Source organism: Hordeum vulgare, chromosome 4H (assembly GCF_904849725.1).
Source record: "Hordeum vulgare subsp. vulgare chromosome 4H, MorexV3_pseudomolecules_assembly, whole genome shotgun sequence".
In the NCBI taxonomy this organism is placed as follows: Eukaryota; Viridiplantae; Streptophyta; class Magnoliopsida; order Poales; family Poaceae; genus Hordeum; species Hordeum vulgare.
Window position 1 is genome coordinate 396,657,087 of NC_058521.1, and position 72,089 is coordinate 396,729,175.

At 42.8% G+C, this 72,089-nt stretch overlaps 2 protein-coding genes and 5 non-coding genes across 7 annotated transcripts; all 7 read right to left on the bottom strand.

Moving 5' to 3' along the window:
* Positions 1-46,323: 46,323 nt before the first annotated feature.
* On the bottom strand, positions 46,324-47,413 carry LOC123448714 (photosystem II repair protein PSB27-H1, chloroplastic). Its single transcript, XM_045125689.1, has one exon. It carries the CDS (start codon positions 47,174-47,176, stop codon positions 46,658-46,660), a length of 519 nt encoding a protein of 172 aa, XP_044981624.1. The 5' UTR covers positions 47,177-47,413; the 3' UTR covers positions 46,324-46,657.
* Positions 47,414-47,514: 101 nt separating this feature from the next.
* On the bottom strand, positions 47,515-53,087 carry LOC123448713 (eukaryotic translation initiation factor 2 subunit beta). The gene is made up of 10 exons (XM_045125688.1): positions 52,978-53,087; positions 52,792-52,891; positions 51,883-51,988; positions 51,750-51,805; positions 51,284-51,335; positions 51,097-51,197; positions 50,656-50,801; positions 50,383-50,525; positions 49,453-49,538; positions 47,515-47,768 (listed from the first exon to the last, which is right to left on the bottom strand). Exons 2-10 carry the CDS (start codon positions 52,834-52,836, stop codon positions 47,691-47,693), a joined length of 813 nt encoding a protein of 270 aa, XP_044981623.1. The 5' UTR covers positions 52,837-52,891; positions 52,978-53,087; the 3' UTR covers positions 47,515-47,690.
* Positions 47,854-47,936, bottom strand: LOC123451529. Its single transcript, XR_006632377.1, has one exon. It is a non-coding gene; the product is annotated as a small nucleolar RNA SNORD34 (small nucleolar RNA).
* Positions 48,024-48,100, bottom strand: LOC123451526. Its single transcript, XR_006632374.1, has one exon. It is a non-coding gene; the product is annotated as a small nucleolar RNA SNORD34 (small nucleolar RNA).
* On the bottom strand, positions 48,251-48,333 carry LOC123451525. Its single transcript, XR_006632373.1, has one exon. It is a non-coding gene; the product is annotated as a small nucleolar RNA SNORD34 (small nucleolar RNA).
* LOC123451528 lies at positions 48,419-48,501 on the bottom strand. The gene has a single exon (XR_006632376.1). It is a non-coding gene; the product is annotated as a small nucleolar RNA SNORD34 (small nucleolar RNA).
* Positions 48,693-48,774, bottom strand: LOC123451524. Its single transcript, XR_006632372.1, has one exon. It is a non-coding gene; the product is annotated as a small nucleolar RNA SNORD34 (small nucleolar RNA).
* Positions 53,088-72,089: the final 19,002 nt, after the last annotated feature.

Here is a 72,089-nt window from a genome sequence, read left to right on the forward strand (position 1 = left end):
TTTCTTCGAGGTAGAAGATGGACATGCCGACAAATGTGGTTTCAAGGACTATGACTCATCTTCAGAACCTTCCTCTTCAACACATTCTTCAGATTCTTCCTCAGAATCCATTTCCTTGCCAATAAGAGTGCAAGCCTTTCTGAAGTTGTTCTTCTTGTGCGATGAGGACTTTGAGGATGAGGACATTGAAGATTTCTTATTTATCTTTGAGTCATCAAAACTATCATCCTTGTATTTCTTCTTCTTTGATTCCTTCACCCAACGAGGACAATCAACAATATAGTGGCCATATTTCTTGCATTTATGGCAGGTTCTCTTCTTATAGTCCTCAGATGAAGATTATGATTTTCTCATATCTCTTCTTGAAGACTTTCCGAACTGGCCTCGTCTTGATAACTTCTGGAATTTCCTCACTGGCATAGCAAGTTCTTAACCAAGCTCTTCAGGGTCACCAAGGCTGCAATCAAAGTCTTCTTCTTCAGATGAGGAAATAACCTTTGCCTTCAACGCACGAGGTCTTCCATAGCTTGATCCATAAAGTTCTCTTTTCTCAGCTTGTTGGAATTCATGAGTATTGAGTCTCTCAAGAATATCAGCAGGGTCTAGTGCCTTGTAGTCTCCTCATTCTTGAATCATCAGAACTAGTGTATCGAATGAAGAATCAAGATATCTCGGTAGTTTCTTCTCCACTTCATGGTCAGTGATGTCTCTAGCTCCAAGAGCCTGTAGTTCATTGGAGATTTTAGTGAGGCGACCTAAGGTTTCTTGGTAGTTTTCATGATCAAGTCTCTTGAAGTGGTTGAAGAGATTGCGAAGAACATCAACTCGAGAGCCACGTTGAGGAGACACTCCTTCATTGACCTTGGACAACCTTTCCTAGATTTGCTTTGTAGAGCCCAAAGCACTCACTCTTCCATACTGACCTTTGCTCAAATGACCACATATGATAATCTTTGCTTGAGAGTCGAGTTGCTTGAATCTCTTCACATCATCAGCCTTGACAGTTTCAGACATGGTGGGGACACCTATTTCCACAATATACCAGAGATCATTGTCGATTTCTTCAAGGTGCATGCGCATCTTGTTCTTACAGTAGGGGAAGTCCTTTCCTTCAAAGTTAGGACAACCCAGATTGACCTTGATCATACTTGCGATCGACATGACTAAAACTCCAGGTGGTTAAACCAAAATCACATAGAACAAGGGAGTACCTTGCTCTGATACCACTTGAAAGTGCATTATATCGACTAGAGGGGGGTGAATAGGTGATTTTTATAAATTTGTCACTAAGGAAATTCCTTGTGAGGAAAGTCCTCAGTCACGGACTGAGTGCAGCGGAATAAGTACTCACGAAAGCGTGCAAAACAGCGATATCATAGTCATGAGAGTGAAATGAAACAATCAGATTGTACATGTAGCGTGTTAAGGATATGCACGTGAAGAATAAGTAAGGTGAATAATAAGTAAGGTGAAGAATTTGAGGTGACGAAATTTTGAAAGTCTTCACTCAAATTCTTCAAATAGTAAAGAGCAAAGTCATCAACATACAATTGAGGAAATGAAAGGATTGAAGAATTAGAACCAGGTGCTCGATGAAGACAATGGTTTGATGACCCAATTCCAACTATTGTGAAAGTCGTACGTCTGGTTTGGAATGGTTTGGTATGTAAACCAATGGACACACAGTCCCAAGACACACAGTCCTTACCATATTCTACTTGAGCTAAGGACACACAGTCCTCGCCCAATGCTTGTGCTAAGTCTTCAGGGCAGACTTCCAAACTCTCACAAACTTGGTCACCCGGCGATCCACAATTCCCTGTTGGATTCTCTAGACCATGGCGCCTAACCGTTTGGAGGATGCACAATCCTCAAAGGTAACAAGTGTTGGTTCCACATAGGAACAATCTCTCTAGTGATGCTCAATCACTTTGGGGTTTTTGAGTTTTGGTTTGGGTGTTTGGGGTTTTTCCTCACTGATGATTTTCTCTCAAAGTCTTCGCGGAATGGGTTGCTCCAAATGACAAGTGTCGGTTTCTGTCGCGGAGCAGCCAACCAACTAGTGGTTACGGGGGCGGCTATTTATAACCGGGGAGGAATACCGACATGTATTGACATAAATTCCCCAATGATATGACAATTATGTTTATAAGGTTAGGGACAGCTGGCGCGCGGCGCAATAACGGTCGGAACGTTTCAACTGTGAAAGTCCTCATGTCACTCATGTTCCTCACTAGTAGGTAATTCAAACTGCAAAAACCAAACTCGTGAGTTAGAGCAAATTCCTTAGAGACTAGAAGATCTTCGTCTCTGTCACTAAAGAATTTGATTGAACTGTTGAAGATTTCCAAAGGCTTCACTTGAAGGATTTGTATGTGTAGGCTTTGAGATGAGCATCACTTGGAAACTTTTCCTTAGTTTTACCTCGACCCCCTTTAACAGTACGGTGGTCCTATGACACAGAATAACTAAAATGAAGCATCAAAAATGGAAGTCTTCATGCTTAAAAGTCGTCGCGTCAATTTCTTCACGGACACACCAATTTCCTCACTTTCAAAGTATTCGAGGAGATAGCAAAGTCTTCAGCCGAAGACATACATTTTTAGGGGTCGATATTATTCAAATAACTCAAACTCCTTAGCGGCTTATAGAGCATGTGTACACTCACAAACACATATGTCTCTTAACCTATAAGTCTTCAATACACCGAAATCACTAAGGGGCACTAGATGCACTTACAACCTTGCGCTTACTAGCTTCCTCGGGAGGCATTTCGTCTAGCACATGAGGCAGGTGCTCTCTTTGCGAGCCATTATTTTTATTGAACCGCACATCTACAGTTTCAACAACCTTGTTATGGTAGTTGTTGAAGACTCTGTAGGTGTGCGAGTACTTTCCGTAACCAAACATAAAACCCTCTCGTGCTTTCGGTGCAAACTTTGAACTGTAGTGAGGATCTCTAATACAGCGTCTTGCACTTTGAAATAACTTACATTTGGTTTCTTGTTAGTGAGGAGTTTGTATGAAGTCTTCTTGAGAAATTGTGAAGATATACCATGTTGATGATGTGGCGTGCAGTATTGATTGCCTCGGGCTAGAAGCGACGAGGAGTTTGATATTCTTCAAGCATAGACCGTGTCATCTCAACAAGAGTCATGTTCTTGCGTTCCATGATGCCATTCTCTTGAGGAGTATAAGGGGTAGACAATTCATGAGTTATACCAAGTTCATCAAGATAGTCATCAAGACCAGTGTTCTTGAACTTTGTCCCACTGTCGCTCCTGATGTGCTTGATCTTGACGCTGAAGTTCGTCGAGGCCCTTGAGGAAAATCGTTTGAAGACTTCCTCCACTTTAGTTTCGTAAAGTATAATGTGCACCCAAGTATAACGAGAATAGTCGTCAACAATGACATCCATATAGTGATGTTGCATTCGTTAGAGTAGCATAATGAGTAGGTCCAAAGAGATCCATGTGAAGCAATTCAAAAGTACGAGCGGTGGTCATGATAGTCTTCGAGGGGTGCTTGGATCCAGTCATCTTTCCAGACTCACAAGCCCCATAGAGATTATCCTTGATGCATTTGACACTTCTGATGCCAATAATATGCTTCTTCTTCGCCAGTGTGTGAAGATTCCTCATGTCAAGTCGTCGATGCCATAGCCGGCCCTTTGAGGCTTTGCAAGTAAATATGTGGCCGGCTATGGGCATGTAGATAAATCAACAATGTACAAGTCTCCTCTCCTAAAGCCTTCAAAGACTTTGGATCTGTCAGATTCCATGATGCCTACGCATCGATATTTGCCAAAGATGACAATCATATCTAGATCACAAAGCATTGAGACTGACATGAGGTTAAACCCAAGGGATTCGACAAGCATGACTTTGTCTATGTGTCGGTCCTTAGAAATAGCCACCTTGTTGAGGCCCAATACCTTGCTTTTACCTTTGTCTCCGTAGGTGATATGCTTCGATGTTGATGGAGTCAGTGGGATATTCATCAATAAGATTTCGTCACGAGTCACATGATTTGTACATCCACTATCAAGAACCCACTCTATGGTTCTGGGTTTGTCATCCTACACATGAATTAGTACTTCTTACCATCTCAAATGCTTCAGAGTGAAGAATATGATATCAAATTCATCAGACTTGAATTTCATCACATAAAGTAGAATTGAGATATAATGAGGACGTGTGAAATGATAAACATTTCATCATGATTAGCCTGCAAATTCTTCATACAATTATTTTCATCTAGAGACCTGACCTATAGAAGTGATTAGTTCAATTTCTTCACCACCCACATCTTAAGGGGTGGCAAATATTATATCATCCTTCGAGCACCATAACAGAATTGAGGCATTGAAGCTAATGCACTTCGTTTCGCGCGAGGGGGTTAGAGTACTCAAATGAACAAGCATAGAAATTCTTTGAGGACTTATGAACAGAGTGATTTTAGAAATTCTTCGAGGACTTATGTCCCTTGTAGTTTCCCTGCATATCAGAAGCATTAGTGCAAGTATGAGTAGAGTTTTGACCACATGAGGATTTCGATCCTCGTGAAGACTTTGGTCCACTTGAGGAATTTGATCTGGGGTTCATGTTCTTCACTCGTGGTGTCATGAGGACATTAACTTGAAGACTTTCCAAGCTGCTTTTGAGAACCCACATTTTCCTCAAGGGTGGTCCATTCCCGTAGTTAGTTCCAACATATCTAGCAAATACTTCATCATTACCATTTTTGAACAGTTTATAATTGGAGTCAAGTGACTCATGAGAGGAATACGAAGTTTCACATGCAAAGCCTGATAGAGTAGATGAATCAACAAGAGGTCCTTTTGCATCAACCCATGAGGTTTTGGGATACTCCTCAGTTTTCCAATATGACCCATCAACATTCAACTTCCTCTCAAATGCAATACCCTCTTTCCTAGGGTTTTTGTTCAGAATCTGCTTTTTGAGCACATCGCAAAGGGTTTGGTGCCCGTTGAGGCTTTTGTAAATGCATGTCACATACAATTCCTTCAGCCCTGCATTTTTGTCAATGACATTTGGGGTTTTCTCAGGTGAGGAATTTTTAACCACACATACAATCGAAGAATTTGTAGCAATACAAGCATTTGAACTTTCAGGTGAAGAATTAGCACATTCGTGTTCAATGCATTTCAAACATGGTGGAATGAATTCTTCTGGAGCGGTATTGATTTGTTGAACAAGCAAAAAAATATTTTCACTTTGAATATCATCATGAGATACCCTTAGTTTCTAATGATCTTGCATTCTTTGAAGAAATTCATAAGAAAGCTTCTCATGATTGAACAAGAGGGTGACATGACTTTCCTGAAGACTATCAAACCTAAACTGAAGACTTTTGACATCATGAGTCAAGATTTGAGTCTGATTCATTTCCTCATTCAACAAGTCATGACTTTTGTCTAGCAGTTTCTGAAGCTTTTCAAGAGCAGTTGTTGCTTAGTGGCAATATTAGCAAGCTTGTAGTAACTCAGTTTTTGATAGTCATCAGGTTCAGAGTCACTAGAGTCAGAAGAGGAAGAGTGGTTGGGTACCATGGAACCTTTTCCCATGAAGCAATAGGTGGGAGCAAAGTCGTCATCACAGTCATCAGTGTTGTTGACGTTGTTGTTTTCTTCGAGGTCAAAGATGGACTTGATGATGAATGTGGTAGCAAGAACTAAGCTTGCCACGCCGGACTCTGACTCATTTTCAAAACCTTTCTCTTCATCACATTCTTTAGATTCTTCCTTAGAATCCATTTCCTTGCCAATAAGAGCCCGAGCCTTTCTGAAGTTGTTCTTCTTGTGCCATGAGGACTTTGAGGATGAGGACTTTGAATACTTATTATTTTTCTTAGAGTCATGAGAATTTTCATCCTTGTATTTCTTCTTCTTTGAATCCTTCACCAAGCAAGGACGGTCAGCAATATAGTGACCAGACTTCTTGCATTTATGGCAGCTTCTCTTCTTCTAGTCCTCAGATGAAGATTCTGATTTCCTCATATTTCTTCTTGAAGACTTTACGAACTAGCCTCGTCGTGAGAACTTCTGGAATTTCCCCACGAGCAGAGCAAGTTCCTGACCAAGTTCTTCAGGATCACCAAGGCTGCAATCAGATTTTTCTTCTTCAAATGAGGAAACATCCTTTGCCTTCATCACATGTGGTCTTCCATAGCATGATCCATAGAGGTATCGTTTCTCAGCTTGTTGGAGTTCGTGAGTATTGAGTCTCTCGAGAATATCAGCAGGATCTAGTGCCTTGTAGTCTCTTCTTTCTTGAATCATCAGAAGTAGTGTATCGAATGAAGAATCAAGAGATCTCAACAGTTTCTTCACCACCTCATGGTCAGTGATGTTTCTGGCTCCAAGAGCATGTAGTTCATTGGAGATATCAGTGAGGCAATCGAAGGTTTCATGGCAGCTTTCATTATCAAGTCTCTTGAAGTGGTTGAAGAGATTGCGAAGAACATCAACTCGAGATTCATGTTGAGTAGACACTCCTTCATTGACCTTGAACAACCTTTCCCACATCTACTTTGCAGAGCCCAAAGCACTCACTCTGCCATAAAGCCTTTGCCCATATGGCCACAGATGATATTCTTCGCTTGAGAGTCGAGTTGCTTGAATCTCTTCACATTAGCACCATTGATAGTTTCAAGCAAAGTGAGAACACCTCTTTCCACAATATACCAGAGATCGTTGTCAATTTCTTTAAGGTACATGTGCATCTTGTTCTTCTAGTAGGGGAGGTCCTTCCCTTAGAAGGTAGGACAACCCGCAGTGATCTTGATCATTCGAAATAACTAAAACTCCAGGTGGTTAAACCAAAATCACACAAAACAAGGAAGTACCTTGCTCTGATACCACTTGAAAGTGCGTTATATCGACTAGAGGGGGTAAATAGGCGATTTTTATGAATTCGTCGGTGAGGAAATTCCTTGTGAGGAAAGTCCTCAATCACGAAGTGCGTGCAGCGGAATAAGTACTCAGGAAAGCATGCAAAACAGTAATAGCATAGTCATGAGAGTGAAATGACACAATCGGATTGCACAAGTAGCGTGTTCAGGATATGCACGTGAAGAATAAGTAAGGTGAAGAATTGTGAAAGTCTTTGGTCAAATTCTTCAAACGGTAAAGATCAAAGTCATGAATATACAATTGAGGAAATGAAAGGGTTGAGGAATTAGAACCAGGTGCTCGATGAAGACAATGGTTTGATGACCTAGTTCCAACTGTTGTGACAGTGTACATCTCGTTTGGAGTGGCTTGACATTTAAACCAATGGACACACAGGCCCAAGACACACAGTGCTTACCATATTCTCCTTGAGCTAAGGACACACAGTCCTTGCCCAACACTCGTGGTAAGTCTTGAGTGCAGATTTTCAAATCCTCACAAACTTGGTCACCCGGCGATCCATAATTCACTACTCGATGCTCTAGACCATGACGCCTAACTATTTGGAGGATGCACAGTCCTCAAAGGTAACAAGCGTTGGTTCCATGCAGGAACAATCTCTTCAGTGATGCTCAATCACTTTGGGGTTTTTGAGTTTTGGTTTGGGTGTTTGGGGTTTTTCCTCACTAATGATTTTCTCTCAAAGTCTTCGAGGAATGGGTTGCTCTCAAATGACAAGTGTCAGTTTCTCTTACAGAGCATCCAACCAACTAGTGGTTATGGGGGGCAGCTATTTATAGCAGGGTAGGAACCTCGACATGAATTGACATAAATGCCCAAATGATATGACTGTTATGTTGATAAGGTTAGGGACAGCTCGCGCGCGGCGCAGCAACGGTCGGAACGTTTCAAGTGTGAAAGTCCTCATATCACTCATGTTCCTCACTGGTAGGTAATTCACACTGGCGAAAACCTAACTCCCGAGTTAGAGCAAATTCCTGAGACACCAAAAGATCTTCGTCTCTGTCACTAAAGAATTTAACTGAACTATTGAAGATTTCCAAAGGCTTCACTCGAAGGGTTTGTATGTGTAGGCTTTGAGATGAGCATCACTTGGAAACTTTTCCTTAGTTTTACCTCGACCCCCTTTAACAGTACAGTGGTCCTATGACACAGAATACAGAAAATGAAACTACGAAAACGAAAGTCTTCGCGCTTCAAAGTCTTCGCATCAATTTCTTCACAATTTACTCACTTTCAAAGTCTTCGAGGAAATACCAAAGTCTTCAGTCGGAGACATACATTTTTAGGGGTCGATATTCTTGGAATAACTCAGACTCCTCAGCGACTTATAGAACATGTGTACACTCACAAACACATCAGTCTCTTAACCTATATGTCTTCAATACACCAAAATTACTAAGGGGAACTAGATGCATTTACAAGTATTGGTCAAATTCCAGTTATTTCTGAAAATCTTCTGAGAATGCATATGACCTCTTAAATTCTTCGCACCTATACTCTGTTCACAGGTACAAAATGTCTTCTGGCAAATCTCTAGGTTCTCATCAACCTAACTCATTTGGAGCATTTCTTGAAGAAAAATTTGCACACCTCATCAAATTCCTCAAAAGTTCAAATTCCTCAAGTGAAGAAAATGGCTGAAAAGAAGAAACAACACAAGGGTGGAAAGAATCCTGAGACCAACACTGCTTTTGAAATCCCTCAAGACATCTATGATGAATATTGCACCAGATGAATAAATATATGGGAAGGAAACAAAGGAAAACCGCAAGACGCGCTTACAAAAAATAGAAAGGAGATGTGCCAAAGAATGGAGGTAGTACACGTATCTGACTCCCAAGTACATGAGGAAAATCGCACTAAAGCCTCCAACCCCAAGACCTCCTCTTCGTAATCAACAAGTTGGTGATCCCACAAGCTTGGTCACTCGTGAATAATTTCATCGGGAATGGGCTAAGCATCAAGGTAAACTGCAAAATACTGCATAAGAGGTCATGAGGAGATACAATTTGGAGATTATTGCTACAGCTGATATTGCCACCTCGTGTGTTGTTGAAGCCTCACGCACAGAAACTGCTCCGAAGCGAGCTTTGGTGAAGAAATCAACTGTAAAGACAAAGTCTTCAACTGCACATTCCTCACAACAAATTCCTCAATCAGCTCCAAGTGTGGTTGCAAAGTCCCCAGCGACTACCACAAAGTCCTCACTCCTAGTGCAACTCAAGACAAGCGAGCGTACATTGGGGACTCCAATTCCCTCAGGACCCATTCCTTCTGACTCTGCACACACTTCTTCTAGTGCAACCATGAAGAAAAAGATGACCGCTGACGAGAAAAAAAACCAATCCCTAACAAGGTGGTCCTCAATGTTCCCTCTGGATCTGAGGAAGAAGAAGAGGGTGATGATGAAGTACTTGCTGCAATCATCAGAAACAAACAAGAAATGGTTGTACAGGCCAAAGGCAGAAACATTCCCCGCATGCTGGATCCCAAGGTGGTGTTAGACTTCATTGACACCTCGTATCAAGATCCTCAAACTCTGATTGATGATTTGAAGCTCCCACGTGGACCAAGCCATGTGCTAACGGCTTTCATCAATGAAGAAAAATGGAAGGTGGAAAAGGCAAAAAGGGTGAGAAAAGCACACACTCAGAAAGAAAGATTTCTGAAGAACAACATTCTATCATTAACCCCTGATCAGCTCAGCTCTGCACAAACTGATATCAAAAACCTGAGTGAAGAATAAAGTCGCTATCACGCTGAGTCGGAGGGTGCAAATGTCAAATTCGTCAAAGTGGCTACCAAAGCCATCATAGATCACAACACCAGGGATGTAGTCCAAACGCAACCACAAATTCCTCACGTCAGCTCATGTGCTCAACTGCCTAAAGAAATTGTCAGGGCTGAAGAAATTTAAGCGCTTGAAGAGTCTGCACATGAAGAACGTGCTAGACCAGCAGAAGAATGTGTTGCGCGTGAAGAAACTGCTCCTACCAGGACGACTCTGCCAGCTATGCCTGAAGAATATGCACCAACACCAAAATCTTCAAAGGTGAAGAAATTGAAACTTCCTTCTCCATCTGAAGTGAAGAAAACAAAGGCTGCTGAAAAGGAAGCTGCTAAGAAGCGAAAGGCGTCATCAAGCACATATTCCTCAGAAGCCAAATGCTTGAGGACTCTTTGAAGCTCCTCAAGTGCACCTATTGATGCAACTCCTATCAGCATGGTACCCTCTTACGAGATGGTGCCATTTGGTGTCAAACATGTCATCCCAGAAGGGGATGAAGAAATGAAAGACACTCGATGTGCTTCTTCCACATAATAGATTGACGAAGAAATTGAAGTGGAACAAAATACTTCAATTCCTCAAGAATCATCACCTCCGCCTCAGCAAAGAACACAAGCGTGCGATGAAGAAAAACATGAACACGTGGACATAGGCTGCCAAACACGAGCTATGAATGATGATTATTGGGAAGAAGCTCATCCCAACTCACCACTCGCAACTCCACTTCCACAAAATCCTCAGCCACGTGCAGTCATTGAAGAAATCCATACAAGGTCTGATGACAAACACACTCCGATGAAGTCTATCTTAGAGGATGAATCAGTTGCATCAGCTGAAGAAACTGTAAATCAAACCGCCACTAAGGATATTGTTGCACCGGTAATTGACGAATTTGCAAAGCATATTCCTCACAGTGAACAAAATGTGGGTGAATAAACTACTACTCCTCAAGGTGAGGACACTGCTGATGAACCTCATGTTCAAAATCCTCAGTCTGAGTTGTCGTGGCTCAAGTTCCTCACACTGAACAGCTCCAAAAACTTGTGGGCCGATTCAAACCATATCTTCAACCCAAGACTCCTCAGCCTTACAGTGGTACAAAAAGACCCAAATTCCATAAGGAGAGATTCTTTGATGAACAACATTTCTTCATTGGTGCAAATCCGTATGACCCCCCGAGGATAAGGTGCAAGAGATTCTAGACTAGCACACACATGAACTTCTATGGTGTTGTGCTCTTTTACAAGAATAAGCTTTTTCAGCATCAGCAAATTCCTCATGCAAGCATGGAACTCATTCCCTGCTTCGGGCCAGTCCTCAACGTTTTGTGTGATGCTGGCCTATTGCCATTCTGCATGGATATCTGCGACTGGAATGAAGAACTCATTCTTCAATTGTATGCCACTTTGCATCTCTTGGGTGAAGCACAAGAAGTAAACACTTGGGTTCTGGACTGGATTACCGAAGACACTTACTACACAGCTCCTGCCACGGAATTACTTTGTGCGGTCCCAGTTCCGATTCCCTCAAAAAGAGCCATATGCATATATGATGAATCTGAGCTGCCCGGTCACCTGATGCAAGTGTTGATGAAGCCTTTTGCTCTTGGCAAGCCACCAAGGACCACATTCCTCGTCAAAGATCTGTTATATGTTCCAAGGACTATGTATCGCATCTGGACCAAAACCCTCAGCCCCATCAAGGGTCACAACTTTCAAGAAGAAGACGTTGTGGGAATCATGAAGAATTTACTCTTTAACATCATTCATGGGATTCCCATAAATCTTCATGATTCCTTCATGAGGACTTTGGCCACTATTGCTATGCCACCTTTTGAGCTGAAGCCTTATGCGCCATGGATTATGAGATTCATCAAGGCCAGATCCTCAATTCCTTACAATGCTGATTTTCGTAATCACTTCAGTTATTTGCTCCCACTTGAAGTCATCAAGAAATCCTTCGAGCTGATTGAAGGCAAGGGCAAAACAGCTATTGATGAGGGATCTCGTCCCCTTGATGGACAATTTCGCAAGGCTGCATCCTACTCAACCAATGATGACACTGCATCAAAAGACTCAGCTGCAAAAGCATCAGCTAAAGTTCCTCGTGAGTCTGCCCCGCGCGTGATGACTAACCATGAGCTTCTGCTGAGTCTTCATCAAAAGGTCGATCGCAATCACAAGTGGGTAAAGCGCAGTTTGGTGCCATTGTGCGTGATATGACTGTGACAGAAAACGTAGTGAAGAAAAATCACTATCATCTTCACGAAATTTTCGACCGCACATGGGCCATTCCGTCTCACCTCAAGACTCCTTAAGAACTCACTGAAATGGAATTTCAGCAAGACTTTGATTGGTCCTGGCCGCCCAAGAAGAAATTCAAGAAAGTTCAAGTTCCTCACCAGGTGGCTAGTTCATTTTCTTCATCGCGTGCAACTCATGAAGTTGAGGATCTTGATGACACTGTTGTCGGCCCAATCACGATGAGCGACCCCAACAACGCTTGTGCTCGTCCTTCACCAACAAGTTGAAATACTTCAGGGGCGTTAGTCCTCAGTTTCGTCCCTTTCGTCACTTGATGACAAATGGGCAGTAATCTGAGTTAGTCTTCAAGCGGGTCTACCTTATGAGCTTATGAACTATATTTTTTTAAGTTGTAACTCTCGTTTTTATGAAGTATTTTTTTGTATTAGTTGTAAACTTATGTCCAGTGGTGGTCTGACACTTTTGAACCATTTTCTTTGCATGCTTATTCCTCACGTTGATTAATGCACGCATGTTGAAATTCGTCAGAACCACTTTCCATCATGCATTTCGATTTTCTCATGACATATGTTAAATGCTTGCATGGATTAGAAGATATAGGGGGAGACCTCCATGGTATAAATCTACAATCTGCATTTGTAGTCCAAAGAAAATTCCTCAAATATGCACATCTTCAGGGGGAGTTCCTCTGTATCTTGCAATCAAATTCCTCAAACAATATACTTACACTTCATACTATTATCCCCGTTGAAAACTTAACCTATTTGTCATCAATCACCAAAAAGGGGGAGATTGGAAGTGCACCTAGTGCCCCTTAGTGATTTTGGTGTATTGAAGACTTATAGGTTAAGAGACTAATGTATTTATGAGTGTACACATGCTCTATAAGTCACTGAGGGGTTTGATTTTTTGAAGAATATCGACCCCCAAAATGAATGTTCTCGGCTGAAGACTTTGGCAATTCCTCGAAGACATTGAAAGCGAGGAAATTGGTGTGTCCATGAAGAAATTGATACGAGAGTTTGAAGCGTGAAGACTTTTGTTTTCGTAGATTCATTTCCTTTATTTTGAGTCATACGACCAACGCACTATTAATGGGGGTCGAGGTAAAATGAAGGAAAAGTTTCCAAGTGATGTTCATCTCAAATCCCACACATACTCATTCTTTCGAGTGAAGCCTTTGGAAATCTTCTACAATTTATTCAAATTCTTCAGCAACACGGACGAAGATCTTAGTGTCTCTGAGGAATTTGCTCTAACTAAGGAGTTAGGTTTTCGCTAGTGTGAATTACCTACAAGTGAGGTGTGACAGCCGAGACCGACGCTCCAGAAGATTCCCTTTTAGTCCATGGTTGTCGTGTAATTATTTGCTTGCTGCATGCATCATCGCATCATGCACATCATCCGCATTGCATCGGCATTCCGTTGCCGCCAGTTCTCAAAATTTGCATCCGTTATTAGTTGTCGTTCTCTCCGTTCTCGTTGTTGCCTGTTTTGAGCCCGACCAAACTCGCACGCAGCCGCGACATCGATTAAATATTTGTTTTTAAACTGTGTTTAAAATATTCTTGTATTGGGATGAAACTTGGCGTGCGGTCTTATTTTAATTTAGGTAGGCCGCCTGCCAAATTTCGTCGCAATTGGAGTCCGTCTGGTACCCGAACGGTCGACCATAGCGGCATCGTCTTCGGTTATTCGTCAGACGTGTTTCGGTGATTTAACTCGCTTTGCCACGCCGCGCTGTTTCCCTCTCATCTCCGCCTACGCCACTCTACACGACCTAAGCTAACCTTAGGGCATTTCCGGAGTGTCCGATCAAGATCGAAGGGTCCGAAAACGCCCCCATTTGGCAAACCCTAGCCCCAATTGCCTATAAATGGACACCCCCACGTCCATAAATGGCCTTCTCCCACCTCTGCCTCGAAATCCGTGCCCCCACCAAATCCTAGACGCCTCTGACTCTCTCTCCTCTTCCCTCCAGCCGTCGGGCCTGCCCAAGATGCGATCCTATCCTTAATTTGGCACGAGGGCCTCGTCGGGGATAGAAGCGCATCTCATTGTTTCGCAAGAATGGATATCGTTACAAGTACATGTACTGAATAGAAGATTATATATAGAATTGGCTTACACTCGCCACAAGCTACATCAGAGTCACACCAGTACAATACATAAATATCATGAAGAAGAGCAGGGCCCGACTACGGACGAAAACAAACGAGGAAAGAACACGACGTCCATCCTTGCTATCCCAGGCTACCGGCCTGGAACCCATCCTAGATCGATGAAGAAGAAGAGGAAGAAGCAACTCCAAATGAACAATCAACGCACTCGCGTCAAGTAACCTTTACCTGTACCTGCAACTGGTGTTGTAGTAATCTGTAAGCCACAGGGGACTCAACAATCTCATTTCCAAAGGTATCAAGACTAGCAAAGCTTAATGGGTGAGGTATGGTTAAGTGGTGAGGTTGTAGCAAGCGTCTAAGAATTATATGATGTGGCTAACTTACGAGTGCAAGAAATAAGAGGGGGGAAAATCTAAGCAAAACGGACGTGAAGTACTGATGATCAAATGAATGATCCTAAACACCTACCTACGTCAGACATAACCCCACCGTGTCCTCAATCGGAGAAGGAACTCACGAAAGAGACAGTCACGGTTACGCACTCAGTTGGCATATTTTAATTAAGTTAACTTCAAGTTATCTAGAACCAGTGTTAAAAAAAGTTTCCATGTTGCCACATAACCGCGGGCATGGCTTTCCGAAAAGATTTAACCCTGCAGGGGTGCTCCAACTAGTCCATCAAAAATTACCACAAGCCGCATAAAAATCCTCGATCACGAAGCTCGCGATCTCGGCGGACTCCTTAGTGGAAAACCTCAACGCTGAGATTACCCAAAGCATCACCGGAATCCCGATGCACAAGTTATCTCGTCAAAGGTAAAACTAATTCAGCAAGACCGCCCGACGTGTCGACGATCCCGATAGGAGCCGCGTATCTCGTTCTCAGGACACGACGGATAAGCTACGCGTACGGTGGCCTGATAGAAATCACCCAAGTTGCCCTGGGTTGGCCCCGCACAGTGCTCTGGGTTGGACCAACACTCATGAGGAGCACTGTCCCGGGGGTTGACTAATTACTCTGCGGGTGCCGGCGGGTCCCTATGCATTTATTTAGTTATTAGGCAAATGTAGTACCAAAGTTGGGCCTTGCCAGACCAGTCTTAATTTAAAATGAATTATCAAGGGGGTCCCCATAACAACCCGGATCGTGTTAGGAGTGCTCAATTATGGAACATAACACCGGTAGCTGAAACTAAGGGGGCAAAGGTGGAACAAAACACCAGGCTAGAAAGCCGAGCCTTCCACCTTTTACCAAGTATATAGGTGCATTAAATTAAATAGCATTTAATACGGTGATATAACAAGGAACCCATGTTATCGCATGGAAGCAACTGCACCTACAACTAGCAACGCTAACACATGGTTAAGCAAGCAGTAACATAGTCAATCGGTGGTTTGCTAGGTTGTGAACAGGTTGAAGGTTTTCATGGCATTGTTGAGAGGCTAATATTTAACAGGTGGTAGGCAACGAGACATAACGACAGAAACGATAATACTAGCATGGCAATGATAGTAATGGTATCTGGGGAAATGGTCATCTTGCCTGAGATCCCGCTTGGAAGAAGAATGACTCCGCGAAGCAGACGAACCGATGTAGTCGAACGGGTCCTCACAATCCGACACGCTTGCGGAACTCTATCGAGACGAAGCAAACCGGAAACAAGAATCGACACACGATATTCACCACACGATGCACAACACAAATGATGCATGAACGGAAGAAATATGCAAGACATGACATGGCAATTCACAACAATCAAACACTACACATTAAGTGAAGTTCAATATGCAACGAGTTGCATATTGATGAAACTCCACATATGAGTTATTTAGTTCTATACCGATTAGGTACACGGCAATATTAAATGTTATTAAACATGGCAAGAGGTCAAGCGCAATTAATCTACCTATCTAGGCATTTTAAATGAGGTCAGAAATGACATATAGCACCTCCGAAACGACCTCACATATTAATTTACAATTCTGTCCAGATCTGAACTAACACGTTTAAATGTTTGTTTAAACAGCAAAACAAATAGGTTCACGTGATTCTACGCGTCGTTACAAGCAATTTACACATAGAGAACATCTCCAACGGAGCTACGGTTCAAAAGATACGACCACCGCAAGATATGATGGCATGAATGCAATATGTGTGCAAATGGCAGTCACAAGCATCTCAAAACACACAACCAGCAAGATAATATAAAACTACACGAGATGCTAAGCAAGTTTCATATAGGACACGATCAAAATGGAGCAACGGTTCAACAACTACGAGCTAAACAAGAAATCACTACAATCTGCCAAAATCAGCCACATAGCATTTTCTACACCCCACAACTACGAGCTACACAACACCAATATACTCAACCAAGGCATGAGACGATAGAGGGCAAGAAGCACTACAACATACAACTAATAAACCCTAGCATGGAAGCATGGATCACTAGGAAAAGAACTCACAAAAAGGCATCTCACACACTGTTTCAGACTTAGTGAAAACCACAGTTTATGAAAGTGCAGTTTTCGATCTGAAGACATATTGACAACAGGAAAACCATAAGCTACAAGACTCCAAATGGCATGAAAATTGACAGCATGCTAGAGAATCCTAAAGTCTACAACTAACTCCATTGCATCAACCTCAAAAGAGTTATAGATCACCAGATAAACTCATGCAAAGACAGCAACAAAATATAACATATCTCAGACTTAGAAATACTTCAGCATCTCTAAAACAGCACTATTTCCTAGCAAGTTGAGAGCAATCAAACCACACCTAAACATGGATTTCTATTGCAACCAAAATCACCAGAGGCTAGCATACATATCCAAGGGCAAATCTCTAGTTGACAACTCCTTCATATCACGCACGGATTAAATCCCACAAAATAAACAAAAGGGCAACATAGCAAAATATCACGCACAATAACTTGCTCAAAAGCTAAAACTAAATACACAGTTAAATTCTATGGATTTTTCTACCCCGAAAACATATATAACATGTGGGGTTGCAAAACAAAAATATCGCCACACGTATATGCGAGATTATGTCCTAAACGCGAAATAATAACTAGCGACTAAACCCTACATGCAAAAATAGAAACCACTACTCTGAAATACATGGCAAAGGGTCCCTAAAAATATGACCATTTCTACTACGGAGTTTGAGCAAGCTAGGCACGTGCGAATATAAATACGGGACGATTAACCTATTGGGACACCACGCAAAACTAGGCATTCGGCACGTCAAACTATTTCAAACACACATGCAAGTTGCAAATTCGTAATCTACGCGAAATTCTACACGAGATCCATATATTACTTGCCGCAATCCGACTTAAGTTTATAAGATACGGACGTTCTAAATCTACAACTCCTCAAATAATAAAACCGAATTTAAATCCTAAAATAACTACTGGGCCGAATCTGCTGAACTAGGCCACCAATGCATATGCGGGTGCAAGATAACGAAACATCGCTCGAGCGTGGGATAGCAGGGGGGAGCGCTCATCTAGGCCATGGGGACAGGAGAGGAGGAGGCAGGCCTGGCCTCGGGCGCTGGCTGGAGGTGTGTCGTGGGAGGCCTCGCGGCTGGGCCGACGCAGGAGAGGTCGACGGGCCTTGGTCAACTCCCTCGTCCCGATCCGATCTGGATCGGGGACAAGGCGACGGCGGTTGCGGCGAGCACCAGCAGGGGCTGCAGCCGGTGAGGTCCTCGCGGGGCTCCGGTGGCTCGGGGACTCCGGCCGGCTGCTGGCGACAGAGGACGAGGCGCACGGGGGCGAGCGCGCTCGGGAGCAGAGGAGGCGCGGTGGCGCTCGGGCTTCAGCCAAAGGAGGCACTCGGGCGCTAGCGGGCAGCAGGGCGGCGCCGCGAGCTCGGCAGGAAGGGACGGCGGGGACGGCGCTGCAGGCTCCGGCGGTGATACGTCTCCATCATATCTACTTTTCCAAACTCTTTTGCCCTTGTTTTGGACTCTAATTTGCATGATTTGAATGGAACTAACCCGTACTGACGCTGTTTTCAGCAGAATTGCCATGGTGTTGTTTTTGTGCAGAAATGAAAGTTCTCGGAACGTCCTGAAATTTTTTGGAAATATGAAAAATACCTGCGCAAAGATCCACCGGAGGGGACGGGCCAGTGGGCCACAAGCCTTGTCGCCGCGGCCACCCCCCCCCCCCCAGGACACGGCAACCAAGATTGTGGGGCCCACGTCGCTCTGCCGCCCTCAACTCCAGCGCTATTTATTCCCTTTCATCCCGGAAAAATCAAGAGAGAAGATTTCATCGCGTTTTCGATCGAGAGGCACCGCCACATCCTGTTCTTCGTCTGGAGGGCAGATCTGGAGTCCGTTTTGGGCTCCGAATCAGGGAGATCGTCGCCATAGTCATCATCAACCTTCTTCCCTCTCTAATTCCATGAAGCTCTTCATCGTTCGTGAATAATCTATTCGTAGGCTCGCTGGGCGGTGATGAGTAGGATGAGATCTATTATGTAATCGAGTTAGTTTTGACGGGGATTGATCCCTAGTATCCACTATGTTCTGAGATTGATGTTGCTACTACTTTGCCATGCTTAATGCTTGTCATTAGGGCCCGAGTGCCATTATTTCAGATCTGAAATTATTATGTTGTCACCAATTTATGTGTGTTTAGATCCAATCTTGCAAGTTGTAGTTACCTACTATGTGTTATGATCCGGCAACCCCGGAGTGACAATAACCAGAACCACTCCCGGTGATGACCATAGTTTGAGGAGTTCATGTGTTCACCAAGTGCTAATGCATTGGTCCGGTTCTTTATTAAAAGGAGAACCTTAATATCCCGTAGTATCCATTTGGACCCCGCTGCCACGGGAGGGATGCACAATATATGCCATGCAAGTTCTTTTCCCTAAGCACGTATGATGACACACGGAATGCATGCCTACATCACATTGACGAACGGGAACTAGCCACATATCTCTCCATGTTATAACTGTTGCATGATGAATGTCATCCAACGAATCACCGATCCATTGCCTACGAGTTTGTCCCACTGTTGCTGTTACTTGCTTTGCTCTGCTGTTGTTACTTGTTTTGCTCTGCTGCTGTTACCACTGTTGCTGCTACTGTTACTCGCTGCTGCTGTTACTCGCTACTATTGCTACTTGCTACTGCTGTCACTACTGCTGTTCCTTGCCACTGATGTTACTCGTTACACTGTTGCTACCTGCTACGATACTTTTTCTCGCACCGTTGTCGGGAAAGAATATTTCCCGTCCACGGGCAACTTCTGGCGCCATTGATACAACCGTTAGGAATAGTCTGCCATATCAACAGATCATTTCTGGCACCGTTGCTATCATACTACTTTGCTGCTGATACTTTGCTTGCATATACTAATCTTTCAGGTGTGGTTGAATCTGACGCATTCAACTGCTAATACTTGAGAATATTCTTTCACTTCCCGTCGCGCGAACCAACAAATTTGGGTTGAATACTCTACCCTCGAAAACTGCCGCGATCCCACGCCCTGGTGGGCTATTGCAAGACAATTTCTAATTGTTGAGCAACTGGGACAAGCTTTTTTCTGGCTCCATTGCCGTGGAGGCATCAAGTCAGGAATAGTTGCACGTCAGCAACATTTTTCTGGCGCCGTTGTCGGGGAAGGATTGCTATATTCTCTGAGTCACTTGGGATTTATATCTGCTGATCACTATGAAGAATCTGAAAGATCCAAAAACCAAAGTCTTGCCCTCAACTACGAGGGGAGGTAAGGAACTGCCATCTAGCTCTGCACTTGATTCACCTTCAGTTATGAGTATGTTTGCGACACCGCCTCCTGCTAGAAATATTGATATGTCGCCTATGCTTGATGATGCTTATGATGCTACTATGCCTGATACTGCTAGAGGTGCTATGCCTGATACTGCTAGAGATGCAATGCCTGATACTGCTTTGCTTGATGATGCTAGAGATGTTATTTTGCCTGATGATGCTATGCTTGATACTGCTAGAGATACTACTTTGCCTGATATGCCACTAGGGGTATTCCTTGATGCTCATATTGCTAGAGTTATTGCCAATGCTTGTGATGCTTCTGAAACTGCCGATACTATTGAGATAGAACCTGCTTTTGCTCCTGCTAGATCTAGCTCTCCTAGATATGAATTGCCTGATATACCTGAGGGTTATGTTATGGAGGGAGAGATAGCTGAGGATTTTCTTGCATGTAAGGATGCCTATGACGCTGAGAAATTACTTCTCCAGTGGAAGGAAAAATCTCTTAAAGCTAGGATGAAATACGACCCGAAGTTTGCCACTTCACCTATCTTTATCACCGATAAGGATTATGAATTCCCTGTCGACCCTGAGATAATCTATCTAGTCGAATCTGATCCTTTCCACGGTTATGAGTCTGAGAGGGTCGTAGCCCGTCTTACCAAACTACATGATATAGCCATGTTGATGCAACAAAAGACCTTCCAGCGGCGCCAGAAACACTTGCTGACGGGAGACTGTTCTTGTCTTGATTCTCCTCAGCAACGGCACCAGGAATCCTTCTGCTACGGCTACGCCTTTAGGGACTTCCTAGGCAAATATGCAAAGGATTTCTCCGTGGCCTTGGATCCTTGCGTTGGTGTTCCCTCGAAGCGGAAAGGGTGATGTAGCACAGCGGTGGTAAGTATTTCCCTCAGTTTTGAGAACCAAGGTATCGATCCAGTGAAGGAGTATCACAAGTGCCTCCACAAACACAAAAAGCTTGCTCCCAACGCTATGAAGGGGTTGTCAACCCCTTATAGATTGTTTGCCAAGTGAGAACTGAAAGCAACAAAGTAACAAAGCAAAGTAAAAGCGAAGGTGTAAACGATAGGTGTGAATAGACCTGGGGGCCGTAGCATTTACTAGTGGCTGCTCTCATGAAAGCATATAAGAAATCAGCAAAGACTCAAATATATATCATAGATAATCTGATCACAAATCCACAATTCATCGGATCTCGACAAACGCACCGCCAAAGAGGATTACATCGGATAGATCTCCATGAAGATCATGGAGAACTTTGTATTGAAGATCCAAGAGAGAGAAGAAGCCATCTAGCTACTAACTACGGACCCGTAGGTCTGAAGTGAACTACGCAGGAGTCATTGGAGGGGCGATGATGTTGATGAAGAAGCCCTCCAACTCCAAAGTCCCCTCCGGCAGGGCACCGGAAAGGGTCTCCAGATGAGATCTCGCGGAAACGGAAGCTTGCGGCAGTGGAAAAGTGTTTTCGTGGACGCCCTGATTTTTTCTGGATTTTTAGGGAATATATAGGCCAAACACCTAGGGCAGGGGAGCACCAGGGAGGCCACAAGCTTGGTTGCCACGGCATCCCCCCTGGTCGCGGCAACAGGGCTTGTGGGCTCCCTGTGGGCCCACTTGCTTGGCCCTCAAGCCCTCATCTTCTTCCGTTCTGGAAAAAATCATTTTGGGGATTTTATTCCGTTTGGACTCCATTCCAAAATCAGATCTGAAAAGAGTCAAAAACACAGAAAAAATAGGAACTGGCGCTTGGCACTGAGTTAATAAGTTAGTCCCAAAAAAGATATAAAAGGTAAACAAAACATCCAAAGTTGACAAGATAACAGCGTGAAACCATCAAAATTTAGAGATACGTTTGAGACGTATCAAGCATCCCCAAGCTTAACTCCTGCTCGTCCTCGAGTAGGGAAGTGATAAAGAATGAATTTTTGATGCTTTCATGCTACCTAGCATAGATGTCCTTTGTAACTCCTCTTATGTGACGTGAATGTTCAGATTCAAAACAATAGTTTGCTATTGACGTGGAAACGATAATAATTCAAGCAAACTAGCAAAGTAATCATGAACTTTCAAAATAACAAGGCAAAAATAAAGTTATCCCTACAAGATCATATAGTCTGGCTATGCTCTATCATCATTGCACAACGAATTTAAATCATGCACAACCCCGGTATTGGCCAAGTAATTGTTTTCACACCTTTACTTTCTCAAACCTTTTCAACTCTCACGCAATACATGAGCGTGAGCCATGGTTTTAGCACTATAAGTGGTGTGGAGTGTCGGGGAAGAATATTTCCCGTCCACGGGCAACTTCTGGCGCCATTGATACAACCGTTAGGGATAGTCTACCTTGTCAACAGATCGTTTCTGGCACTGTTGCTATCATACTACTTTGCTGCTGATACTTTGCTTGCAGATACTAATCTTTCAGGTGTGGTTGAATCTGACGCATTCAGGTGCTAATACTTGAGAATATTCTTTCACTTCCCGTTGCGTGAACCAACAAATTTGGGTTGAATACTCTACCCTCGAAAAGTTTCAACTCAATCAGAGAAAGTTTTACACACACTTTTAAAACAAGATTTAAACAATGCCGCGGGCGCGTGCGAGTGTGGTCGGGCTCAGAACGGACAACGACGAGAACGGTGAGACCCGACAACTAACAACGGATGCAGGTTTGAAAACTGGCGGCAACGGGATGCCGATGCAATGCAGATGATGCGCATGATGCGATGATGATGCGACAAATAAAATAATAACACGACGAAAAGGGAATAAAGGGGAAGCTTCTTGAACGTCGGTCTCGGGTTGTCACACCAGGCCCACGAAGGTGAGCCCCCACGCCCTCCTATGTTGTGCCCCGGGCAGGATTTAATTATCCTGCACCCATGCCATGTTAGGCCCGGTAGACCAGATTCGGCCCGAGTAGATTTTTTCTATTAACCGGAGATTTAATTAATTTCAGGGATATAAATAATTTCAATGCCCGTAGATAATTAACCGTGCGTCGGATCGCAACGATTTAAATACGTAACTTGATTAGTTTTTCGTGTAGATTCATATTTTGCAACTTGTATGCACGTTTGGAGTGGTTTGACCCGTTGATTACCTAGTTTTGTGTGCTGTCCTAATAGGGAATTAATGCGTAGCTATTTTTGCACGTGTCCGGTTTGTTAAAATCTCATAGATAAAATGGTCATGTTGTTCGGGACCCGTTGCCATGTATTTTAGAGTAGATTTTGCATTTTTCCATGTAGGTTCCGTCGCTACTTTGTTATGTCGTGTTTAGGACATATTCTCGCATATATGTGTGGCATTAGTTTTATTTTTCAACCCCACATATTATATATGTTTCCGGGGTAGAAAAATCCATAGAATTTAACTGTGCATTTAGTTTTAGCTTTTGAGCAAGTTAGTGTGCGTGATATTTTTTTCATGTTGCCCTTTTGTTTATTTTGTGTGATAGGCACTTCTTGAAGTCCATCTGTTGGGTTCAAGGAGTTTATATGATGACCAAGGTGGTATTCAAGGTATTATCCAAAGAATGGTCATAGGGACACAAGGTTGATCAAGATCGTCAGACAAAGAGTAAATCAAGATGATCAACACACAAAGCGTACAAGATGTACCGACAGGGATCAAGTGATCCCATGGTATGGTAAGCATTGTCCATTACGTATTTGTGTACTAACCCATGGTCTTCGTGAGAGTTCTACATTGGGTTAGGTGTGTTTCCATGGGCTTGCATCAAGAGGAAGATCTCATACAACCCAAGGAGGATGACGTCAAGTGGTGGAGGATGGTGGCAATGGACTTGTGAAGATATGCTGAAGAGCAGCTCACCCAGAGTGTGTATGGGGGAGCAATCAACTAGTCTTCATCAAGTCAACGCAAGCAAGAAAGGTGGTCCATGTTGAGGAAGCCAAGATCATCGTCATATGGCTCAAGAGGACGAGGTGAGAGGTATAGGTTTGCCCTTGATAGGTTTTCTGTTTTAGGATAGATTGTCGTACTGTCAAGGGGGGCTCTCAAGTGAGTAGCTTGATCGTGTCGTTCGTTGAGAGCTCAAACCATTTGCATCCTTGCATCATACTTCTTGGTTCTTTGTTGGTGTTTCTCTTTGTGAGTTTTAGAGCTTATGGTCATCTTCATGGCAAGCTCGAGTTCATCGAAAACGGAATCCATATGCGTCTTCTATGATGTTTTCGATGTTGGGAGGTTTTACCGGTCTTATTCGAAGAAGGGTTCTCACAATTTTATAATGGGACTTTCCTCACTTGCTTCTTATTGATATTTCTATCAAGATTGTGTTATCCCATGTCGTTAGCTTTCCAACAAACTTGGTTTCGTTGAATTCGGAGTCCGTATGCGAAAGTTACAGCAGTTTCAGTATCCACCGGTAGTACCGCTCCTCGTGCCAGCGGTAGTACCGCCCCCGGAGCGGTAGTAATTTTTTACTACCGCTCCAGGAGCGGTAGTACCGCTCCGTCGTACTTTTTTTGCATACTTTTTGTCCTCGGCATGGTTAGTGAACCTACCGAGCGGTGGTACCGCTCCATGAGCGGTAGTACCGCTCTATGCGGGCTGTGAGGCTTAACGGTTGGATTTTTCCCCACCTATAATAGGGGTCTTCTTCCCCATTGAACCTTATCTCTTTAGCTCGTGTTCTTCCCCCATTGTTGACCTTCTTTGAGCTTTCTAACTCTCAATCCGTCCAATGATTCTTGCTAGTTCTTGAGGGAAAAGAGAGAGGAGATCTAGATCCACATTTCCACCAATCACTTTCTCCTCTAAGTGAGGGGAACCCCTTGGGTCTAGATCTTGGAGTTCTTCGTGTTCTTCTTCGTTCTTCCTCTCATTTTCCTCCCTAGCATTAGTTGCTTTGGTGGGATTTGGGAGAGAAGGATTTGGGCACCCTGTGTGCCCTTGCCATTGCATTAGTTGCATCATTTGAGTTCTCCACGGTGATACGTGGGAGTGAAGTTTGAGAAGCTTATTACCTTTGGTACTTAGTACCCTAGATATTGTTCTTCGTGGATGCTTTGGCGTCCTAGAAGCTTGGTGGTGTCTCGGAGCTCAATCATTATGGTGTAAAGCTCCGGGCAAGCGTCGGGGTCTCCAATTAGGTTGTGGAGATTGCCCCGAGCAATTTGTACGGGTATCGGTGACCGCCCCCAAGGTTTTCCATTTGTACGGGTTCGGTGACCGCCCTCAAGGGTCCCTTAGTGGAATCACGACATCTTGCATTGTGCGAGAGCGTGAGGAGATTACGGTGGCCTTAGTGGCATCTTGGGGAGCATTGTGCCTCCACATCGCTCCTACGGAGATTAGCATCCGCAAGGGTGTGAACTTCGGGATACATCATCGTCTCCGCGTGCCTCGGTTATCTCTTACCCAAACCCTTTACTTATGCACTTTACTTTGTGATAGCCATATTGTTTATTGTCATATATCTTGCTATCACTTAGTTGTTTATCTTGCTTAGCATAAGTTGTTGGTGCACATAGGTGAGCCTAGTTGGTGTAGGTTTTGTGCTTGACAAATTAAACGTTAGTTATATTCCGCCTTTGTTCAAGCCTAAATCGTAATTATTTTAAGGCGCATATTCACCCCCCCTAGGCGACATCCACGTCCTTTCAATTGGTATCAGAGCTAGGTCTCTCTTTATTAGGTTTAACCACCTAGATAGTAAGGATGTCGACTAGGGGTTTAGGATTCACTGACACTCTTAGTTTCGATGGCACAAATTTTGATGTTTGGGTAATTCGGTTGCTTAATCACTTTCGGGTCTTGGACCCAAATTTAGAGCGAATTGTAGATATGGGTTTTTCTCCTCCAAAGTATTCTCAAAATATATCTTTAGAGGATTATAAAAACTCTTATCTCAATGCTCAAGCTTCTAATGTGCTTTTTGATGCTTTGAGCAATGTAGTTATATTTCAACTCATGCCATTCTGGGATGCTCATGAGTTGTGGACAAAGCTTCAAGATAAATATGGTATGTCCAAGATTTGTGGGAATGATTGTTCTCCCTCCACCTCCGGTCGTGTGGTCTTCTCAACTTCATCTACTTCACCTACATGTGGATTGCCACAAGGTAATGATATGGTGAGTAGTGGTGATCATTGCAATGATGATAGTGGGTTTATTGTTGATGATGCTTCATCACTATATTATTGCAATGCTTCATCTTTGGGCATTAACACTTCGAGCACTCTAAATGCTTTACATGCTTGTGTTGATAGTCCTTGCATATCATGTAAAATCTGCTTGACTAAATCTCATGATGATATGCTTCCTATATCTTGTTGCCATGATAAAAATGTATATATTTCCTCGAGTTGTTGTGCTAACAATGTAGAGGAAATTCATCACTCCATGGAACAAGATGTGGCCTTGAATGATGCTTCAAGGGATCCTAAATCATCATCTATTGTGACTCAATTTTTCCTTATGGCTAAGGCTTCAAAGGTATCTCCTACTTTGAATCCCAATATATCTCATGATGATGATGTTGATGATAATGGGGATGAGAATAATGATGAAGAGAGTGATAATATTGCATCCTTAAAAGTTAAGGGTGAAATGATTTTTAAATATCTTTATAAGAATAAACTTGCTTGTTCCAACTTCTTGGAAATCATGTTTATTGCCACTGAGGGCAAGAAATACATTGAGGAGTTGGAAGCTCATCTCGAGGAGCATGAGGCCACCATTGAGACAATGGAAGGTCATGAGCGTGAATACACTAACGAGATCGTGGAGCTATCTCAAGCTCTTGAATATGAACAAACCACCAAGGAATCTCTTGAGGAAACCTTTGCTATAGAATTATATAGATTAAAGGAATCCCATGATAGAGCTCTCGAGGTGGCTAATGATTTTAGAACTAAAAACAATAAGCTTGAATTTGCACATGCTAAACTCGTTGAGGACTATGAGCACCTCGAAAATGGCTCAAAGGCTATTAAGAGTTTGCTCATCGAACTCACCGAGTCTCATGCTCAACTTGAAGCTTCATATGCTAAAGAGATTGCAAAGTTGTCTTCACCTCTTATTGTTAATAATGATGCTTGTGCTACTAATTCTACTTCTTGTGAAGCTCCATTTTAAAGGAGAATGTTGAGCTAAGGGCTCAACTCGAGTTGCTATCTAGCAATTATGGGAAATTGGAAGAAAGTCATGTAATGCTCACAAGCTCTCATGATGATCTTCTAGTATCCCATAATGTGCTAAACTTAGCTCATGAGGCCATTACTACCAAGGTAACATCGAGTGAGCCTCATGTGGACATTAGCACTACTTCTGGTCAAAAAGCTATATCGCCATGTGCTAGTCCTCGTAATTCATCTACTCACAATGTTGCTACATCTTGTGATGAACTAATTTCCATGCCTTGTTGCTCTAACAATGAAGCTTATACTTCCTCTAGTACTTGTGTTGATACTAACCATGTAGAGGAAATCAAAGAGCTCAAGGCCCAAGTCACTTCCTTGAAGAAAGACTTGGAAAAGAGTCATGAAGGAATGTCCACACTCAACAATGTCTTGTGTGGGCAAAAATCCCCAAATGACAAATATGGACTTGGATTCAACTCCAACAAGAAGAATAAGTCCAAAATCTTCAAGAAGAAGGACCAAGAACAAGTCAAGAATTCAGCCAAGATTATTTGCTTCAAGTGCAAAATTGAAGGGCACCATGTTAGATCTTGCCCACTAAAGAAGAAGCCCCAAAGTCACAAGCAACAAGGGAAGAGGCCAAAAGTGCACTCACATACTCAACTACAAGTTGAAGAAAGGCCCCTTCCCAAGAAGACCCAAGCCAACACTCCTCATGTTGATAAATCAATAGGGAAGAAATTGAAGGGTAGATGTTGCTACTTATGTCGTGAGAAGGGTCACTTCGCTTCTTCTTGCACGAGAGGTAATTTATCCAACCCAATCATTATTGATGATATCTATTCACTTGGGAAGGATAAGGTTGGCAATGTGTTTGCCAAGTTTGTTGGTACTCAAAGTGGTGTCAAGAAAAGTACCATTTGGGTTGCCAAGCCTATTGTGACTAACCTCTTAGGACCCAACGTGGTTGGGGACCAACAAGCTCAAACTTGATCAATAGGTGTTTGTGGACGACATTAGAGACTTGGATACATAATGAAGAATTAAGGGGTCTTCATCATTCATATTTTCTCAAGCCAAGTCATTTGGATTATCGAGTTTCTATCTTATATCCAATGTGCCTCCTTACGGTAACTTGTACTTAAACTGTTTACATTGTTAGTTGCTTGCCCCTTTACATGTTGTGGTTTTGTACCTTGCATGTGTTTGTACATGTTGTGCTTCCAACTTGCTTATGTTTAGTAATCGAGTATGTGTATGTTGGTTTGCATATCATGTACATGTGAGTCTTGTATTGAGCCTTTTTGCATCTTGTTTGTATCTTTGTTGGCTCTTGTGAGAGATTAATGGATTATCCCATTGTGGGGGAGTGATGTGCTTTGCACACCTCACAATTCTATAAATGTGTATACATGGGGAATACCACTTAGGATTGATATTTCAAGATTATCTAGTTTCTATGTGGTATGTCTTACTCATGAGAAATTCAAATTCTATATGGTCCATTAATTATCTCTTGTTGGTTTTAATTTTCCACTTGTTAATATTGTTGGGTTATCACATTATGGGGGAGTAATATGCTATGTGCATATTACAAGCCTAGAGAATGTGTACATTTGAGGTATTGCCACTTAGTGTTGATATTGTAAATTATCTTTTTCCTAGGTGGCATGTTTGCTCTACAAGTGTCATTTGCTTGCGTTTTATGGGTAAAGATGATCTTGGATATATTTGCGATCTACCAATGAGTATCATTTCCAAAATACTTCTTGTCCTTGACAATTGGTATTCCCATCATGTGGTAGGAATTGCTAATCATCTTTACATTGGATTTTGTGTTTCGTTTGTCTTCCTTGCCTCTTGTGGATCTATTTTAACATGTCTAGTGTTTTATAGATATAGAGAAAGTGATGATCCCATCTTGTGCGTTTTGTATTTAAATGCAAATTCTATATAATGCACATCCCTTGGGGGAGCTATCCTATTTTCTTTAGAACACTCTCTTTATTCACCCATCATAAAATCTTTTGGTCCCCGTCAAGTGTGTGTTGATGGGAGGCAAGTCTTGCTCTTTATGATGCTTTGTGCCATCATGAAAATTTGTCGAGGGTTTGGTTTGTTGGAACCTAGCGCTCTTTTGGAAACTAGATACCTCGTGTTTGTTTTCCTTCAATTGGTATCTTGTTTCTTTTTATTTGGCATGTGTAAATGGATATCTCATTCCTTGAGGTATCTTTTAATTGGTATCCTTCAAGTGATAGTTTTTAGTTTGGTATCTTATTATCACTTGATACCAATTTTTTTGGTGTATTATCAACTTTGTGTTGAGTTGATTCTTGAAAGCCTTGAGCATGCATATTTACTATATATAGCTTCTTTTGCTTGCTTTCTTTCTTTGACCCAATATATAGGGGAAACTCCACCTTGTCATAAATTGGTTAAAGTGTGCATGAAATTCAAATTCATATATATGTGCACATATTTATGTGGAGTTTGTCCTATGTATTGTTGGTTTTCTAACTCTTTGGTCCCAATGAGCTTGGGCACCATTTTGTTTGTTTTGTTGTTCCAGGAACAATTGGAGATGCGCTGGATGCTCGGCTTACCTATAAGGAAGGTGTTTATACCATGTGGTTATTGGAGCCAAGTTAGGATGATCAACGAACAACTATCTACTACATCAATCCAATGTTGTCTCGGTAACAAGTATCTACTTCATGCATTCATTTCTTGCAAAGGCCCAAACCTGTCTTTTCTTTTCCAGGTTGCATCATGGCATGAATCTCTTGATTCGTTCTTGTAGTACTTGTTTCCTTTCTCAAAGCATCCGAACGATGATGTCTTATTGCTAGTTGGGATGTCTTTGATGTTCGTATGTTGGAAGTTCATATTGTACAATAAGAAAATATTAGGCCATGTGCTATGCTTCCAAGCAAAGATCTTATTTATATATTTATGACTTCCTTTTGGATATCTTGTTTGTTCCTTCTTGTAACCATTTCATGTGTACATCCTTCTTTGTGGATATATATCATCATGATTGTCTTCTACTTAGAATCTTTTACACGTTAGAGAAGTTACATCTCTAATTGATATCCTCTTTTCTTTCATGTCCACCGTTGCATTTCCTTTTTTAGTTTTTGGTGGCTTCATGAAAGGATTTGTCTTGAGTGCGCATCTTATTTTCCTACATCTTGATGCACTCTTTGGCCGTGAAGATTATTTTTTCCTCATGCTTGTCTTTATGAGGGTTTTGCCATTTCGATTGGTATCCCTCCTCTTGACAAGGTTCTTATTTCCTATCTTCACCATGGGTTGTCACAAGCGTTGGTTCTTATTTTGTTTATTAGTAAGCTTGTGAACCCATTTTCTAGTATGTGTGTGTGGGAATGATATGTCTTGCACTTTGTGTCTCATTTCATCAAGACTATGTTGATGAGTAATGCTCATCCTTATCTTAGTCTTCTCAAGTGCTTTGCCATGACTCACACACATTATTTTGGTTGATCCTATTCTTAAGTTGCTTCTTTTATATGTTGCTCAACCATTTGTTTTGTGCAAGTGATATGCTTATGTCTCATTTATCTTCTTGCACTCGTTGTGCGTTTTTATTAATTTTGGGGGAGCAACGATCCTATTTTGTGCACTTGTATCAAATACAAAAATCTCTTATTAGTGCACAAATCATGGGGAGCTTCTCTAGTTTTGATAAAACACTATGTTGCCTTTATCATAATATCTTTTATTCATGTGGTTCGAAGGACCATATGGTTGTTTGTTCCATCTGGTATCTTTTGATTGCTTGCCTCTATTTTTGTATGTCTTTGTGGCATACAATCCTTTTATTTTCAATCTTTGGGTCCTCAATATAGTTTGTTTTCCTCCAACTACTTATCATTGTATTTGTGTATTTGTTTGCACTCATTTGCTAAGAAGTACACATTTTTTGGAGGACCACCAAATATATTGGCTTTCTAAACTTTTCGTCCATTTTGGCAATCGATGCCAATGGGGGAGAAGTTTAGAGAGTTTACTTTGGATATGTTTAGAGGGTTTTGCTTTTATTGCATAAGCATTTACATCTTGCACGCATGCATTATTGCTTTGTATGTGTGCGCTTGGTTATGCTTATTTCCTTATATAAACTCTCTTGAAGTGGTTGTCATCAATTACCAAAATGGGGGAGATTGTTAGAGCATATATCTCCATATGTGGTTTTGGTAATTGATGACAATTCATATGGACTAATGGTTGCCTTAAGTTATATTTATAGGATTTGTCCATAGGCACTTCTTGAAGTCCATCTGTTGGGTTCAATGAGTTTATATGATGACCAAGGTGGTATTCAAGGTATTATCCAAAGAATGGTCATAGAGACACAAGGTTGATCAAGATCGTCAGACAAAGAGTAAATCAAGATGATCAACACACAAAGCGTACAAGATGTACCGAGAGGGATCAAGTGATCCCATGGTATAGTAAGCATTGTCCATTACGTATTTGTGTACTAACCCATGGTCTTCGTGAGAGTTCTATGTGGGGTTAGGTGTGTTTCCATGGGCTTGCGTCAAGAGGAAGATATCATACAACCCATGGAGGATGACGTCAAGTGGTGGAGGATGGTGGCAATGGACTTGTGAAGATATGCTGAAGAGCGGCTCACCCAGAGTGTGTATGGGGGAGCAATCAACTAGTCTTCATCAAGTCAACGCAAGCAAGAAAGGTGGTCCATGTTGAGGAAGCCAAGATCATCGTCATCTAGCTCAAGAGGACTAGGTGCAAGGTATAGGTTTTCCCTTGATAGGTTTTTTTAGGATAGATTGTCGTACTGTCAAGGAGGGCTCTCAAGTGAGTAGCTTGATCGTGTCTTTCGTTGAGAGCTCAGACCATTTGCATCCTTGCATCATACTTCTTGGTTCTTGTTTGGTGTTTCTCTTTGTGATTTTTAGAGCTTATGTTCATCTTTATGACAAGCTCGAGTTCATCGAAAACGGAGTCCATATGCGTCTTCTATGATGTTTTCGATGTTGGGAGTTTTTACAGGTCTTATTCGAAGAAGGGTTCTCACCATTTTATTATGGGACTTTTCTCACTTTCTTCTTATTGATATTTCTATCACGATTGTGTTAGTCCATGTTGTTTTCTTTCCAACAAACTTGGTTTCGTTGAATTCGGAGTCCGTATGCGAAAGTTACAGCAGTTTCAGTATCCATCGGTAGTACCCCTCCTCGTGCCAGCGGTAGTACCGCTCCTGTACCGGTAGTACCGCCCCCGGAGAGGTAGTACCGCCCCTGGAGCGGTAGTAATTTTTTACTACCGCTCCCTAGCGGTAGTACCGCTCCGTCGGACTGTTTTTTGCATACTTTTTGGCCTCGGCATGGTTGGTGAACCTACCGAGCGGTAGTACCGCTCCATGAGCGGTAGTACCGCTTTGTGCGGGCTGTGAGGCTTAACGGTTGGTTTTTTCCCCACCTATAAAAGGGGGTCTTCTTCCCCATTGAACCTTATCTCTTTAGCTTGTGTTCTTCCCCCATTGTTGACCTTCTTTGAGCTTGCTAACTCTCCATCCCTCCAATGATTCTTGCTAGTTCTTGAGGGAAAAGAGAGAGGAGATCTAGATCCACATTTCCACCAATCACTTTCTCCTCTAAGTGAGGGGAACCCCTTGGGTCTAGATCTTGGAGTTCTTCGTGTTCTTCTTCGTTCTTCCTCTCATTTTCCTCCCTAGCATTAGTTGCTTTGGTGGGATTTGGGAGAGAAGGATTTGGGAACCCCGTGTGCCCTTGCCATTGCATTAGTTGCATTGTTTGAGTTCTCCACGGTGATACGTGGAAGTGAAGTTGGAGAAGCTTATTACCTTTGGTACTTAGTACCCTAGATACTGTTCTTCGTGAATGCTTTGGCGTCCTAGAAGCTTGGTGGTGTCTCGGAGCTCAATCATTGCGGTGTAACGCTCTGGGCAAGCGTCGGGGTCTCCAATTAGGTTGTGGAGATTGCCCCGAGCAATTTGTACCGGTATCGGTGACCGCCCCCAAGGTTTGCCATTTGTACGGGTTTGGTGACCGCCCTCAAGGGTCCCTTAGTGGAATCACGGCATCTTGCATTGTGTGAGAGCGTGAGGAGATTACGGTGGCCTTAGTGGCATCTTGGGGAGCATTGTGCCTCCACACCTCTCCAACGGAGATTAGCATCCGCAAGGGTGTGAACTTCGGGATACATCATCGTCTCCGCGTGCCTCGGTTATCTCTTACCCAAACCCTTTACTTATGCACTTTACTTTGTGATAGCCATATTGTTTATTGTCATATATCTTGCTATCACTTAGTTGTTTATCTTGCTTAGCATAAGTTGTTGGTGCACATAGGTGAGCCTAGTTGGTGTAGGTTTTGTGCTTGACAAATTAAACGTTAGTTTTATTCCGCCTTTGTTCAAGCCTAAATCGTAATTATTTTAAGGCGCATATTCACCCCCCCTAGGCGACATCCACGTCCTTTCACATGAGTTTTGCTAGTGATCTATAGCTCTCTTGGGGTTCGTGCAATGGAATTAGTTGTAGTCCTTCAGATTCTCTAGCATGATGTGAATTTTCATTCCATTTGGTGCCCCGTAACATATAGTGTTGCTGCTGTCAATATCCTTCAGATCGAAAACTGCACTGTCAAAAACTGATATTTCACTAAATCTGAAAATGTGTGTGAGATGCCATTTTGTGAGTCCTTTTCCTAGTGATCCATGCTGCCATGCTAGATGTTGTCAGTAGGGTGTTGAAGTGCATCTTACCCTCTACTGTCTCATGTCTTGTTTGACATTTTCGATTTATGTAGCTTGTTGTTTTGGGGTGTAGAAAATGCCATGTTGTTGTTTTTGGCAGATTATGACTATTTCTTGTGTAGCTTGTATTTTTTGAACCGTTGCTCCGTTTTGATCGTGCCCTACATGAAACTTGCTTAGACTCTCATGTAGGTTCATATTATCTTGCTGGTTGTATGTTTTTGAATGCTTGTGACTGTCGTTGCACACATATTGCATTCATGCCATCATATCTTGCGGTGATCATATCTTTTGAACCGTACATCCGTTGGAGATGTTCTCTATGTGTAAATTGATTGGAATAATGCGTAGAATCACGTGAACCTATTTATTTTCCTGTTTAAACAATATTAAAACATATTAGTTCAGATCTGGACAGAATTATAAATAAATGTATGAGGTCAGTCCGGAGATGTTATAAGTTGTTTCCGACCTCATTTAAAATGCCTAGATAGGTAGATTAATTACGCTTCACCTCTTTCCATGTTTAACCACATTTAATATTGTCGTGTACCTAATCGGGATAGAACTAAATAATTCGGATGTGGAGTTTCGTCAATATGTAACGCGTTGCATATTGAACTTCACTTAATGTGTAGTGTTTGATTGTTGTGAATTGACATGCCATGTCTTGCATATATTCAGTTGATCATGCATCGTATGTGGATTGCATCTTGTCGTGCATGTGTCGTGGTGAATATCTGTGTTGATGCTTGTTTCGGGTTTGCTTCATCTCGATAGAGTTCCGCAAGCGTGTCGGAATGTGAGGACCCTTCGACTACATCGGTTCGTCGGCTTCACGGAGTCGTTCTTCTTCAAAGCAGGATCTCAGGCAAGATGACCATTTCTCCAGATACCATTACTATCATTTCCATGCTAGTTTTATCGTTTCTATCGCTATGTCTCACTGCCTACCACCTGTTAAACATCAGCCTCTCAACATTGCCATGAAAACCATCAACCCGTTCACAACCTAGCAAACCACTGATTGGCTATGTTACCGCTTGCTTAACCATGTGTTAGCGTTGCTAGTTGCAGGAGCAGTTGCTTCCATGTGATAACATGGGTTCCTTTTTATATCACCCTATTAATTGCTACTTAATTTAATGCACCTATATACTTGGTAAAAGGTGGAAGGATCGGCCTTTCTAACCTGGTGTTTTGTTCCACCTTTGCCCCCTTAGTTTCGGCTACCCATGTTATGTTCCATAAATGAGCGCTCCTGAAATGCTTGGGGTTGTTATGGGGACGCCCTAGATTCTCGTTTTAGGATAAAGCTCGTATGGCAAGGCCCAACATTGGTACTATATTTGCCCAACATAATAATTCTATTAATATTGAAAAGCATAGGGAGTTAGCGCTACCCGAGGAGTAATTCATCATAATGCAGGGGGGCAGTGTTGATGGTGTTGGTCCCAAACGGAGCAGGTTATTAACGCTACCCGGGGCAACTCGGCGTTTGGCGTGGTAACCATCGCTCATCCGGTGTGCCCTGAGAACGAGATACGCGGCTCCTATCGGGATTGTCGGCACGTCAGGCGGCCTTGCTGGACTTGTTTTACCTTTATCGAGCGTCTTGTGCGAGGGATTCCGAGGATGCTTTGAGCTAACTCGAGGTTGAGGTTTTCCAATAGGGATCCGAGGAGATCACGGGTTTCCCTGATCGAGGTCATTCCGTCGCAGCATGCGGTAGTTTGTGATGGACTAGTTGGAGCACCCCTGCAGGGTTAAATCTTTCAGAAAGCCGTGCCCGCGGTTATGTGGCAACTTGGAAACTTTGTTTAACATCCGGTTTTAGATAACTTGAAGTAAGCTTAATTAAAACTTGCCAACTGAGTGTGTAACCGTGACTGTCTCTTTCGTGAGCTCCTTCTCCGATCGAGGACACGGTGGGGTTATGTCTGACGTAAGTAGGTGTTCAGGATCATTCATTTGATCATCAGTAGTTCACGTCCGCTATGCGTAGATCTTCCCCCTCTTTATTCTTGTACTCCTAAGTTAGCCACTAAATAAATGCTTAGTCGCTTGCTGCAGCCTCACCACTTAACCATACCTCACCCATTAAGCTTTGCTAGTCTTGATACCTTTGGAAATGAGATTGCTGAGTCCCCTGTGGCTCACATATTACTACAACACCAGTTGTAGGTACAGGTAAGGTGATTACGACGTGAGCGCGATGATTGTTCATTTGGAGTTTCTTCTTCATCATCATCGATCTAGGATGGGTTCCAGGCCGGTAGCCTGGGATAGCAAGGATGGACGTCGTTCTTTTCTCGTTTGTTTTCGTCCGTAGTCGGACCCTGCTCTTCTTCGTGATAGTTATGTATTGTACTGATGTGACTCTGATGTAGCTTGTGGCGAGTGTAAGCCAATTCCATATACTCTTCTCTTCAGTACATGTACTTATAGCAATATCCATTCTTGCAAAACGACGAGATGCGCTTCTATCCCCGTCGAGGCCCTCGTGCCAAAATAAGGATAGGATCGCATCTTGGGCGTTACACGAGGAATATGAAAGACATGAGGACTTTCATAGCTTGAAAGATTCCGACCGTTGCTGCGCCGCGTGCCAGCTATCCCCAACCTTATCCACATAACGGTCATATCATTGGGGCATTTATGTCAAATCATGCTGGGATTGCTCCCACACTATAAATAGCCTCCCCATAACCACTAGCTAGTTGGCTGCTCCGCGAGAGAAACTGACACTTGTCATTTGAGAGCAACCCATTCCTCGAAGACTTTGAGAGAAAATCATCAGTCAGAAAAAACACCAAACAACCAAACCAAAACACAAAGTGATTAAGCATCACTAAAGAGACTGTTCCTGTGTGGAACCGACGCTTGTTACCTTTGAGGAATGTGCATCCTCGAGACAGTTAGGCGTCATGGTCTAGAGCATACAATAGTCAACTGTGGATCGTCGGGTGACCGAGTTTGTGAGGGTTTGGAAGTCCGCCGTGAAGACTTAGCACGAGTGTTGGCGAGAATTGTGTGTCCTTATCTCAAGGAGAATACAATAAGGACCGCGTGTCCTAGAACTGTGTGTCCTTCGGTTTAAATACCAAGCCGCCCCAAACCAAACATACGACTGTCACGGCAGTTGGAACTGGGTCATGAAATCACTGTCTTCATCGAGTACCTGGCTCTAGTTCCTCAATCCTTCTATTTCCTCATTTATGTGTTGATGAAATTGATCGTTACTGTTCGAAGAATTTGACTCGAGACTTTTACAATTTCCTCATCCCAAATTCTTCACTTCACTTGTTCTTCATCTACACATCCTAAACATGCTACTATTGCGAGTCGTATGTTTCATTTCATCATGAAGACTATGTTGTTGTTGTGTTGCACTTTTGCCTAAGTATTTAATCCGTCGCTCACTGTTCGTGACTGAGAAATTTCCTCACAAGGAAATTCCTGAGTGACGAATTCATAAAAATTGCCTATTCACCCCACCCCCTAGTCGATATAACGCACTTTCACCTCTTCTTCTTAGGACAATGATGTTAGGATTTTTCGTCATGTGACGAGATTTGGTGTGAGATGCTTCAAATTTATTCAAGGGTCCAATGATGGTGATTGCGGCTCTAGTGCATTGGTCCTAGGGCCACATGCATGAAGACTTCCTGTAACACCCAGGATTTTTAAATTTTGATTTCCTTGGATTTTTAAATTTTTGGCTTGACAAATTTTTTTAAGCTCTCTTGCTAACCTTCTTGAGGAAACCTTTTGGAGCTTCTTTTTCCACCAAACAAGTTTTAGAGATATTCTTTTGGCCCTTTATCAAAATGAATTGGTTTGAAAGAATATTCTTTCTTTTGCAACTTTGGAGATTTTTCCATAAACTTTCAATTCTTCTATCAAAATATTTACTCATCACCTTCTGTTTTAAATCTTTTTACACTTTACCTAGCCCTAAGGTTTTACCTTGAATGTTTTCCAAAATTTTAGAAGGGATGGATCACCCTTAATTATTTTATTTGAATAAAAGAGATTTTTTGTAATCAGTTTGAACCTCTGCCATTTTACAAAGGAACTCCTCTATTCCTTTGGATTCTTGACCCCAAACTCTAGCAATTTGAAGCCCCTAGTGTCTTATATCATTTTCACCAGAAACTTTGAGTTGCCAAGTTGAAAATTTTCAAATTCTGTTTGACTGAAGTTGACCACAGAAACTTATTTTCTGTGCAAATATGTCCCGAGCTTCTCCAAAAATTCTGCAATGCTTTGTCTTCCAATGAGAGTGCTCCCCAAAAAATTTCAGCTCCAAATTCATCTTGTAGATGCCTTTTTCAAATCTTCGAGCACCTCACCGGCACTCTGATTGTGCATGTCTGAATTTAAGTCTTCAGACCTACTTCAGTCAGAGCCACAGCCCTCTCCCGTCGTCAATCTCGCTAGTATCGTCGCCTTAGCCGTCGATCCTGTGCGTAGAGCTTATCCCCTGCATCGCGCATCGCCTTGGACTCTTCTCCCCGTCGGTGGCTAGCTGACAGAGCCGGCCAAGCTCTGGCAGCGGCTCTGCAACAGCCGCAACACCTCCCTACTGCAACCCCGCACCGCCCGGCACCGTCCATCGCATCTGCAGCCTCCGCATGTCCCCCATCGCGAGTGTGCCGCGAAAGCCATCGCCACGCACCGAGCTGCTCAGAGCACGGTTTCTACCGCCGCAGAGCTTAGCAATGGCCGCGTCATCATCGCGTCGTCTCAGTCGATGACCAGCTCCCATTTGGTCAAAAATGAGACCCTCGTGGTGGTTAGGTTCGAACCGCGCCACCTAATCGTCTGCCCGAGCCTCTGCTTCACCGGAATTGCTCGCCGGAATTAATGCCGAAGCTCCTCCCGTGGCGCCTATAAGTAGAGCCCCTCCCCAGAGCTTCGGAACCCATCTCACACCTCTCCATAGTCCACCTTCAGTCCCCTGCACCAGCCGATCCAGGAGGAGGCCCTCGAGGGACCTTCTTCCCCAGCTTCGGCCGCCCCGATCCGCTTCGGAATCCGGCCATTCCCGAGTCGTGTAAGCATCGGTAGGGCCTCCAGAGGCTTCCATTCGCGTCTAGGAGCCCCTCTCCTTCTTACCCATCGCTCAATTTGATCGCATGAGCTCTCTGTCGTCGATCCCCGCATCTCACCGGAGTTGTTGTCCGCCGGAGACTTGCTGCCGTCGACGTGGAGCTTCCCCCTCAACCAAATCCTCTTCCATCAGACGAGTGAGTCAACGGTGAGTGGTGCCGCACCCTTAGCTGGCTCTCTCCTCCCTCCTATCGTCGTCGGCGATCACCTGGTGCTTCTCGCGCCTGTGAGGCCTTCGAACGTGACAGGGGACCCCCCTTGTCGATGTCTCCCTCTCCTCCGAAGCGTTTCGCAGGAAGCGTATTCGGCTAAAAGTCGTTTTCCTTGCAGGGAAACGCCTTTCCCCTCGGGCGCTTTGACATATCTCAAGCTAGCCCATGTTTCTAATAATTCTTATTACAGATTAGTCCCTGAAACTGTTTTGGCTATAACTTTTGATCCACAACTTATTTTTCAGTGATTTTTTTGCAGAAGGATCCTGGTAATGCCTAGTTTATTTTAAGATTTTTCAAAAAATATTTTGGAACCAGTAGCTAGGCAGTACCACTTATGCCATTGTTTGCTTTATACCATAGATCCTGACACCGAGAACACCGACGTTAACTGCATCGAGCTTGATCCCGACTACGTGGAACCAGGCAAGCATGTTTGAACTCTTGATGTGTTGTTTTCTAACCTAACTCATATTTAATATTCGTCACCTTGCATATCTCATACATGCTACATATATTTCAACAATGGTAAAATATGATGATGGTAAGTGGTAGTTATGAAAGGTCTTGGAATAGCCTAGTCACGCGGAAGGTGATAGGTTATGGCCTTGTCATGACATGTGCACGATGGTGCCGGTAAAAACTTGGTTAAACTCCAGTATCGACCTAGATCGAGTCTTGTCCGTGTCATACTTCTATATCATGCTACCACCGTTTTCTGAATAATGGTTTCAATATAGTCAGTTGTAGACCTATTATCAGTCACACACCATTAGAGGGACCGGTATGAAGGTATCCATGGCCCTGGACTAAATCCAGTCATCCGGTCAGGGGGCATGGGTGTTTTCGGTCTGGGACCGGAAGGGAGGGCACTCCTCGTGAGTGTGCGGTATAAATTATTTTTGATCCCATGCTAGTCGAGGTCGGAGCCTCCCCGTCTTATGGTTTTGCCTTGGAAGCATAGTCCGTGTGAAGTCGGGCTTCGCGGAGGTAAAATGGGTGTGTGCTGGTTCTGAGTGTCCACTTCTAAATTGCCGTACGCGGGATTAGTCATGATGACTAGCAAAAACCGTGAGCTATGGGTAAAGAGTACACCCTCTGCAGAGTCAAAACTATTCGAGTAGTCGTGTCCCCGGTCAAGGATGTTGTTTGACAAGTCAAGTGTCGGTCCTAGAGTCGGTCTTTGGAGTATAAGTAATGGTGATAATAATGGTTGTGGGGTATCATATAAAACTGTGGAACATGATCAAATATTTTTTTTGGTTCAAGAATTATCCTGAAGGTTGGTTGTACCACCCGGATACTTCTTGTTATTTATTTATTATGCCCTTTCTGTGGTGTCGCTGAGACGCCCGACTGCGGCTTGTTATTTATTTATTATGCCCTTTCTGTGGTGTCGGTGAGAAGCCCGACTGCGGCCTGTTATTTATTTATTATGCCCTTTATGTGGTGTCGCTGAGACGCCCGACTCTGGCATGTTATTTAATTTGCCCTTTCTGTGGTGTCGCTGAGACGCCCGACTATGGCCTGTTATTTATTTTGCCCTTTCTATGTTGTCGCTGAGACACCCAACTGTGGTTTGTTATTTATTTTGCCCTTACTGTGGTATCGCAAGGACGCCCGTTTGTGGCTTGTTATTTATTTCTTTTATGTTATGCCCTGTATGTGGTGTCGCTCACACGTCTGGCGGTGGTTTTACTAACCCATGTTAACCTTTTGAGGCGTCGCTCCAGACACCCGATCGGTGTATTTTACTTTTCTATTAAGGATATCTCGGGAGGACTACGGCCTGATTTATCCACTAACTTAATTTACTTTCAGCACTTATATTTTGGATATAACCTGAATATAACCATGCATATTAAAATCAACTGCATGCATCTCATCTTTTGTGCAAATGGTTTGCGAGTACTTTTCGAAGTACTCACTGGCTTGTTGTTATGGCCAGATATGGATGAAGGAGATCTCATGGATGAAGAGTTCGATAGCGAGTCCGATGTCTAAAGGAGTCCCAGTCAGTCTTGCAATCCTAGAGTCCGTCGTTGTTTTATTCCATCGCTTCCGCCACCTCGAATAAATCCTTGAGCTTCACTCTGATGCTTAACGTGTAGTAGTACTTGTCATGTCACATTACTCTGATGTGACGTGTCCCTTTTATTTTCACGAGCAGTAGAGTCACCCTAAGACCACTGTAACATTTCATTTTTCCTAAGACTTGGATATGTTGTAATAATTGCAAAGCAAGCCTTGCTCTGTTTGTATAATATTAAGTACTAGTGGTTTTCTGTATCAAGATGAGTATGTGAGTGAGAAATATTTTCTTCACTGAGGACGCACATGGCTGATTTCCAATTAATTCTTTTATTCAAAAACCGGTCATCACACTTCCCGACTATAATAACAAGGTAAAGTCGGCTCCGGTAAGGGGCAGCGACATTGGTGCATCGACGCCTCGTTCTTACGTCGGTAGTGGTCATTAGGTGGTCTTGGAATCTTAGTGTACATTTTATTATGTTTGAGGTGTTATGCACTTCACGTGAAGCTTGATAATAGATCTGAATCACCTTTTTTTAAATGTGCATGAACCCTAATTTTCTAAGACCTTCGAGTTTTCAAATCTTAAATGCACTCTTTGAAGGAGTGTTGACTTTGGAAAAAAATTAATATGTACTCTCTCTATGATCTAAACACTTTTTTATTTCTTCACCGAAGGAATGAACCATATATTGAGTGACTTGGATTTTGGGAGATGGGGATGATTGAATGTTGATCTGTAGACTTTATTTTTTCTGAAAATGATGATAACCCCTGGCCTCTATTGGTAGACTTCAAAATGCACTGTAGTTTAAGAAAAGTCTAGCAACTTGCTAATAAGTGTCTTTTTGTCTCGAACCCAGGGCCGGCCCATAGGCCGGGCAAACGGGGCGCCCGCCCTGGGCCGCGGGAAGACAGGGGCCTCAGCCCAGGTAATACTTTGACTACCTTGCAGTGGCCCTGCGCGTCTTCTCGTTCGGTCGTTCCTTCTCGTTCTGAGCGAGAGACCGAGAGGCGAGAGTAAATCTTCTCCTTCCTTCTCGAGACAGACTCCCAGACTCCGAGAACAACGTCGTCTCCGATTCCAAAATCACCGTCGGCCATTAATGGAGACTAATGACGCAAATCCGATCCCCAATCTGCTCGCCTTCCTTCTTCAAAGATCTTCCCGTTCCTCATTGAACAGCGCCACCGCTTCCTGCTCACTTCCCCATCAGGCATCAGCTAGACGTTGGAGTCTTGGAGAACCCATTCCTCACTTCCCGGTGATCCTGTTCCTCCTTTCAGATAAATAGATGACCCTGGCCCTGTCTGCATCTCTATTCTCTAATATCTCTCTTTCTCTGTTTCAGACTTTCAGTGGACAAGGGAATAGGGGATATATTTGAGGCGGGGGGAGGGACTGTTGTTCTTGTTCGCTGGGAATCGCTGCTGTTCTTGTTCGCTGCCAGTGCCTGCTGCCAGGCCGCCAGGGGGAGGGGATGAAGACAGGCAAGGGGAGGGGCCGAAGGCAGGTTGGATCTGTTTCAGGTAATCAGGTTCTTCACTAGTTCATTTTCTTTTAGAACAGATTTTTTTCTTCCTGGTGAAACAAATCACATGAACATCGAACAGCTGAACTACAGAACTGGAGAAGGGTCCTGTTGACTGCCACTCACGGATCTGCTGATTTGTCCGCCTACATCAACATTCAGGTGCCTTTGTTCCCTGTTTTAATCATTTTATGCTGCTTGTTCTTGATAAGTAACATGTCCTTTAGAAAGCATTTATCTGGTAGTAACAAAAGGAAGATAAAAAAGCAAAAAGATGACGAGGTAAAATCTCTAAAAGGATCACTTAACAGATATTTCAAACCTGGTAGTTCTTCTAGAGGTCCCCTGGAATTGGCCATAGTATGTGTTGAACAACCAACTGAGAATGCAAATGCTACTGATGATGATATGGATGTGGGTAATGGTAATTCTAGCGAGCAGGAAAATGTAACTCGTTCATCAAATTGTGAATCACCGAGTCAGGGCCCTGCACCGAGTGTCGATAAACAAGAACCATCCACTATTGATATTTTTGACCCACGAAACTGGGATAATCTAGATGATAAGGCAAGGGATATTTTACTTGAGAAGGGCCCTGTAAGGAATGATGATATTGTGTTCCCTCCAAATAGTAATTCTAGACATTTTTCACTATCTTATTATTCTAGAAAGTTGAGGAATGGAGAGGTACATGCCAGGAAATGGTTGGTTTACTCTGAACATGCTAACAAAGTGTATTGTTTTTGTTGCAAGCTTTTCAAATCCCATAGCAACAAGAGTGCGTTAGCTGGTAATGGGCTGAGTGACTGGAAGCATCTTAGCAAGAGGCTTAAAGAACATGAAAATGGTGTAGAACACATTAAAACCATGAACACTTGGAATGAGTTAAAAGTTAGACTGGCCAAAAATAAAACCATTGATAAGGATTTGCAGCAGTAGATTAATAAGGAGAAAGAACGTTTGAGACAAGTGTTAGTGAGATTAGTAGCAATTGTTAAATATCTTGGTAAACGTAACTTGGCTTTCCGTGGATCTAGTGAGAAACTTTATCAACACAACAATGGTAATTTTTTGGCATGTGTAGAGATGATTGGTGAATTTGATCCAATAATGCAAGAACATCTTAGAAGAATTCAGAATGATGAAATTTATCATCACTATCTCAGCCACAAAATTCAGAATGAGTTGATTTCTCTATTGGCCTTTAGTGTTACTAGTTCTATCTTACAAATTATTAAAGAAGCTAAATATTTCTCCATAATCCTTGATTGTACTCCAGATGTTAACCATCAAGAACAAATGACCCTAATTATTCGATGTGTTAACATGTCAAATAGAAAAATAAAAATAGAAGATTTTTTAATGGAATTTTTGACAGTGGATGACACTTCTGGTTTGGGTCTTTTTAATGTACTTCTTGATGCAGTTGAGTCTTATGGCTTAAATATTGATAATGTAAGGGGCCAAGGGTACGATAATGGTTCCAACATGAAAGGAAACAAACAAGGGGTACAGAGTCGTTTACTTGAAAAAAATCCAGGAGATTTATATATGCCATGTGCGTGTCATAGCCTCAATCTTACTTTGTGTGATATGGCAAGTTCTTGTAGTGAAGCTATATCCTTCTTTGGAATTGTGCAACGAATCTATGTTTTATTTTCAAGTTCCACTAAAAGATGGAAAGTTTTACTTGATCATATTCCTAGTTTAACGGTAAAAGGTTTGTCTAATACTCGGTGGGAGAGTCGAATCAAAAGTGTAAAGGCTATTAGATATCAAGCTCCACAATTAAGGATCGCTTTGTCCGAGTTATGTAAAATTTGTGATGATGCCAAGTCAAAGAGCGATGCAAAAAAATTATTTGATGCGCTTGGTAGTTTTTAGTTTTTACTTGGCATGGTTATTTGGCATGATATATTATTTGTTGTAAACATGGTGAGCAAGAAGTTGCAGTCTGCATCTATGTGTGTTGACTCTACCTTGCAGCAAATTGAAGGCGTAATGCAATTTTTTGATAAGTATAGAGATGAAGGATTTGCATCTTGTTTAACTATCGCCAAAGGTCTTGCAATTGATATGGGCATAGAACCATCATTTCCAATAAAACGTAATGTTACTAGGAAGAAACAATTTGATGAACCTGATAACGATGAAGAAGTTCTAAAAGCTGAGAAGGCGTTCGAAGTTAATTACTTTTTAGTTGTGGTTGATATTGCAAAGGTCTCTCTGAGAACTAGATTCAAAGAACTCAAAGTTTTCAAAAGTATATTTGGCTTCTTACTTAGCTCAAAAGACATGAAGTTATTGGATGATGTCGAACTACGCAAATGTTGTGCTAAGTTTGTAGAAACATTTTCACTAAATGGTTCATGCGATGTTGAGTTAGATGATCTTTTTTCTGAAATAAGACTGCTGCAAATGACTTTACCAGAATCAGATTTGCCATTGCATGCTATGGAGATTTTTGTGTTAGTAGAGATATTGACTGCTTTCCAAATGTTTTAATTGCTTATCGAATTTTGTTCACTGTACCAATGACCGTAGCATCAGCGGAGCGTAGCTTTTCCAAGTTGAAATTGTTAAAGAACTACTTGAGGTCAACAATGTCACAAGAAAGATTAAATGGTCTTGCTACTTTATGTATTGAGAAAGATAAGTTGGATGAAATAAATGTTGATGCAATAATTGATGACTTTGCTTCAAGAAGTGTTAGAAGAATTTCCAAGTTCTGGTATAGACGTGAAATTCTCAGTTAACTTTACTATGCCTTGAGCAGGAATGTTTGAAAGAATTGAGTTACTATGCTGTGAAGAATTTTGGAATGAAGAAGAGGGCCGATTGGCGAGGATCGAGAAACAAATGTAAGTTCATGCCTAACTTTTTATTTGATGGTAACACAAAAGATTTATGTAGCAACCAGTTTTGACAGGAATTTTTATTTTGCAGAACAAAATGACAGTCTTCATTCAAATTTAGGAATGCAAGCTTTTGTAAAAAGAGAGCTTTTGTCGACCTTCATCTCCTTACTATCATGATGTAGTTCACTTGATCGACAAATAAATTGTACTGTCAGTTTTAGAGTCCAAATTAAAATCATCAGACTGCGCTATGTATTGGATATTACTTTGGTTTTGAAATATAAAATATTTTGAGCTTTTTGAGTAAACAAGGACCCCTTATTGTTGTCTTGCCCCAGGGCCCGTATATCTATGGCCCGGCCCTGCTCGAACCGAAGTTATTTTGCCCTCTAGAAACTCAGCGTAAAGTACTCCATTTTAAGATACATGAGTAGCCCGTCAACGAGGATAACCCCTGGCCTCTATCGGTAGACTTCAAAATGCACTGTAGTTTAAGAAAAGTCTAGCAACTTGCTAATGAGAATTTTTTTGTCTCGAACGGAAGTTATTTTGCCCTCTAAAAACTCAGCGTAACGTACTCCATTTTAAGATACATGAGTAGCCCGTCAACGACGATAGCACACTGGCAAACCTTATTGCGTGTAGCAAGCAAATACAAAGTCCTTCGTGTTTTGCCAATAGCATTGCTACTCGCAGCTAAAGAATGATATTGTGAATCCACTAGCACTGTCTGGACTGTGTTGAGGCACGCAATGCAAGGAGGAATAAGGAAGACGCTGATACAGTACAACACTAACGATTGTCATTGTGAATCCACTAACACTAGCCATCCACAGAACAAAGCCGTTCCGCTCGGCAGCTGGACTGCGCTGGGCAGGCAGACGCAATGCAAGGAGGAACAAGGAAGACGCTGATACAGTACAAGACAAAATCAAGGAAGGCCAACAATATTCTCACCATGTGGATCATGAGCCGATTCAGACAAGTCGTAGAAACAATTGATAAAGTCGAGGCTCAAAATCGGAACCCACGCACGGGACAAGCACCGCGAGGTACCCCATGGCCATCCCATCCTCATCCTCATCCTCATGACGGAAGGAAACACACATTATCTTCAGCGCCCGCGCTTGAGCGACTTCTCGACGGCGTCCATCTCCTCGAGGATGCGGATGCGGCGCTTGTTGGGGATGGGCGCGGTGGGGCCGAAGCTGATGTAGTGGCCCGACACGGCGTTGAGCGCCGAGTACATGTCCCGGAACGACTGCCGCCCCAGCAGCGCCTTCTCGCGCCGGTACTTGGCAACCCACGAGTTGGACATCTCCCGGAGCTCAGTCACCGCGTCCGCCACCTTGGGGTCCGTCTTGTCCATGCTGATGGTCGACCGCACCTTCCCGATCACTTCCGTCGTCTCCGTCACGTACTCGTCGTCCGAAGCCGCACGAGCGCGCTGCGGCGACAGCGCCATCAGCAGCGCGGCTCCCACGCCGGTGCCGGTGCCGGTCATCACGTCCCGCCTGCTGCTGCCGGTCGCGTGGAGTGCCGCCGTCGTGCTGGAGCGAGCCGCGGGGAGCGGCTTGGCGACGGCCGCTGCTGCCGAAGGGGCGGTGAGCATTGCGGGGACGGGAGACCTCATCTCTTTCTTTCTTTCTGCTCGAGGATGCGGCGCGGGGAGAGGAGGTTGTGCAAAGGGAGGCAGCGAGCTTCGCTCCAGTCGTTTGATAGCTTAGGTCAGGCACAAAGGACACGTCGGCTTATCCTCTTATCACGACCTGTTTTCTTGTGAGGCTGTGTTTCGATTGCCGGGATTTTTCTTTCCTTACCAACGGGGCTGCGTGGTTGGCATTCCTTCCAACCGCCCAAATGGCTACCGTACATCCCTCCATTACTGGGGCGTTTGAACGAAATAATACATATCAACTCAAGCAGATCTCACTAACACCAGACAAGCACAAAAGGCAAAGGAGCCAGCAATAGGCAGCAAACTTAGATCCTCTGAGATAAATAGAAATTCACAGCAGCAGCAGCAGCATTCATATTCATAGTACACGAAATAACAAAAACCACAAGGCGGTCTAGGCACAGTATAAGCTGGACAATAAAGATTGTTTGTAAATCGGCAAATTGTTGGATTACGTTGACAGAGCAGCTTAAGTTCCAGCCTTCCGACGCCCAACTTGCGCCACAAATCCAGCCTTGATAGGAGCAACTGACCTTGACGAACCACACTGATCAAGGTAAATAAATCAAATCAAACGTTAGTGTGTGCATAAGAAAATCCTAAACTGCACCAGATCGAATTAATGGCTATGATTCATCCTCAGATGTTGCATTAGTTCTCATGAGGTTCGTTAAACAATGTAGGCAATAAAGGTTAGCACCTTATCACTGGTAAAGTGGCCACAGAAGCATATTAGTTTTTAGCTAGAGGCAGGCAGGTGAAAAACAGAAGAGCCAAAAGAGACATGATCATATAATAACGCACAAGCCTCAGTTGCTGCGATTATTATCACATATTTGTCAAACAATGTAGGCAATAACTTGACTCATCATCAGCACTACCCCAGAAATGCAAACTAACATCTGAAATCTAGGGCAAACAAAATACTCCCAAGATTGGTCAAACCGTTGCGGTAGCCCTTTTGACCCTTTGGGCGTTGGAATGGACAAGAACATGTTCCATCCTCATACGCCGAAGGGTTGCCGACGTTCCATCCTCAGACATTGCATAAATTTCTCACAAGATTGGTCAAACAATGTAGGCAATAAGGTTTGCAACTCATCATAGGTAGAAAGCCCACAAGCCACAAGTATTGGAATGTAAACGTAAATGACAAAAATACAAAAAAGAAGATTAATTGATTTAGTGCATTTTTTTACATCCTCAGACGTTGCAGAAGTTTCTCATAAGATTGATCAAACAATGTAGGCAATAAAGTTCGCAACTCATCATAGGTAGGCAGCCAAGGAATGACTACTAAGCAATAAATAACACATTTAGCTAAAAGAATAAACACAAACGGAAGAACCATCGTACTGAAAAACCTTAGATGTTAAAATTATTGCCACAAAATAATTTTCAAATAACGTAGGAAAAATGATTCTGCAACTAATCATCAGCATAGAAGACTAGGTCAAATAAAAGGCAGTGTTCCATCCTCAGAGGTTGCAGAAGTTCTCATAAGAGTGATCAAACAATGTAGGCAATACTGTTTGCAACTCATCATAGGTAGAAACAAGATATCCTACTAGCACAGGAACCACTAGTAATAACTAATGCAAATGCAAATAAAACGATATTAGTTCAAAACAATAAACAGGAACACGAAGGACCCATGATACATCTTTTAAGTCTCAGATGCTTGTAAAATTATCAGAACCTACTGTCAAACGTATCAAATAACTAAGCAGCTTATCATGGAAAGACCTCCATAAGTGGCAAACAAACATAGTAACACACACTCTGCAGGAAGTATGACACATTTATCACACAAATGCTTGTCATATAATGCAACCTGGCAGCTCAAAGGCAAAGTTGATAAAAAGTACGACATGACAACAGAGACAAATACTATATTGCTACTCTCGTGATGATTCATCCAAAGGTAGGAAGCGGAAGTCAAAACAGTTGTAGGGATAGAGTCAAAACAAACATAGTAATACACACTCTGCAGGAAGAAGCAATAAACCAATACGATGTTCTCATAGTTACCACTGCCACTAGTTTGCAGTGGATACAACCCCTCGAAACAGTTGTTGAGAGCCAGAAGTCAGCATAATTGTAAAAAAAAAATGAATGGTCTAGATCTAGCACTAAAGATCATTCAGACAAATGTCTGAACTGAAAGTCAGTAATTGTAGAAAAAATGAATGGTCTATATTTCCCACAGTAATTGAGTGTAACAATCTTACTTGTTCACAACGAAGGAAGAACAACCGATTCTCCTTGGAAAGGATGGTATCTGGGCTCTTACATCCATTACATATGACATATTCATCTGAAACAAGTGAACGTGGAGACAGCAAAAGTTAGTCCATTGAGCTTATAGGAAATCAAAAGCAGCTGAGATTACTATTCCACGTCCAGAAGCTCTAGGTTATGATTGGACGATCATGCCACAAGAAAAATATAAAGCTCATTCACAGCAGGTGACCATCATACTTCATACGCCATAGTTACGTCTTTCTTACTGGGGCCATTAGAGATTGGGAGTTAACTTGCAAGGATTATTTGGCATCATGGTGCCTTTTAATTTCAGATAAAACTACCAACCTTTATATTCAACGCAGAACACTGAAGTTCAATGCCTCTTTAATTCACAGGATTTTGAAAACGCAGGAATAGGAAAACTAGAGGGTTGGAGTGGCATGTTCATTTGAACCCTATATGATTAGTAAGGAGTGTTTGATGCCAATGGAAAAACAAAGGAATTGTAAAAAGAGATTGGAGTGGATGTTAGATTTCCTATGAAATGTAGTACAAAAGATTCCATAGGAAAAGTTCCTATGGGATTCAATCCTATGAATCAAAGGACCGATGTAGAAAAAAATCCTAAGGATTTCAATCCTCCAAAAATCCTATAGAATTCCTTTGAATCAAAGGAGCCCTAAAGTTGGTACGATTCCCTTGATTCCACAGGGTAAAATGGCCACGCACAACAATAACTAAACCTTAAAAATTGAAAAATTGAAAACAAAAACAACTGTAGTGATTTTTTAGCAACACAGCTGCAGGCTGAAATATTTAATTTGATGTTATGCTTACACGTAAAAAGCCAGGACTTCATAAACTTTAGCCAAAAAGGAGCAGAAACTAGGTCAAGGAATAATAAGGAAACTTACTGATGTATCTCCTGAGTATAGCTTCAAAGTTCTTCGGGGCAAATCTTCCTTTGATAACTAACCTTTGTTGCCCATCAAGGGATCCACTTGTTCCCATCTCAGCAAGTAAAAACATCATCACATGTTCAGGTTGCCTATGCATTCTGAAAAGTGGAAATATCACTTAAGTTAGCTCATGATAGCCTTACAATTTTCAAATCAAATTTAAAATATTCAAATAAAACAAAGTAACAGAAAACAATATCATATGGGGCAAAAACAAAGAAGAATTACGTTTTGCACAAGTCCATGAAGTTCACAAAAACTGTCTTCTTTGTGCCTTCCCTAAGAACTTGAGGAGGCCGCATAACTGTTCTTCGTCTATCACCAGCAAGATCTGGATTATTCTCACGCAGGATATTGAAGACTCTGCCAAGCAGCTGTAACCAAACAGCTTGATGATTAGATTTCACCAAAATGAAACTGAGCACTATCCAATATTCTCGTCATGTACCAATAGCATCTAATAAATAAATAACAAAGAACTAAATCAAAAAGCACACAGAAAGAACTTAAGAACGCTTCTCAATATGCACTGTAAAGCAACTGAAATGAAATGATTAAACAAATGATCTTTAATATTAGTTTGTTCGCAGAACTAATGGTCTGTCATTTGTCAACATTCAATAATAGGATAGTAAAATGTTAATTAAACAGACATGGAAGTACAATTACCTCATCGTATTTGTAATCTCTATCAGTTCCTTCCCATGGGTATTGGGTTGCTCCACCCAGCACAATCCCTTCTCCTTGTTCATCCTCTCCGACTTGATCATCTGGACATTACATACATGCTCAGATACAACAGCGAACGTAATGAAGATAAATAAAATACTGACAATCAATATATCAATATATTTACCAAGAGTGTCTTCACCATCTCCAGCCTCAACAAGCGATGGATCAAGTTCCACCTGAAATTTGAACATCGGTGAGTTAGAGCAAATAGCAAGACAAAACTGATAGTCCAAACAGTATTTTCAACAGTGATGAACCCTGAGGCTTGGGCATTGTAGTGGCTTATTGCATTGGCATCTCATTAGGTTTGGCATGAGAAAGGAGAACATGACAACATAATCTAATGTCATATACTCCCTCCGTTCCTAAATACAGGTCTTTTAGAGATTTCACTACGGACTACATACGGATGTATGTAGACATACTTTAGAGTGTAGATTCATTCATTTTGCTCCGTGTGTAGTCCATAGTGAATCTCTAAAAGGACTTGGGGAGTACAAAATAGATAATAGACATCTCACAACTTTTTCAAACAGCATTGGAAATAAGCAAAACACAGCAGAGGCACAAACTCAGCATAATGAACTCACAACTTTCTTCTTTTTCTTTTTCAATCCCGCGAAGCTTGGCTCGCCAGATTCAGTGACTGAAAATAATGCAGAAAACTTTCAGCAACAACAGGCAGCAGATAATGAGATCTTTTTTTTGCATCAATACACAGACCTGACAAGCCCTCTGTCTTCTCTGCCAGCTTATCAACCTCATCAGCTGGATCTTGGATGACGACCTTCTTCTTCTTCTTCTTCTTGGTTGGATCAAAAGGTGCAATCTGCAAAACATCATAAACATTATCAATAAATGTGCACAAGAGACAGGAAATACAAGCATGGCACAACAAATATATAAAACATTGGAATACAACTATTTGGAACCAAACTAAACATAATACTAATACTAATAAACAGTGAAGCACACTGTCTTCTTCCCACCTCTTCATTCAATGAAGGGATTCCCCTACTGTTTGCCCGTCAAATAAAAACAGTGAAGTTATCCAGTAATTTCAGTACAAGGCAACATTATGGTGACATATAATTTCAAATGTTAGCATCACACTTTTGTTTCCATGATAGTCATTGGCAGGGATGCATAACAACACCAATATCTCCAACATGAATTGTTTACCTGGTCTGATGCAAAAATCTAGGTCATCTGATAGAAAAATCTACTTACAGCATAGGCAGACATTAAGAGTTCAAATGTCCTAAAAAATCACGTACTACTGTTTAATGCTACACGAGCTTCAAATCCTATGCTTAATTGTTAAGTCTCGTACGTTTAGCAAATATAAGAATTGCTGCCCGTAGAGCGAACCATGGCAGTACCGCATCTGACTACACGTCACACAACCACCATTGGCTTAGCAGCTTAAATCGCTCTTGCAGATTAGACATCTTCAACCAAAGCATACAAATCGACAGATGGACCCCATCGTCTCGAATTCACAAACCAGACAAACAGCAGGCACGAAATTATATCCGTTCCCCTTGGTTTGGCAGCCTAGTCGCCGTCCAAACCAAAGACGAATCCGCCGAAACAGACGTGCAGAGAGAAACCGATAAGAGAGCGTTTCACCTCGGTGGCCTCCTCCTTCCGCTCCATCTGCTCCTCGTCCGCCATGGTGACGCTGGCCTTCTTCACCCCCTCTTCTGCTGGCGGCGCGACGGCTCTAAACCTAGAAAGGAGGACGCAGGAGCCGGATCAGATCGGGTTGGATGGGAGAGAGACGGATTCTCGGGTGAAAGGGTTTCCAACTCTTACAGCGAGAGGGAGAGGCGACGGCGGCGGGGGCGGGGCTCCGGGTAGGGTTTCAGTCGTCCAGAGCTCTTTCTCTCTCCCACTTCTTTTGCCAGGCGTTTATCTCAGACGAGAGACGATGGGCCGTATTTGTAGACCCTAGCCTGACTTCTTTTTTTCCGGGCAACGGAAAACCTAGATGCGGCCTTGGCCTTCTTTTACAGACCTTTTCTTTTTCAATAGACAGTATGCTTCAAATTCAGTTCTTCAAAGAAAAAAAAAGTATGCTTCAAAATCAAAGAAAAATGGTTAATCGATAAATACCGCTGTAATTTTTGTGATTCCCAGAAATACCACTACAACATTTCTAGAACTTAAAACGTCACTTCAATTGTCACATCCATAAATGTCATTGCAGACATTTGAGCTTGGTTCTAGTCAAAACATGACAATTTATTTATCTTGTATTTCCCCCAATGATGAAATCCCCCCCCCCTCTCCTAAAGAAGAGAAAACGAATCCTAGTAGATTTAGGTCAATCCCCTCGATCCAATTCTCTTTCTTCCTCCTTGCACGCTCATGTCGTTGTCACCCCGCATCTCCAATTGTCATCGTGCTCATCAGCACTACTTGATATGTCTCAAACATATGTTTTCTAATTGTTTTACGCTATTATAATATTTAATTTCGAATACTTTTTATACCAAATTATATTATTTTTCTCGAGTAGCCTATTAATTAGGTGCCCATAGTTAGTTGTTGTTTTCTGCATGTTCTCGACTTTTTAGAAAATCCATGTCCACATAGATCAAAAAACGAGTTGTTGTTTTGTGCATGTTGTTGACTTTTCAGAAAATCCATGTCTACAGAGGTCAAAAATCCGGAGAATGTAATATGATTTTTTTGCATCATGAGGAGTCCAGAAAGTGTCGAGACCTGCTAGGGGACCCACGTAACTAGGTGGTGTGGCCACGGGTGGACCCGCACCACTAGGCCATGTTGGGCCATGTGCATAATCTCTCGCCCAGTCTTTCACCTATAAATCCTAAAATCACGAAACACTTTGTACCAAATTTCTTTGATTTTTTCCGCCGCCGAAAGTTGTTGCTCTAAAGAGATCCGATTTGGAGGCTTGTTCCGACACCATGCGGGGGAAGAAATCTATCATCAGAAGCTTATTCATCAGCCTTGTTGCTTCCATGACCATATGTGAGTAGTGTTGAAATATACCCTAAAGGCAATAATATTATACAATTATATTTCCATATTCATAATTAAGAGTTTATATTCTATGATATAACTGCTATGATCCTCGAATATGCGATTAAGTGGAAAACTCATATGCACGTGTGGAATGATAAATGGTTAAATAGAGATCCCTAGTCTTGCCTCTTAGACTTTCTCAAGTGTTGTTGGTGATTGATGACCCACAAGTATATGGGATCAATCGTAGTCCTTTCGATAAGTAAGAGTGTCGAGCTCAACGAGGAGCAGAAGGATCTGACAAGTGGTTTTCAGCAAGGTAATATCTGCAAGCACTGAAATTATCGGTAACAAGTGGTTGTGTGGTGAGATGATTCGTAGCAAGTAGCAAGTAATAAAAGTAACAACGGTGCAGCAAAGTGGCCCAATCCCTTTTGTAGCAAGGGACAAGCCTGGACAAACTCTTATAGGAATAAAAACGCTCCCGAGGACACACGGGAATTTCTGTCATGCTAGTTTTCATCATGTTCATATGATTCGCGTTCGTTACTTTGATAGTTTGATATGTGGGTGGACCGGCGCTAGGGTACTGCCCTTACTTGGACAAGCATCCCACTTATGATTAACCCCTCTCGCAAGCATCCGCAACTACGAAAGAAGAATTAAGACAAAGTCTAACCATAGCATTAAACTAGTGGATCCAAATCAGCCCCTTACGAAGCAACGCATAAACTAGGGTTTAAGCTTCTGCCACTCTAGCAACCCATCATCTACTTACTACTTTCCAATGCCTTCCTCTAGGCCCAAATAATGGTGAAGTGTTATGTAGTCGACGTTCACATAACACCACTAGAGGAAAAACAACATACAACACATCAAAATATCGAACGAATACCAAATTCACATGACTACTTACAGCATGACTTATCCCATGTCCTCAGGAACAAAAATAACTACTCACAAAGCATAATCATAATCATGACTAGAGAGGTAATGAGTAGCATCAAAGATCTGAACATAAACTCTTCCACCAAGTAATCCAACTAGCATCAACTACAAAGAGTAATTAACACTACTAGCAACCTTACAAGTACCAATCGGAGTCGCGAGACGGAGATTGGTTACAAGAGATGAACTAGGGTTTGGAGATGAAGATGTTGATGGTGATGAGTCTCCTCCGATGAGAGGAGTGTTGGTGATGACGATGGTGATGATTTTCCCCTCCGGGAGAGAAGTTTCCCCGGTAGGATCGTCCTGCCGGAGCTCTAGATTGGTTCTGCTCAAGTTCCGCCTCATGGCGACGGCGAATCCTCCGAAAAGCCTCCTCTTGATTTTTTTTCGAGACCGAAACCCTTCTTGTAGCAAAATAGGGGGGCCAGTGGGCCAGCAGGGAGCCCACAAGCCCCCTAGGCGCGGCCAGGGGGTGGCCGCGCCTAGCAGGCTTGTGGCCACCTGCTGGCGCCCCTCTCGCACTTCTTCGGCCCAGTATTTTTATAAATCCCAAAAAAAATCCACGTTGATTTTCACGGCTTTTGGAGTTGCGCAGAATAGGCATCTCAAACTTGCTCCTTTTTCAGGCCAGAATTCCAGCTACCGGCATTCTCCCTCTTCATGTAAACCTTGCAAAATAAGAGAGAAAAGGCATAAGTATTGTACCGTGAAGTGAAATAACAGCCCAAAAAGCGATAAATATCAACATGAAAGCATGATGCAAAACGGACGTATCAACTCCCCCCAAGCTTAGACCTCGCTTGTCCTCAAGCGAAAGCCTAGATTAATAAACATGACCACATGTTTAGAGAGAGAGGTGTCGACAAAACAAGATACGAACATGTAGGCATCATGATCATGATTAGAACAACAATACCAACATATAATCTCTCATGCTAAAGTGACAATTCCTTCACAAAGTAAAGTATGAATCAAGAACCTTACCGAGAATTAACAACCGATAGCCTATAGTCATTGAAGCAATTGCAATTTATCACAACATCAGGAAGAGTCAAATAAGAGCTTGTAAAGCAAATCCACATACTCAATCATCTTTTCGTTCTCTACAATTGCTACAACTCACGTGGTACTCATGAGATCAAAGTTTCAGCTGGACACAGAGAAAGATAGGGGCTTATAGTTTCACCTCCCAACTACTTACCTCAAGGGTAATGTCAACAATAATAATTAATGAATACTTACCTCCAAGTTGACATATGAATATATATCTTTCTCAAGCATATGACGTTAGCCAAGATAAAGGCGAAACAAGGAATTGGTGAAGACCACCATGACTCTTTCAAGGGCAAAAAGTAAAGGTACAAGATAGGCCCTTCGCAGAGGGAAGCAGAGGTTGTCATGCGCTTTTGAGGTTTGGATGCGTGTCCTCTTAGTGCGGAGGAATGTCACTTTATATTGCCTCCTGTGATAAAGAACTTTATTATGCAGTTTGTCGCTTTTATGTCTTCCTCATCACAGGTTCGTACAAAGCTTATTTTCCACACACTAATAGATCAAACATATTAGGGAGCAATTTTTATTGCTTGCACCGATGACAACTTACTTGAGGGATCTTATTCAATCCATAGGTAGGTATGGTGGACTCTCATGGCAAAATTGGGTTGAAAGTTTGTGGATGCACAAGTAGTATCTCTACTTAGTGCGGGAGGTTTTGGCTAATATGGGGTGGAAGCAATCGTCACATGCTAAGGGATCTCTAATTATATAACATTGTTCGGAACCAAGCAAACACAATTCATTATGTTGTCTTCCTTGTCCAACATCTACTTCTAAGCATGCAATAGTTTAGTGAGTGTTCACAATCATAGATGGTGTTAAAGATGATATATTTGTATGTGAACCTCTCCTTCTTTATCACTTCCTATTAATTGCAACAATGACCAAGGTCTACGTTTGTCTACCCTCAACAAGTTTCAATCAACATTCTTTTTATATGTGAAGCCATCACTTCCCATAAGATCATTACATGATCTTTCATGCTTTTGTTCTTTTCTCAATCTTTTGATCATGGCAAGAGGCAAGGCCCTTCAACTAAGACACTCTTTATTATATGGCTCACGAGCTCGAATACATTGGGGGTGACACAAAGCAAAACTCAAGCCTAAAACACCAAGACCTTTATTCTACTAGAGAAAGAGAAAACTGAAAAGGAACAAACTAAAACAAAGGTAAAGGCAAAAGATGTGATGGTGATACGATACCGGGGCAACTCCCCCAAACTTGGCACAAGCCAAGGGGATTGCCCATACCCATGCTTAGTTGTCTTCCTTTGGAGGTGATGGTTATGGAGTTGTTGCAACATGGGTTTGATCTTCCGTCTTCCAAGGCATAGGTGCTCCATCATGGAAAGATGAACGGGTCTCCGGAATCCTCAAATCTGCAGCTAACCGTATAGATTTAAATCTATACTCATACTCACAGTTTTGGTTCTGCAGGTCATAGATCTGGGCTTGGAGGTGATCAATCCTGTCGTAGAGCCTGGAGAGGTGCTTCCCAATGTCATTCGCATCAATCTTGTGCTTGTTGGTGAACTCCGTGATCATCATGTGGTTGGCGTTTAGTCCATGCTCCACCATCCCTTGGCACTTGAAGACATGTTGCTCCATTGCTTCGAGCCTCGCCTCCATGCTTCCGGTCTGGGCCCCTCAACATCACGGATGTGCAACATCCCCTCACGCATCTCGATAGATTGAGGGTGTTGCAGCACTCCCGCGAGGTAGGGATTGATGACCTTCTCGAAGATCTTGTCATTCGGAGCTTTTGGGGACGTCATAGCGATCTAGATCTCCAGCAGAAACAAGCTCAAAACGAAAACAGAGGAAATTTGGTGATACGAGGGTCAGACCTTTCGGGAGAATATATAATGATTTTTTTCACACCATAAGGTGTACTCCGCACGAAAACGGAGTCCGGGAGGCGCACGAGGTGGCCACAAAGCCCCCCAGGAGCGGCCAGGGGGTGGGCCCGCGCCTGGCAGGCTTGTCGCCTCCTCGCACGCTTTCCGGACTACTTCCAATTTTTCTAATTTTTTTTAAAATAATCCAAAACGGAGAAAAAATCCTACTGGAAAAGTTTTGGAGTCTGTTTTCTCACCGAATCACATACCTCTTTGTTTTCGGAGTCTGAAATAGGCTGATAAATATCCCTTAGGTATTCTTCTGGAGTTATGGTATTGATAATATTGCTTTCAACATTAATGGGAGTACCTGAGATATAATGCTTGATTTTCTGCCCATTTACAACTCTCGGACAATTACCTTCCGTGTTGTTGATCTTGATAGCACCGGAACGATATACTTACTCAACAATATAGGGATCTTCCTATTTAGAGAGAAGCTTGCCTGCAAAAAATCTTAAACGAGAATTATATAGCAAGACATAATCACCTACATTGAACTCATGCTTTTGTATCCTCTTATCATGCCACATCTTAACCTTTTATTTGAACAACTTGGCATTTTCATATGCCTGAGCTCTCCATTCATCAAGCGAGTTAATGTCAAATAACCTCTTCTCACCAGCAAGTTTGAAATCATAGTTGAGCTCTTTGATTGCCCAATAAGCTTTATGCTCTCGCTGAAGAGGTAAATGACAAGCTTTACCATAGACCATTTTGTACGGAGACATGCCCATGGGATTCTTATAGGCAGTTCTATAAGCCCACTGTGCATCATCGAGCTTCTTAGACCAATTCTTTCTAGACCTATTGACAGTCTTTTGCAGAATTAGTTTAATCTCTCTATTACTTAGCTCTACTTGACCACTGGACTGAGGGTGATGTGGAGACGCAATTCTATGGTTGACATCATAATTAGCAAGCGTTTTACGGAAAGCGCCATGAATGAAATGTGAACCACCGTCGGTCATTAGATATCTAGGGACTCCAAATCTAGGGAAAATAACTTCTTTAAGCATCCTGATAGAGGTGTTGTGATCAGCACTAATAGTGGGGATAGCTTCTACCCACTTAGTGACGTAATCAACAGCAACTAGGATATGAGTATACCCGTTGCATTTTGGAAAAGGTCCCATATAATCAAAGCCCCAGACATCAAATGGTTCAATGACAAGTGAATAATTCATAGGCATTTCCTGACGTTTACCGGTATTACCTATTCTTTGACATTCGTCACAAGACAAGACAAACTTACGAGCATCCTTGAAGAGAGTGGGCCAATAGAAACCTGATTGCAATACCTTGCGGGCAGTTCTATCTCCCGCATGGTGTCCTCCGTAGGCCTCGGAGTGACACTTCTGTAGGATCTGTCACTGTTCATGTTGAGGTACACAACGTCTAATAACACCATCTGCTCCTTCCTTATAAAGGTGAGGATCATCCCAAAAGTAATGTCTTAAATCAAAGAAGAATTTCTTCTTTTGCTGGTATGTGAAACTAGGTGGTATATATTTGGCAACGATATAGTTTGCATAATCAGCATACCACGGTGCACTACGTGAAGTATTGATGGCATTCAATTGCTCACCAGGAAAGCTATCATCAATAGGTTGTGGGTCATCAAGAACATTCTCCAACCTACACAAGTTATCTGCTACGGGGTTATCAGCACCCTTCCTGTCAACAACGTGCAAATCAAATTCTTGTAGCAAGAGAACCCATCTGATAAGTCTAGGTTTAGCGTCTTTCTTCTCCATGAGGTACTTAATAGCAGCATGATCAGTGTGAATAGTGACTTTAGAATCAACTATGTAAGACCTGAACTTTTCACATGCAAACACGACTGCTAAAAATTCCTTTTCCGTAGTAGCATAGTTTCTTCGGGCACTTCTAGAGTTTTACTAGCATAGTGAATAACATTCAACTTCTTATCAACTCTTTGCCCTAGGACATCACCAACAACATAATCACTAGCATCACACATGATTTCAAAAGGTAAGTTCCAATCAGGTGGTTGAACAATAGGTGCGGTTATCAAAGCCTTCTTAAGTATTTCGAAGGCTTCCTCACAATCATCGTCAAAAACAAAAGGAATATCCTTTTGCAAGAGATTGGTAAGAGGCCTAGAAATCTTAGAGAAGTCTTAGTGAACCTTCTATAGAAACCAGCATGACCAAGGAAACTCCCTTTACCTTTGATATCTGTGGGGTATGGCATTTTCTGGATTGCATCAATCTTAGCCTTATCAACTTTAATACCTCTTTCAGAAATTTTATGACCTAAGACGATGCCTTCATTAACCATAAAGTGGCACTTCTCCCAATTCAAGACAAGATTGGTATCTTTACATCTCTGCAAGACCCGATCAAGGTTGCTGAGGCAATCATCAAAAGAAGACCCGTAAACAAAGAAGTCATCCATGAAAACCTCGACAATCTTTTCACAAAAGTCAAAGAATATAGCCATCATACATATTTGAAAGGTGGCAGGTGCATTACATAAGCCAAAAGGCATACGTCTATAGGCAAAGGTACCGAAAGGACATGTGAAAGTGGTTTTCTCCTGGTCAGATTGTGCAACTGGTATTTGGGAGAAACCAGAATAACCGTCTAGAAAGAAGAAGTGTGTGTGTTTAGACAGTCTTTCTAGCATTTGGTCGATAAAAGGCAAAGGGTAATGATCTTTCCTAGTGGATTTATTCAATTTCCTAAAATCAATCACCATCCTATAGCCAGTAATAATCCTCTGTGGGATCAATTCATCCTTATCAGTAGGGACAACGGTAATACATCCCTTCTTAGGGACGTAATGCACCGGACTTACCCAATCACTATGAGCAACAGGATAGATAATACCTGCTTCCAGGAGCTTTAGTATTTCTTTTCTTACTACCTCTTTCATCTTAGGATTTAATCTCTGTTGATGATCATCAACTGGTTTGGAATCAGGATCAGTTTTAATCTTGTGCTCGCATAGAGTGGGACTAATGCCCTTAAGATCATCAAGAGTATATCCAATAGCAGCACGATGCTTCCTCAGAGTTTTTAGTAACTTCTTCTCTTCATGCTCTGAGAGGCTAGCACTAATAATAACAGGATATATCTCTTTTCCATCAAGATAAGCATACTTAAGAGTATCAGGCAACTGTTTAAGCTCGAACACAGGATCACCCTTTGGTGGGGGTGGATCCCCAAGCAGTTCAACAGGCAGATTGTTCTTAAGGATAGGATATTGTTCTAAGACAACTCTATCTATCTCATCCCTTTCATCCATATGCATATCATTTTCATGCTCAAGCAAGTATTGCTCTAAAGGATCAGTAGGAGGCACGACAATAGAAGCTAAGGCAATAGTTTCATCCTTACTAGGCAACTCTTTTTCATGCGGTTGTCTACCAAACTTGGAGAAATTGAACTCGTGTGACACACCTTCAAAGCCAATAGTGACAGTTTGCTTCTCACAATCAATATGAGCATTGACAGTATTGAGAAAAGGTCTGCCAAATATGATGGGACAAAAGCTATCTTGGGTGGTAGCAAGAACGAGAAAATCAGCAGGATACTTCGTTTTACCACACAAGACTTCAACATCCCTAACAATTCCCACACGGCAGATAGTATCTCTATTGACAAGCTGAATAGTGACATCAATAGGTTCTATCTCAATAGGTGCAATCTAGTCCTTGATTACATCATATAAGGATTGAGGTATTGCACTAACACTAGCATCCACGTCACATAAACCATGATAACAATGATCTCCTATCTTAACAGAAACAACAGGCGTGCCAACAACAGGCCTATGTTTGTCTCTAGCGTGAGGTTTAGCAATTCTAGCAGCATCTTCACAGAAGTGAATATTATGTCCCTCAACATCGTCGGACAGGAGATCTTTGATAATAGCAATGCTAGTTTCAACTCTAATTTGCTCACGGGGTGTAGGTGTTCTAATGTAGCCTCTACGTATCACAGTTGAAGCTTTAGAATGATCCTTTATCCTAACAGGGAAAGATGGTTTCTCAATGTAAGCACTGGGAACAATAGGATCATTATAGGCAATGACTTTCTCTTCAACTGGATTGGGTTTAACTACTTGACTTCTAAAGGAGGATGATATTTAAACCACTTCTCTTTGGGAATATGAGCAGCAAATGATTCACACAATCAAGCTACTATCTCAGAGTCAAGTCCATACTTAGCGCTAAAATCACAAAAAGTATTTGTTTCAACAAAGGATTTAATGCAATCAAACTTGAAATTCATACCTTACTCCTTACCTTCATCAAGCTCCCAATCTTCAGGGTTGCGTTTAATTCTCTCCAATAAATTCCATTTGAAGTCAATATCTCTCTTCACAAAAGAATCGGTACAAGAACTGTCAAGCATGGAGCGATCATCATGAGAAAGCCGAGCATAGAAGTTCTGAATGATAATTTCTCTCAAGATCTCATGATTGGGGCATGAATATAACATTGATTTAAGCCTCCCCAAGCTTGAGCGATGCTTTCTTTGTCACGAGGCCAAAAATTATAAATATAATTCCGATCACGATGTACTAGATGCATAGGATAAAACTTTTGATGAAATTCCAATTTCAACCGATTGTAGTTCCATGATACAGGATCATCACATAGCCTATACCATGTCAACGCCTTATCCCTCAAAGATAAGGGAAAGACCTTCTTCTTGACCTCATCCTCAGGCAAACATGCAAGCTTAAATAAACCACAAACTCCATCTACATAGATTAGATGCAAATCTGGATGTGATGTTCCATCTCGTGTAAAAGGATTAGCCAGCAGTTTCTCAAGCATACCCGAAGGAAATTCAAAGAAAATATTTTCAGTAGGTGCATCAGGTTGAGGAGCAACTCTTTGTGCTTCCGTTCGACGTGAAGATACCCCGAACAAGCCCCTCAAAGGATTAGTTTCCATAGTGACAAGTGACAATAAATTTCAGCACACTATATGAATGTTTCCTTACCAAGTTCCACTTACCAAAGGCGCTTCACTCCCCGGCAACGGCGCCAGAAAAGAGTCTTGATGACCCACAAGTATAGGGGATCAATCATAGTCCTTTTGATAAGTAAGAGTGTCGAACCCAACGAGGAGCAGAAGGATCTGACAAGTGGTTTTCAACAAGGTAATATCTGCAAGCACTGAAATTATCGGTAACAAGTGGTTGTGTGGTGAGATGGTTCGTAGCAAGTACCAAGTAAAAAAAGTAACAACGGTGCAGCAAAGTGGCACAATCCCTTTTGTAGCAAGGAACAAGCCTGTACAAACTCTTATAGGAATAAAAACGCTCCCGAGGACACACGGGAATTTCTGTCATGCTAGTTTTCATCATGTTCATATGATTCGCGTTCGTTACTTTGATAGTTTGATATGTGGGTGGACAGGCGCTTGGGTGCTTCCCTTACTTGGACAAGCATCCCACTTATGATTAACCCCTCTCACAAGCATCCGCAACTACGAAAGAAGAATTAAGACAAAGTCTAACCATAGCATTAAACTAGTGGATCCAAATCAGCCCCTTACGAAGCAACGCATAAACTAAGGTTTAAGCTTCTGTCACTCTAGCAACCCATCATCTACTTACTACTTCCCAATGCCTTCCTCTAGGCCCAAATAATGGTGAAGTGTTATGTAGTCGACGTTCACATAACACCACTAGAGGAAAAACAACATACAACACATCAAAATATCGAACGAATACCAAATTCACATGACTACTTATAGAATGACTTATCCCATGTCCTCAGGAACAAAAATAACTACTCACAAAGCATAATCATAATCATGACCAGAGAGGTAATGAGTATCATCAAAGATCTGAACATAAACTCTTCCACCAGGTAATCCAACTAGCATCAACTACAAAGAGTAATTAACACTACTAGCAACCTTACAAGTACCAATCGGAGTCGCGAGACAGAGATTGGTTACAAGAGATGAACTAGGGTTTGGAGATGAGATGGTGCTGATGAAGATATTGATGGTGATGAGTCCCCTCCAATGAGAGGAGTGTTGGTGATGATGATGGCGACGATTTCCCCCTCCGAGGGGGAAGTTTCCTCGGCAGGATCGTCCTGCCGGAGCTTTAGATTGGTTCTGCTCAAGTTCCACCTCGTGGCGGCGGCGAATCCTCCGAAAAGCCTCCTCTTGATTTTTTCTAGACCGAAACCCTTCTTGTAGCAAAAGAGGGGGGCCAGTGGGCCAGCAGGGAGCCCACAAGCCCCCTAGGCGCGACCAGGGGGGTGGCCGCGCCTAGCAGGCTTGTGGCCATCTGCTGGCGCCCCTCTGGCACTTCTTCGGCCCAGTATTTTTTATAAATCCCCAAAAAAATCCACGTTGATTTTCACGGCTTTTGGAGTTGCGCAGAATAGGCATCTCAAACTTGCTCCTTTTTCAGGCCAGAATTCCAGCTGTCGGCATTCTCCCTCTTCATGTAAACCTTGCAAAATAAGAGAGAAAAGACATAAGTATTGTACCGTGAAGTGAAATAACAGCCCAAAAAGCGATAAGTATCAACATGAAAGCATGATGCAAAATGGACGTGTCAGTGATCATGTTTTCCAAATCTTAGGATATCATTAAGCGTAACGATAGTCCAAATACAACATTGAGATTATGATGTTAGAAGAATGATCATATTGAGTCGACCCAAAAACTTGTTATCTTATACTTTGAGATAATATCGTCTGAAATCACTTGCTGTAACATGGAGTGTTAACATGTGTTTTATATTACTTTAACAATGAGAGTAGTGTATGAAAGGATCGATATGGTTGACTAGAGGGGGGGGGGGTGAATAGGCAACGACCACTTTTTAATTAATCTTAGCAAGTTACAGTAAGCAACATACGGGTTCACTAAAATAGCAACAACGAGGTGAACCTATATGAAGCTAACAACAAGAACAACTAAGACAAGTAAGAGATAGACAACAACACAAGCATACACGAAGTAAAGGTTAGAGATAACCACAAGTGGAACCAATGAAGACGAGGATGTGTTACCGAAGTTCCTTCCCTTTGACAGGAAGTACGTCTCCGTTGGAGCGGTGTGGAGGCACAATGCTCCCCAATAAGCCACTAGGGCCACCGTATTCTCCTCACGCCCTCACATGATGCAAGGTACCGTGATTCCACTATAGGTGCCCTTGAAGGCGGCGACCGAACCTTTACAAACAAGGTTGGGGCAAACTCCACACAAAGCTTGGAGGCTCCCAACAAGACCATGAAGCTTCACCACAATGGAATGTGGCTCCGAGGTGACCTCAACCGTCTAGGATGCTCAAACACCCAAGAGTAACAAGATCCGCAAGGGATTGGTGGGGGAATCAACTTTTTTCTTGGTGGAAGTGTAGATCTAGGCCTTCTCAACCAATCCCTAAAGAATCAACAAGTTTGATTGGATAGGGAGAGAGATCGGGCACTTTTGAGCTTAGGGAGCAACAATGGAGCTTGGGAGGGTCAAAGGTAGGGTTCTACAGCAAGAAGAACCCCTTATATAGTGGGGGGGGGGGGAATCCAACCGTTTTCCCACTCACAGCCCAAGCCTAGCGGTACTACCGCTGGCTGCAACGGTACTACCGCTAGCACTCCAGCGGTACTACCGCTGGCACTCCAGCGGTACTACCGCTGGCAGCAGCGGTACTACCGTTGGGCCCATGGTAGTGCAGAAGAACTACCGGGCCAACCACCGCCAAGAAAGTCTTCGCAAAAAGGTCCGACGAAGTACAACCGCTGGGAAGGCGGTACTAAGCTCCTGGAGCAGTACTACCGCTGACCAGGCATGGTACTACCGCCAGCACAGTGGTACTACCGCTAGGCCCAGCGGTACTACCCCTAGGGCCAACGGTACTACCGCTAGGCCCATCGGTACTACCGCTAGGGCCAACGGTAGTAGTACTGCTAGGCACAACGGTACTACCGCTGAGAGACCTTTTGCTTAGATGAGATAAAAACAGATGCGGGAGCCACTCCAAAGTTGCACGTAAGGGGAAAGGAGATAAAGTGTGTGCGTGTAAAATTGATTCCACCCAAACCTTTCCACTACGGGTCCCCTCTTAATAGTACGACGTTCCTATGACTCAAAGAAGGAGAATCGTAGAGTACACCGTGCTTCTGTTCCATGGAAAGAGGGGGCGAGTCGTCTGGTGCCGTTGACATGTGTTATCTGAAACCTTAACACACACGATTAGTCCTTTGCGGTACTGTCATCAATCACCAAAATTACTTAGGCATTAACTATGCCCTAACAATCTCCCCCTTTTTGGTGGATTGATGACAATACCGGATTTGCACAGTGAATAGCATGTGAACATAAAGATAGTGGTATAGAAAAATAAGGAGCATATGACTCACAGCATATGATAGAAATAAATCTCACACTAGTTCAAGTCTCACATCACACAAAGCAAAGATAGCAAATAAAAGCAAACCAAGTTCAAAGCAAACACGATAAGATAAGCAAAGCTCAAATATCAAATCTAGCTCCTAGACTCTCTCCCCCTTTGGCACAAGACACCAAAAAGGGGCACACCTAATGACACAGGTGGTCACTCCTCATCCTCATCAGCCCCAGACTCGTCCGTGGCATCCGGATCGTCGTGCTCCTCCTCATTGTCCTCCTCAGACGCCTCCTCCTTTGTATCAGACCACTGATAACCTTGAGCCCGCATCCAAGCAGACTCTGGAGTGATGTCGTCCTCTGAGCCGCTGGAGATATCAACATCAAGTGTCCTCAGGACACGCTTGTGTCTCTGACGGTTCTCCTTCTGGGCCACATGAGTCTGATACTGTCCCTTGGCCTGCTTACAGAAGAGAGTCTTCATTTTATCCTTCAGTTTCACTGCCCAAGATGGCATAGCAGAAGAGTGGGACCGAGAAGCGGGGCCTCTTTCAGCAACAGTCTCTGTGTTAGTGTCCATGTACTGAGACGAAGTGGATGGGTTGGCCCATTTGTCCTTGATGCGGAGCCTGATAGGATCGTGCACAAAGTAATCAGCCTGAAGGTGGAACTCCTCAATCAAATAGACATCGTGCCACCTCTGGCGAATATAGGCAAACAAGTAGGGCCCGTAGATGGGAACCTTGCGGTTCATGATGCAGTTCCAGAGCTCATTGAACATCACGTCAGAAATATTGAGAGGGGCAGATTCCTTAGTCATAGCCTCCTCACAAAGCAGAAGCATCTCAGCTAGATAACCATGCACCTCGTCAAAGTTGCCAATGCAAGGAAAGAGAGTGTTGCGAAAGATATGATGCATGATATCCAGATGCTTGGGGAGCACACCTTTCTTCACATAAAGTTGCTGCAACCTATCCTTGGCGGGGGCCCTAGTAGATGAAGCTGGAGCATGAGGACGCGACCCAAGAGGATTGTCAGCTCCCTGAAAGTCGACCTTGAGAAGCTTCATGAATTCTGACCAGGAACCTGTCATCTTCTGAGTACCAGTCATCCAAGTCATGGTGCGCTCTTCATCAGGTGAGAAGTGAACAATGACATATAATTGGGTGACAACATCTGGATCAAAGTCGTGCTTGAAGGTGATGATCTCCTTAATGCCAAGCTTGTCAATCAAAGAGAGAGCCTCACCAAAGTAATCCGGGTTCCGCTGAAGGTGAGCCAAGTCAATCCACTGAACTGGAACAAACATCTTCTTGAAGTGCTTGATGATGTCGCGATAGATCCTGCAGTGATCCCGTGACCAAACATGCTCGATATCCTTGATCTGAGCCTTCTCTTCTAGATAGTGATTTTTGGTGCGGAACCGCAGAAAATCCTTAGGGGGCATAGTGCGAACGTTGATCCCCTTGTCCTTGTGAGCTGTCTTCTTGAAAGACTTCTTTTTGGGTTGGAGACCGGAAGTGGCGGAGCCCTCTAGAGCATCTTGAGTGCGATACCGCTTCGGCTGGGTGTCCCGTGGGGGATTCGAGCGGCGAGCACCACCTGTGACACACAAGACACAGACCGAAAAAGAGCGACAGGAGGAGTCAAGGCAATGAACAAAAAGAGGCATAAAAGTAAACTCACATTGCCAAAAAAAGGAAAAGAATAAAAAATATCCTCCTCGCGGTAGTACCGCTACCCCTGGCGGTAGTACCGCTGGGGTCCTAGCGGTAGTACCGCTAGGGGGTTGACTTTCAGATCTGAATAGAATAAGACCCATAGGAACGACTAGATTGCATTTAAGAGGGCCATGGGTACTACATATAATCACTACAAAAACCACCATAGCCCTAAGCACATGAGGATCTCTAGAATCATCTAGATAAAGACATGCCTAGTCAAGAGGATCCAAGTTTTAGATCTAATCCAAGATAAGAGACAAAGTGCTTGATCTAAAGCATGAAGAACCTTGAGCATGTCAATATAAATGCAATGAATCATAGAACCTACACTCCCCTAGAATATCTCCTTCGTTCCATCCAAGAACGAAGCACAAAACCATGGTCATGGATCCAAATCACCATTGCTCCTACCCCTAGAACAAGAAAATACCAATCAAGAGAATAAAGGGAGGAGCTTTACCAGAGTCCATGGCCCTTGGTAGAGGAAGGAGGAGTGGAGCAAATCCTCCAACTCAACGGAGAGAAGGGGCTCCACAGAAAGAGATCCAAATCGGGGGAGTTCGGGGTTGGGGAAGGGAGAGCCACGAGGAAGAAGTAAGAGAGCAGGGAAAAAAGGGCTCCCCCTCCTTTATATAGTCCAAGGGGTACAGGCCAGCGGTAGTACCGCTGGGGTCCTGGCGGTAGTACCGCTACCCGTGGCGGTAGTACTGCTGGGGTCCTGGCGGTAGTACCGCTCCCCCTGGCGGTAGTACCGCTCCCCCTTGAGACAGCCCTAAAAGCCCTAGTCAGGTCGTGGTAGGCTGGGGTCCTGGCGGTAGTACCGCTACCCCTGGCGGTAGTACCCCTAACACTGACACAATGAGACATAGGATAACATGATAAAGACGTGGGCAAACGACAAGTCAGTGTAATAAGAAGATAGCACCAGCAAGATATACTGACTCGTCATTTTGTATCCTTTCTTTCATATGAGAGAAAGGTGAGGGCGGTGGCCGAGGCCACCTATGTTTGAGACAAAGGTATGACACCACGAAGAATTATCCTTGGGTTCATGACCAACGCTCGGCTTTGAAGCACAAGTGCCATTTGGTAATGGCTAAAGTGAAAGACTTGCTCAATTTATGCATAATGGGGGGAGGAAAAGTTCATTTAGAGAACAACACTCCCCCTATGTCCATGCCTACATCTAGAACAAGATCGAATGCATAGTGAGGTGCAAAGTTCCTAGCTTCAATCCACATTACTTGAATCAATGATATTTAGCTCATGCCTTAACTCTCGGAACCTTGCTTCATCTAGGGGCTTAGTGAAAATATCTGCAAGTTGCTCTTTAGTGTGGATGAAGTGAACCTCAATATCACCAAGCTTGATATGTTCACGAATGACGTGATGGCGAATATCAATATGCTTGGTCTTGATATGTTGCACTGGGTTGAGGGAAATCTTGATAGCACTTTGATTGTCACATAGAAGAGGCACTTTGTCACAAGTGACACCGTAATCCTTTAAAGTTTGCCTCATCCATAGCAATTGTGCACAAAAACTTGCAGCTGCCACATACTCAGCTTCGGTGGATGATAGTGAGACACAATTCTGCTTCTTTGAAGACCAACTTACCAGTGAGCGACCAAGGAATTGGCATCCTCGAGAAGTTGACTTCCTCTCCACACAATCTCCCGCCCAATCTGAGTCAGAATAGCCCACTAGGTTGAAGTTTTCTCCTTTGGGATACCATAGACCAAAGTTTGGGGTATGAGCCAAATATCGAAAGATTCGCTTAACAACCATATAATGACTTTATTTTGGTTCAGATTGAAACCGTGCACATATCCCTACACTCAACATAATATCTGGTCTAGATGCACAAAGGTAAAGGAGGGATCTAATCATGGAGCGATATACCTTTTGATCCACTGCTTTACCATTGGGATCACTGTCAAGCTTGCATCTTGTTGGCATGGGGAACTTGACCGGCTTGACATCTTCAAGCTCGAACCGTTTGAGCATGTCTTGAGTGTACTTGGCTTGTTTGATGGAGGTCCCTTCTAGGCCTTGTTTAATCTCTAATCCGAGGAAGAACTTCAACTCTCCCATCATGGACATCTCAAATTTCTCGGTCATTAGTGCAGCAAATTCTTCATTGAAGGAAATGTTAGGAGAACCAAAAATGATATCATCAACATATAGTTGGCATATGAACAAATCCCCTTTAACCCTCTTAGTAAAAAGAGTGGTATCTATCTTCCCAATTTCAAACCCACGGATCTTGTAACAACTCAGTAAGATACTCATACCATGCACGTGGGGCTTGTTTAAGGCCATAGAGTGCCTTATTAAGTTTGTACACATGATTGGGGAGTTTGGGATGTTCGAATCCCGGGGGTTGTTTGACATAGACCAACTCATTTAAAGGACCATTAAGAAAGGCACTTTTCACATCCATTTGCTGTAATTTGAAATTATGATGAGAAGCAAATGCAAGCAACATGCGAATAGATTCTAGACGAGCAACAGGGGCAAAGGTTTCACCGTAGTCGATACCCTCGACGTGGGAGTAGCCTTGAGCCACCAATCTTTCCTTGTTTCGAATCACAATCCCATTGGCATCTTGCTTGTTCTTGAATATCCATTTGGTCCCGATGACATTATGTTCCTCCTTTGGTCTTGGCACTAAATCCCAGACTTGGTTACGCTCGAAGTTGTTAAGTTCTTCATGCATGGACATAAGCCAATCCTCATCATCGAGCGCTTCCTGTACCTGTTGAGGTTCACAATACGAAACAAACGCGTGATGATCACAATAATTCCAAATCTGTTGATGGGTGGATACTCCCTTTTTTAAACTGCCAAGTACATTCTTCATAAGATGTGACTTGACTCTCAGCTTGTTCGCAATCTTGGCTGCTCGACGCTCCAAGCGTTCTTCATTGGATAACTGGGGAGCATCGACTTGTTTACTTTGCTTGCCCTTGCGTCTTGAACCTCCCTTGACACCGGCTGTTGGTGCTGCAGAAGGGAATTGTGAGACAGTATCCTGATCATCTTGACTTTCGACTTGAGCAGGTTCACTTGTTTGTCCTTGTATTTGTGGTTGCTCTTGATCTTGATCTTGTGCTTCTACTTGGTCTGGATCTTGTGGTTGCACTTGATCTTGATCATGAGCAGGTTCGGAACCTTGGGTAAGTGCTTGAATATCATGGGACACATCACCATTGTTGGGCAATTGATCTTGACCTTGAGCTTGTTCATCTCGTTGAGAGTCTTCTCTTTGTTCATCGGAAGCGTGTGGGGCTTGTGGGGGTGATGGCTCCACTTGAGTAGAGCATTGTCCTTCTCCTTCGGCCACAAGGGGTTCCTCAATGGGGAGTATTTGACCAATCCCCATTCTTCTTATGGCTTGGGGAGGAATTTCATCACCTACATCACAAAGACCAATTTGCTCCACTTGGGAGCCATTATTTTCATCAAACTCCACGTTATACGTCTCCTCAATGAGTCCGATGGACTTGTTGAGGACACGGTGTAGTGCCCCAGATGTAATCCTTCCATATTTGGAACCTATCTCATGTGGGTCCACCTTGTCATGCTATGAGAGAGCCCATGCTCATTATTTTATGTGATGTCACCTTATTATTTTTTCTCTTCCTTTGCATGCATGCATTCCTTATCATGCCATGTGTTCTTGTTGTTGCATGGTGTTCTTGTGATCTCATGTGTTGCCTTGTGATGATGTTGCATGTGGTGTATGGCTTGTGTGGGGTGAGGCTTGTGAAAGTATTTGTATAGGGTTCAAACCAACTCCACCCCTCCTCTCTATTTCTCCTATGTCAAGATTCTCTTCTCCCTTCCCTCTTTTAAAAATGCCCATGTTTTAGCTTGTTTGTGGTGGATGTAAAGAGGTGTATTTGCTGATTTGAAACTTAGTTTTAAAGGTGCATATATTCAC

Bases quoted from the DNA above. Each gene is read 5' to 3' on its own strand.
- LOC123448714 (XM_045125689.1), bottom strand. From the start codon at position 47,176: ATGAGGTCTCCCGTCCCCGCAATGCTCACCGCCCCTTCGGCAGCAGCG.
- LOC123448713 (XM_045125688.1), bottom strand. From the start codon at position 52,836: ATGGCGGACGAGGAGCAGATGGAGCGGAAGGAGGAGGCCACCGAG. The intron at 50,526-50,655 runs GTAATTCTTCTT...TCCACTTTTCAG, and splicing joins TTCATGGACTTGTGCAAAAC to AATGCATAGGCAACCTGAAC. The intron at 49,539-50,382 runs GTAAGTTTCCTT...CACTTGTTTCAG, and splicing joins TATACTCAGGAGATACATCA to ATGAATATGTCATATGTAAT.